The sequence below is a fragment of the Clupea harengus genome, unplaced genomic scaffold, assembly GCF_900700415.2.
Source record: "Clupea harengus unplaced genomic scaffold, Ch_v2.0.2, whole genome shotgun sequence".
Classification (NCBI taxonomy): domain Eukaryota; kingdom Metazoa; phylum Chordata; class Actinopteri; order Clupeiformes; family Clupeidae; genus Clupea; species Clupea harengus.
Window position 1 is genome coordinate 155001 of NW_024879578.1, and position 54929 is coordinate 209929.

At 41.6% G+C, this 54929-nt stretch overlaps 2 protein-coding genes across 2 annotated transcripts in view; both read left to right on the top strand.

Moving 5' to 3' along the window:
* Window positions 1-97, top strand: part of LOC122129002 (NLR family CARD domain-containing protein 3-like) — a 30367-nt gene extending 30270 nt beyond the window's left edge. Inside the window, exon 4 of the mRNA XM_042704052.1 lies at window positions 83-97. Coding sequence (XP_042559986.1) covers window positions 83-97 — 15 coding nt within the window. The remainder of the gene's footprint in view (window positions 1-82) is intronic.
* A 28169-nt stretch (window positions 98-28266) lies between these two features.
* On the top strand, window positions 28267-30317 carry LOC122128999 (protein NLRC3-like). Its single transcript, XM_042704050.1, has one exon. It carries the CDS (start codon window positions 28374-28376, stop codon window positions 30315-30317), a length of 1944 nt encoding a protein of 647 aa, XP_042559984.1. The 5' UTR covers window positions 28267-28373.
* The last annotated feature ends 24612 nt before the right edge of the window (window positions 30318-54929 follow it).

Sequence of the window (54929 nt, forward strand, 5' to 3'; positions counted from 1 at the left end):
ATACTCTTAACCCCCTGGTGGTGGGTGAATAAATTGCAAGCCACTGAATTTTTGTCTCCATGCTGCCTTTTTGTGCCTAAAGACCCTCAACACTTAACCCTTTGACAGTGTGTGTGTGTGTTTGTTAGGCATAGTTGTTGTATAATGCCTCTGTGTGTGTTAAGCATAGTTCTTTTGTAATGTGTCTGTGTGTGTGAGAGAAAGGGGCATAGTTATTGTGTTGTGTGTGTGTGTGTGTCTGTGAGAGAGAGAGAGAGAGAGAGTCATAGAGAGAGAGTTATTGTGTTGAGTGTGTGTTTGTGTGTGTTAGGCATAGTTATTGTGTAATGTGTGTGTGGTTCCTGTCCTCTGTGTATCTGTTGTTCTGCACATTCAGAGAAATAAAATGTCTAAAAAAAATCCTGAAATAAAATGTCTAAATAAATATATTTAGAGAATATAACATGGGAGTGGGTTAATGGTGATGGATGTGTCTTCATTTTTGAGTTGATTAATGTTTTGTTTTTCTCTAAAGCCAAAACAGAGAGTATTAATCTGTTCTTTCTCCATGTGTCAACCTCAGATGCATAACTGACTTGGCCATCACATGCATTACAGTAGTGTAATGAGTAAGGTTACATTTCCACACGATGCATCACTGTAGCATGCAGGTAGATGAGTGAGGGCAGATGTGAGTTTGTCTCCAGAGTGACTCTTCAGGCAGGTGTTGGAATGAAATGTGTTTATTTCACGTTCAGATGGAAAGCTGCTCCTGTGCTCTGTGGCTTCTCACAGATCATCTTCATCTGTTCAGAGTGATGTCAGACATGTTTTCTCTTCAGACATGACCTTGGAGAAAATACATCTCTCATACAAGCTGTCATCATTTCCGTTTTATTATGAAAGACTGATTGTATGTTTTTTTGTCGTTGTATGCAGCAAAGGATATGTTGGCAGTCATTTTGATAAGCTCTTTGCAAAATCAACATTCTCTCTACTCGCTCTCTATTAGATAAAGTGAGGAACAATGTAAATTAATTACACAGAAATAAAATAAACTACACAAATGTCTTCAGACACAAACTACATGAGGGCCTTAAAAATTACATTCATTTTCAAATAGAGAAAAAAAGAACAACATGATGATCATAGAGATGCTGCAGGTGACAGACTATCCAGCAGTATGACTGTGTTTGGGTACATTTACAAATAAAGTTTTACACAAACAACAAAGAAAACAGTGTTCATTTTACAATCTTAAACGCAGTCATTATTATGATCATCATTGTTATGCTTCACAAATTCTCTCCCACTCTCTCCAAATTTTACAAAGGAAAAGACAAGTTTTTTTTATCTTCTCAATGAATGTCAGCAAAATAAACTCTTTTGATCAGTCTGCTGAATGGCTCAAGTCCAGTGAGTACCGTGTAGTTCAGGCTGTTCTCCGTCCACAGACACACCTGTTCATGTCACACTTTCATCAACTGTTCCATCATTCAGCAAAGATTCAATGTACTGAGGCTCTTAGTGTTCTGCTGAACTGTTTGCGTGTAAATGTATACATGTGTGTTTGTGTGTAGTATCAGTTTGATAGGCCACATAATATTCTTAAGCCAGGCTTCTCTGTCTGGGTTTGATCATAAGGTACAGCTGTGAGAGAGAAAGAGAGAGAGATGAGCTCCATTATCAGCAGTGATACTGTAAAACAGTAATATCTTCACATTGATATCTACAAGAATAGATACGAATACTCTACAGCAGTGTTTCCCAAACTTTTTACAGTCTCCAGCTATGTACCACCCCACACCCCATGCTGTCGCCGGCAGGTGCATCCTCGATAGTAGGCCTTCTACTAGTAGTAGCGGTTGGTGTCTGTCTGGACCGGGGATTAACTACTTTAACCATTTATCAATTTCCGTGCAGCAACCGGAATGAGCTCCCGCTTCTCTACACAGGGCATCAGCGAGTGGAGTTCTGTTGTTGCAGCTAGGGAGTTGTGCCTATGTTTTGACTAACCTACCTGTAGCTATTTTTATATTTCGCTGAACACTACAATGTATACATGAGTGTATTTTTTCCCTTTGCGTACCTCTGGGGGTACGCGTACCCCAGTTTGGGAAACAATGCTCTACAGCAATCACACAGACAGACAGACTGACTGACCCCCAGCAGGTTTCGGGGGATGTAGCCCTCCTTGTCCCCACAGCGGGCCCACCACCACTGTGTCTCCTCCTGGTCCTCCCTGCGCAGGATGGTCATGCAGTCCCCCTCCCTGAAGGACAGCTCGTCCTCAGCCTCCACCTCATAGTCCCACAGGCCATACACCACCCCTCTGTTCATGATGCCCAGCTTCTGCTGAACACCTGTAAAACACACACACACCCACACACACACACACACACACACACACACACACACACACACACACACACACACACACACACACACCCACAATAATACACTCAGGCCACACACCATCCCTCTATTCATGATGCCCATCTTCTCCTGAACACCTGTAAAAAACACACACACACACACACACACACACACACACACACACACTGACCGTAGAGGAACTGTGAGCACTGGGCGTATCCCTCCTCCATCTCCTCACACTTGTCGGCAGCCGTCTGCATGTCGCTGTGGGTGACGGAAAACACGGCCGCCCCGGACTCAACCAGGAACTTACACACCTGCACATTATTACAGGAGGCAGCACAGTGCAGAGGGGTCCTGGTCGGGGAGAGAGAGAGAGAGAGAGAGAGAGAGAGAGAGAGAGGGAGAGGGAGAGGAAGGGGAAGACAGCAGGAAGAGAAATGGAGAGAAAAGCAGGATAGATTTTTATTTTCGTAAAGATAATGTCAATAATAATGAAGCCGGAAAAAAGATCAGTATTTCTCTGGCATCAGTGTTAGTGCAGAACTGGCCATATCCATCAGTACTTCTCCGTTTTGGAGCAGGAAGTCTTCAACAAATCAAAAGAGTTCATCACTTCTCATTGACATCGAAATGACAGGCGATATACGTTGGTTTACTGTAACGTGATGTTGAATAATAAGCCCTGACAATGATATGAAGCCCCCTCCAACTTGGAGCTACTCTGGCCTGTAATTCTACATACTTGACTGCATGCGTTTGGTGTGAATTAGTTTGTGGATTCTGTGTGTTTGCTGTTGGTATGAATTGGCATGATTTGTGTGTGGTTATGAATGAAGCAATGCCACACACACTCTGAATGTTGTTGATAACACATCACAAACAGGGCTGATTCTGGGCGTCAGATTCTCACCAGCTATCACTGTCGGCCGCGTTAACGTTGACTCCAAACTGAAGCAGGAACTTGACAATTTCATTGTGGCCTGCACACACAGAGTTGTGGAGGGCAATGATTCCCTCATCATTGGGCAGGCTGGGGTCATCCACCTAAACACACACACACACACACACACACACGCGCAGATACACACATTTTAATAATGTATTTGTCTTCTACACCAAAGTAAAGTATTAAGTTCAACTAACACACATGTAAATACACACAGACATTATAGTAACTGCAAGATTGGTCCTGGGTCTTCTAAAGACAAAGTACAAACAGGGTGAAGTGCAACACTGTACACTGTACTGATTGTGTATATGATCCTCTGAACCAAGGTCATAATGTAAAGGGTAAAGTTTATAGTCTCACCTCATAGATGATCCTCTGCACCAAGGTGCAAGCTGCCCTGAAGATAGAGAAGCATTACCTGTCTTTAGACCACGACACAGATGTGATGATGACCGACACAGACCCAGAACAAGAGGCAACTTCCAACCACAATCCCTGGCCACAATTTGCTTACCAATATCTAAAAAGGATAACAGTAACATGATGGGGTTTCTGTGCCTCTTGAAAACACTGGGCTCTCCGCTTCTTAAAACTCCTCTTTTAACCTCCACAAGCGTATCAGTGTAGGTATATGTACGTTTATGAATGTTTTGTAAATGTATGTATGTACTGTATATATACTATGGGTATGAATGGTTCTAAGCATGCATGTGTTTATGTGTACGTATGTATGATCGTATGTGTGTGTGTGTGTGTATGTGTGTGTGTACTCTATGATTGTATATGTGTGTGTGTGTGTGTGTGTGTGTGTGTGTGTATGTGTGTGTTTATGTACTCTGTGATTGTATATGTGTGTGTGTGTGTGTGTGTGCATGTGTGTGTGTGTGTGTGTGTATGTGTGTGTGTACTCTATGATTGTATATGTGTGTGTGTGTGTGTGTGAGTGTGTGTGTGTGTGTGTGTGTGTGTGTGTGTGTGTGTGTGTGTGTGAGTGTGTGTGTGTGTGTGTGTGTGTGTGTGTGTGTGTGTGTGTGTGTGTGAGTGTGTGTGTGTGTGTGTGTGTGTGTGTGTGTATGTGTGTGTGTGTGTGTGTGTGTGTGTGTGTGGTGTGTGTGTGTGTGTGTGTATGTGTGTGTGTGTGTGTGTGTGTGTGTGTGTGTATGTGTGTGTGTGTATGTGTGTGTGAGTGTGTGTGTGTGTGTGGGTGTATGGGTGCACACATATTGTGCTGAGATGGTGAGAAGGAAGCTTTGTCATCAGCATCCTCAGATGTGTGAGGCCTGTGTGAGGTAGTGGCTGTGCATATTCAGCTGTTTTGTAAACATCTTCTTTTTCAAGTTATATTATCAGTCTGTTTGTTTCCTTTCTTTCTCTTTGTTTTTGCACATGGATACTCTTAACCCCCTGGTGGTGGGTGAATAAATTGCAAGCCACTGAATGTTTGTCTCCATGCTGCCTTTTTGTGCCTAAAGACCCTCAACACTTAACCCTTTGACAGTGTGTGTGTGTGTTAGGCATAGTTGTTGTGTAATGTCTCTGTGTGTGTTAAGCATAGTTCTTTTGTAATGTGTCTGTGTGTGTGTGAGAGAAAAGGGCATAGTTATTGTGTTGTGTGTGTGTGTGTGTGTGTGTGTGTGTGTGTGTGTGTGTGTGTGTGTGTGTGTGTGTGTGTGTGTGTGTGTGTGTGTGTGTGTCTGTGAGGGAGAGAGAGAGAGAGAGTCATAGAGAGAGAGTTATCGTGTTGAGTGTGTGTGTGTGTTTGTGTGTGTTAGGCATAGTTATTGTGTAATGTGTGTGTGGTTCCTGTCCTCTGTGTATCTGTTGTTCTGCACATTCAGAGAAATAAAATGTCTAAAAAAAATCCTGAAATAAAATGTCTAAATAAATACATTTAGAGAATATAACATGGGAGTGGGTTAATGGTGATGGATGTGTCTTCATTTTTGAGTTGATTCATGTTTTGTTTTTCTCTAAAGCCAAAACAGAGAGTATTAATCTGTTCTTTCTCCATGTGTCAACCTCAAATGCATAACTGACTTGGCCATCACATGCATTGCAGTAGTATAATAAGTAAGGTTACATTTTCACACAATGCATCACTGTAGCATGCAGGTAGATGAGTGAGGGCAGATGTGAGTTTGTCTCCAGAGTGACTCTTCAGGCAGGTGTTGGAATGAAATGTGTTTATTTCACGTTTAGATGGAAAGCTGCTCCTGTGCTCTGTGGCTTCTCACAGATCATCTTCATCTCTTCAGAGTGATGTCAGACATGTTTTCTCTTCAGACATGACCTTGGAGAAAATACATCTCTCATACAAGCTGTCATCATTTCTGTTTTATTATGAAAGACTGATGATATGTTTTTTGTCCTTGTATGCAGCAAAAGAATGTGTTGGCAGTCATTTTGATAAGCTCTTTGCAAAATCAACATTCTCTCTACTCGCTCTCTATTAGATAAAGTGTGAGGAACAATGTTAATTTATTACACAGAAATATAAATAAAGTACACAAATGTCTTCAGACACAAACTACATGAGGGCCTTAAAAATGGCATTCATTTTCAAATAGAGAAAAAGAGAAAACATGATGATCATAGAGATGCTGCAGGTGACAGACTATCCAGCAGTATGACTGTGTTTGGGTACATTTACAAATAAAGTTTTACACAAACAACAAAGAAAACCGTGTTCATTTTACAATCTTAAACGCAGTCATTATCATGATCATCATTGTTATGTTTCACAAATTCTGTCCCACTCTCTCTAAATTGTACAAAGAAAAAACAAGGTTTTTAATCTTCTTAATGAATGTCAGCAAAAGAAACTCTTTTGATCAGTCTCCTGAATGGCTCATGTCCAGTGAGTAACGTGTAGTTCAGGCTGTTCTCCGTCCACAGACACACCTGTTCATGTCACACTTTCATCAACTGTTCCATCATTCAGCAAAGATTCTCTGTACTGAGACTCTTAGTGTTCTGCTGAACTGTGTGTGTGTGTAAATGTATACGTGTGTGTTTGTGTGTAGTATCAGTTTGATAGGCCACATAATATTCTTAAGCCAGGCTTCTCTGTCTGGGTTTGATCCTCAGGTACAGCTGTGAGACAGAAAGAGAGAGAGATGATCTCCATTATAAGCAGTGATACTGTAACACAGTAATATCTTCACATTGTTATCTACAAGAATAGATACGAATACTCTACAGCAGTGTTTCCCAAACTTTTTACAGTCTCCAGCTATGTACCACCCCACGCCCCATGCTGTCGCCGGCAGGTGCATCCTCGATAGTAGGCCTTCTACTAGTAGTAGCAGTTGGTGTCTCTCTGGACTGGGTATTAACTCTTTTTAACCATTTATCCATTTCCGTGCAGCAACCGGAATGAGCTCCCGCTTCTCTAGACAGGGCATCAGCGAGTGGAATTCTGACGAGGGAGCTAAGGAGTTGTTGCAGCTAGGGAGTTGTGCCTATGTTTTGACTAACCTACCTGTAGCTATTTCTATATTTCGCTTAACACTACAATGTATACATGAGTGTATTTTTGGCATTGCGACTCGGCTATTCAGACTATTTTGGGAAACACTGCTCTTCAGCAATCACACACACAGACAGACAGACAGACAGACAGACTGACCCTCAGCAGGTTTCGGGGGATGTAGCCCTCCTTGTCCCCACAGCGGGCCAACCACCACTGCGTCTCCTCCTGGTCCTCCCTGCGCAGGATGGTCATGCAGTCCCCCTCCCTGAAGGACAGCTCGTCCTCAGCCTCCACCTCATAGTCCCACAGGCCATACACCACCCCTCTGTTCATGATGCCCATCTTCTCCTGAACACCTGTAAAACACACACACACACACACACACACACACACACACACACACACACACACACACACACACACACACATTAATACACTCAGGCCATACACCACCCCTCTGTTCATGATGCCCATCTTCTCCTGAACACCTGTAAAACACACACACACACACACACACACACACACATACATACACACACACACACACACACACACTGTTCATGATGCCCATATTCTCCTGAACACCTGTAAAACACACACACACACACACACACACACACACACATTAATACACACAGGCCATACACCACCCCTCTGTTCATGATGCCCAGCTTCTCCTGAACACCTGTAACACACACACACACACACACACACACACACACACACACACACACACACACACACACACACACACACACACACACACACACACACACACTGACCATAGAGGAACTGTGAGCACTGGGCATATCCCTCCTCCATCTCCTCACACACACACACACACACACACACACACACACACACACACACACACTGACCTTAGAGGAACTGTGAGCACTGGGCGTATCCCTCCTCAATCTCCTCACACTTGTCAGCAGCCGTCTGCATGTCGCTGTTGGTGACGGAAAACACGGCCGCCCCGGACTCAACCAGGAACTTACACACCTGCACATTATTACAGGAGGCAGCACAGTGCAGAGGGGTCCTGGTCGGGGAGAGAGAGAGAGAGAGAGAGAGGAAGGGGAAGACAGCAGGAAGAGAAATGAAGAGAAAAGCAGGAGAGGGGTGAGGGGGAATGAGAGGGAAAGAGAGAGAGGTAAGTAAAGAAGGAGAGAGAGATAGAACGTAGGAGGGAAAGAACAAGAGATATGAGATGAAAGAATATTACAACATTATTGTCCCAGTACCAGGGGTGTAATGACCATTGGACGTGGAGGAAAACCATCCCCCCACATCTTTGAACATTTATTTTATTTAAATTTTTTTACAATTTTAATATTAAAATGGCATCATTGCAAGTGGTGACAACAAGTGCACACATCAAGCAAACCTCTCCAATAATATCTTCTTTTACCTAAAAAAGCTATATTTCTGTTACAGGATGATCGTCACAACTATCTAACAGTGAGCTATCACAAGTCGCCAGAAAAATATGAATTTTAATTTTCGTAAATATAATGTCAATGACAACGAAGCCATATCCATCAGTACTTCTCCGTTTTGGAGCAGGAAGTCTTCAACAAATCAAAAGTGTTCATCACTTTGCATTGACATCGAAATGACAGGCGATATACGTTGGTTTACTGTAACGTGATGTTGAATAATAAGCCCTGACAATGATATGAAGCCCCCTCCAACTTGGAGCTACTCTGGCCTGTAATTCTACATACTTGACTGTATGCGTTTGGTGTGAATTAGTTTGTGGATTCTGTGTGTTTGCTGTTGTTATGAATTGGCATGATTTGTGTGTGGTTATGAATGAAGCAATGCCACACACACTCTGAATGTTGTTGATAACACATCACAAACAGGGCTGATTCTGGGCGTCAGATTCTCACCAGCCATCACTGTTGGCCGTGTTAACGTTGACTCCAAACTGCACCAGGAACTTGACAATTTCAGTGTGGCCTGCACACACAGAGTTGTGGAGGGCAATGATTCCCTCATCATTGGGCAGGCTGGGGTCATCCACCTAAACACACACACACACACACACACACACACACACACACACACGCAGATAAACATATTTTAATAATGTATTTGTCTTCTACACCAAAGTAAAGTATTAAGTTCAACTAACACACATGTACATACACACAGACATTATAGTAACTGCAAGATTGGTCCTGGGTCTTCTAAAGACAAAGTACAAACAGGGTGAAGTGCAACACCAGGTCAACACTGTACAGTGTGAAGTCTAACTTTGTAGATGATCCTCTGCACCAGGTCGTACTCTCCCTCCAGTGAGGCATCCAGCATCCAGCAGCAGAGCCAGGGGGTTGAAGCGCACACGCATGCCGTGATTGATCCGCTCTGAGCCGCTTTTACGCAAGTTAGTTCGCTTACCCTGCAGGCATGGACATAAGACATTCAGGGACATTCAGCAAATGTTATTATGTTCATGTATGTGTGTTTTTATGTTGTAAGTATAAACATAAAATATATTTATTCATGATCATGTTGTGAGTTTCTGTATGTATGATTGTTATCAGGGGTGGGTAGTAACGCCTTGTAACACACATGAGTAAAAAAGTAGTTTTATAAAGAAACTGGTTTTCTCAAATTCATTTTTGAGACAGTAATCTGCTTTTTACTTCACTAAATTTGCCATAATACCTTCATTATAACTAGTCTAGTCTTCATTACAAGGTGCAAGCTGCCCTGAAGATAGAGAAGCACCACCTGTCTTTAGACCACGACACAGATGTGATGATGACCGACACAGACCCAGAACAAGAGGCAACTTCCAACCACAATCCCTGGCCACAATTTATTTACCAATATCTAAAAAGGAAAAACAGTAACATGATGAGGTTTCTGTGCCTCTTGAAAACACTGGGCTCTCCGCTTCTTAAAACTCCTCTTTTAACCTCCACAAGCGTATCAGTGTAGGTATATGTACGTTTATGAATGTTTTGTAAATGTATGTATGTTCTGTACATATACTATGGATATGAATAGTTCTAAGCATGCATGTGTTTATGTGTACGTATGTATGATCGTGTGTGTGTGTGTGTGTGTGTGTGTGTATGTGTGTGTGTACTCTGTGATTCTATATGTGTGTGTGTGTGTGTGCATGTGTGTGTGTGTGTGTGTGTGTGTGTTTATGTACTCTGTGATTGTATATGTGAAATGTACCGTATGAATGGTTCTAAGCATGCATGTGTTTATGTGTACGTATGTATGATCGTCTGTATGTGTGTGTGTGTATTCTGTGATTGTATATGTGTGTGTATTTAGACATGTGTGTGTATGTGTTGTTTTACCGGTGGAAGGGTAATTTCTCCAGTGATCTCGGGTGGCTCCATGCTGCTCTCATCTGCCTGTCCCTCCTGCTCAGCCTGAGCGGGATACAGGGGTGGTGGGTATGGGGGGTACTCGTCCATATACCCCTCTAACGGGGTGGGGTTGCAGGGATACGGGGGCGGTGGGTACTCCTCCATGTACCCCTCCATGCGGGGCCTTCTGTTGGGGTGCACATACAAATTGGAGCAGACTCCTTACACAGCAACCAATGCATGATTTGATCTGGCCTAGACTTAAGCCGGACCATAGTTCTCAATACCAGAACCTGACCAGGACCAGGATCAGGACCAGGACCAGAACTAGGATCAGGACCAGAACCAGAACCAGGACCTTTTACTGTTCTAGGTCTCACTCCTGCCCCTAAACCCTTGATTCTGATTGGGCAGCAGCGGTGCCACTCACCTCTGGGGTGCGATCTGGGCAGCGTGCCTCTGCCCATGTTGTTGTGGCCCTTCCTCCCTGGCGTGCTCTGCTGGGTGTACATGGAGTAGATGGAGCTGGCACCTACGATCTGTGGCGTGTTGTTGCCGTTGACGGCAGGCGGGTCACGGGACGGGCCTTGCCAGGGAAGGAGCCCGTGGTGAATCTGGAGAATGAGGAAGAGGAGGATGAGGTGGGCGGGGCCAGGGGAGGGGCTTTGGGTTTGCTGGGGACCAGCAGGTTTACCATTTTGAAGAAGGAAAGAGAGAAATGTATTTCAAAAGCCAAATCTAAAAAGCTTAGTCATCATCACTATAATATAGAAAAGAGGAAGTGAAGTGAGGAAGAGTGTTTAGTATGAGAGTCTTGACACTTACATCTGATATCATTAATATAATCCATATACAAAATACGGAAAGAGGGGTATTTCGTAGAATTAAAAAACCTACTGAGTGATATTTTAGTCCACTCATGTAGAGTACATCCCATAGCTTGGCTCATTGCCTGATGAGTGCATTACAAACATTTATCTTTATCATCATCATGACACACTGATGCCCATTACAATAAATTCTATGGACCGATTAACATTTTTTTCTCAAATACACAGGCATGCAAACACACGGACACAGACACACACACACTGACCGTCGAGGAACTGTGAGGACTGGGCGTATCCTTCCTCCATCTCCTCACACTTGTTGGCAGCCACTGTGGGTGACGACGAATTTGGCCGGCCTGGATTCCACCAGGAACTCAGGGGGGACAGGAAGTCTCAGAGAAGAGACAAAGAGAGACAGAGAGAGAGAGAGAGAGAGAGAGAGAGAGAGAGAGAGAGAGAGTAGAGAGAGAGAGAAAGGAAGTTAGAGAGAGAGATAAAGGAAGAGATGGAGGGAGAAAGGGAGGAGAGAGAGGGGTGGACAGGAAGTCTCAGTGGCACGGGCCAATCCCAGAGAGAACATCTCAGCTCCAGCACCAAGGCAGGAGCACAACTAATGTGTGTGACCTCTACAAATACACCACATGTACACCACTGGTTGTGTTCAGTTCATCAGCATCTGACTGGATAGATTGCATTGTTTCCCTCTGACAGGAGAAGCAAATGGAGCAATGACAAACACACACACAATTTCAATGAGTTTCCAATTAAATGAAGAAATATATTTTTTACATGTCTTGTATGATTAGTTTGAAGTAGGCCATATATAGATTGAATTTTCTTTTCATTGTTTTTTTTTCATTCTTTGACAACAATTATAATTATTAAAAATATTGGACAATTAACTGTAGTCAAAACGACATTGTGCGACATCTTCAAATTTAATTAAAAGAGTTGGATATTCCATTAGAACTTAACAAAACTCTTAGCAAATCTACGTACTTTGAATACCCCCCAGGAAGTAAACAGTTGGAGTTGAGGAATGTTGAGTGATGTGTTCTCATCGATTTTTAATTGTATTATTTTAGGTTGCTGATTTGTATTCTTATTGTGTCAATTAAACTCATTTTATGTGTTATGTAAGTTAGGGGAAATGCACTTATGGGACTCTTAATTTGACCCCTGCTAAATCTATAAGAACCCCTGTTTGTTTCCTGTGTAGCTCTAACGGTTATTGAGCCATGCCACAGATACTGATGCTCTGATGGTACTGTGAGATTATAGTATAGTAAGATTTTATATGAATGAGGGGAAACATACTCCGCATCAACATGGATAGAGGAGAAGATAATTTAACAAGGAAGCTGTGTTATAATACAAAAGCGCCAACCGTCTTGACTTAAGGTAAGCGAAATGAATGCATAAACTGTCAATGAATGTTTTTTCTTGTTAATTCAGCGTTTTCTGTCGATGTTTGAGATGTTTCTAATGCAAATTTTAATTTAACTTTGATCGGCAGAGATTTTTGCCTCGATAAGTGCAGTCGAGAATTTGGGCTGAACGCTACATTTGACCGTTAACCTACATTATTATATCGACAAATCCAGCTACTACCTGTTGAGTTACACACTTAGGAAAGTACACGGAACACAGGCATCCGCAGAATTCCGCAGGTAGCCTACAAGTCGAGACGCTGATCCAATAAACTATTTATGTCAAATTGAGCGAATTGCCCCAGCCGTCCGTTCTGTGTGTGCGCTCAAAACTCCAGTGTTCGCACCCTACACATTCCTAGCTCTGGGAAAGAAAGGGAGTGGTGTAATTTGTTGAGCTGTCATATGAACAACCTTTCGCCAGAATCAAGGACACTATCTTTAATCCAAATGAAACTGAAAAGACGTTATGGTGGAATGCTGAACGCCGCTACGTCTAGGGAGCCTACGTAGAAGTACGAAGGTAAAACATGTAGCTGTGTAACATATCCCGTTTTCCACGTTCCAAACAACAACCTAAACTGTCAACATGAATAGGCTATTCTTTAATAGGTTACACAATTTCAGCAAATTTTCAGAAACACACAAACATAAGGATATAAACATATGGAAAAAAACATGTAGCCTATTTGGACAAAAAAGGGGAAGAAAGACTTAAACTCACATGATGCCAGGTTTCACTTCAAGTCACATGCTTTCCCCAGTAGTCTACAGTAGGTGTCCAGGGTTCGCGGTTAAAGGAAACAGAAGAGAAAACTCAACAATAATAATTCTAAATAAGTTCATGTATGTGTTCATGTGAATCCAATGCCCAGTGTGTCGTATTCATTGATAGACAGTAACTTCATTAGAAGTGTGATTTCTGTGACTGGTGGTGTAATAGGGTTACTATCAGAGGAGGAGACTAATATGCAAGAGTGTGAGGAATACACAGTATGATTTAAAAGAAAATGAGATATTGACTGTTGAATATCATCTTCTATTATTTCGGCCATTAGGAAGAGTATGGTGTGTTCTTAGTCCATTAACATCAACACATATTCTGTCATAGTGACACTTTGCTCTGATGTTTATTTACCTTTCCTGCTGTAGCAACACTGGGTTATTGCAGACAAAATTTATCAGACGCAGAAGTCTAAATGAGAGAGATAGAGGTGTGTGTGTGTGTGTGTGTGTGTGTGTGTGTTTTAAAATGGACAAAAACAACTTTATTTGTTTGTTTTTTGTCTCCGCAGTGATAAGTAAGGGCTTTGTGTGTGTGTGTGTGTGTGTGTGTGTGTGTGTGTAAGTGTGTATATACAGAGTGCATTTCTGGCGAAATGTTGTTTATCTGAGTTCAACAGCCAATCAAATGACACCTCTCCCTTACGTATTGCTGAAAGAATGTGTCTTTCCTCCTTGATCAGGTTTGAATTCTTTTTAGCCTAATATCTCTGGCCTTAATATCTGAAACTAATCATCAGTAATGTAGGTATGCTTCAGACAATTATGACAGACAAGGAATAACATTCATATCTTTACACTAATGAACATATGCGAGTGAAACTGATGACAAAATGAGAAATGTCATCAGATTTCAGACAGTAACTTTGATTAAGTTATCACAGTAAATCCCATCGTTAATGTGTGTTTGTGACGTGGAATCTCAGTCCTTGACATTATTTGCTGCTAGTGATTACATACACCAGTGATTCTAAAACTTTTTCTGTCATTCCCCATTTTGAATAAGGGGGCCTTTTCAAGCCCCACCTGTCCCCCATTGCTCCAATAAAATGGTAGGCCAAGCTTAAAATTGTAAAATGTATTGAAATAAGGTCAAGTTCTTAATCTTAATCAATAACAAATAACATCAGTTCACAAATAGAGAAAATAAATGTCCAATGGTGTCAATCCTTGCCTCAAATGGTCAAGTTCTAAATCTTCAAGAACAATCAGTTCAAAACAAGAAAAAAATCAACTACACTTTCATGCTCCAGGAATCTTTTTCGTCATTGTCCCGCTGAAATTAATACGCCGACGTCAATCAAAATGCGCGCGCTATGGTTCCAGGTCACATTTTCATCCTGGTCCCCCATCTAATGTTAATACAGTGCTGTATAATGGTGCGTCTCCTTTAAGAGCAGCACGTAGGCTACAGAGAGAGAGAGAGAGAGAGAGAGAGAGAGAGGTGATGCACACGGATAGATCAGATGTAGAAAAGACCGGAGCAAAGTTATGTTGCTGTAACGTAGAACTCTGTGCAACCAGTGTGGAAGTGTGGAGAATAAATCCTCGGACCAAATCAAGTTGCCATTCATTTGCTCATCAACTGCAGACGGAAGGGAAAGGGAGTTAACCCCGGAGTTTAGAATATAGAACACTTCGGCCCTGGAGCAGTAAACAAAAAGTCTCCCCTGTAATCTACGACTAAGGTCAGGGACTGAGCAGGAAAGGATAACACAGGCTATTTAATACAATACTGATGGATTTGATTTGATTATAATGATAACTACAAGCCACGAGCGCATCTGTTAATAATACAACTATGAATTATAGACATGACAAATGATGCATTAAACCTTCAGCCACTAGATAACCGTCTCTCTCTGGGCCAGCAAATTGCTGTCAACAAATTGCCCCTCCCCTTGACTGTTTTTTTTTTCCGTTATTGGATATAACGGGAAAAAAATTACGTACACGTGCTGCTCACTACGGATAAAAGTAGGATATACAATCTTGAAATAGATCCCCTAGCAAATGGGTCAAGAGAGAGAAAGGCATCCAAAGGGTTCACAGGTGGCATAGATGGGAAGTTTGGTACTTGACACTGCACAAAATGCCTGACCTGGAGAAATCTGAAAAAAATCGTTTTTGGCAAGTCATACTGTCTTGACAACTGCTCAAAAGAGGCAAATGTCTTATCTATAAATAGGTCTTTAAAACAGTGTAGCCCTAGTTCATGCCATGCCATAAATGTCTTATCTTGCATCGATGGAGCAAATAAGTGGTTCAATGCTATGGGGCTTAGTAAGGACGCTCTCTGAAAGCCAAATGTCTTCCTGAACTGAAGCCACACCCTGAGAGAGTGGTTTACCACTGGGTTGTTTGTAGGCGTACGACTAATCTCAGGGAGAGCAGCACCCAAATATGCTGACAAAGAGGTCTGCCTACAAGCACTGTTTTCCATTGAAACCCAAGATGGACATTCAAGGTTGAGATGGTAACGCCACCAGTATAACATGCACCGTAGGTTGGCTGCCCAGTAGTAGTATTTAAAGTTGGGAAGAGCCATGCCACCCTGTTCTTTTGGTCTTTGGAGAAAGGCCTTACGCAGTCTAGGCTGTTTGCCATTCCAAATGAATGATGAGATAATGGAATCTAAAGATTTGAAAAAGGAAAGAGGAAGAAAGACAGGTATGCACTGGAACAGATACAAATACTTGGGAAGAATGGTCATTTTGATTGAGTTGACCCGGCCAATGAGAGTCATGTTCAGAGGGGACCATTTTGAGAGGTCTTGTTTAGTTTGTTCTAACAATTTGGCAAAATTAGCCTTGAAAAGGTGATTGTAAGAGCGTGTAACATTAACCCCTAGGTATGTAAAACTATTCCTAGCAATCTTAAAAGGTACATTTAAGCGTAGTTGTGATGCCTGATGATTAATAGGGACCCATTTGCTAGGGGATCTATTTCAAGATTGTACAAATTAATGTCGGGTCTGGACTCTCCACCTTTGGCTGCAGTCCGAGCAGCCTGGGAGCAGGACTTAGGTCAATGCCTTCCAGATAGTAGCTGGGAGTCAATTCTTAGACAGGTGCATGGATCTTCTATGTGTGCACGCCACTCCCTGATACAGTTTAAGGTTGTGCATCGTGTCCATTTGTCTAAGGTAAAACTTTCTAAAATATACCCAACTATTTCTCCCAAATGCGATAAATGTAAAAGTGCAGATGCCTCCCTAATTCATATGTACTGGTCCTGCCCCTCTCTAGAAGATTTCTGGCGTTCAGTATTTGAGAGTCTCTCTGGAATTATAAACCACAAGATTGACCCTGACCTGCTTGTGGCACTGTTTGGGGTTATCCCGGAGGAACTGCAACTACCTGTAGCAAAACGTAAGACCCTGGCCTTTGCTTCACTGTTGGCACGCCGTTCCATCTTGTTGAAATGGAAAGAAGCTGCCCCACCCAAACACACCCACTGGGTCAAAGATATACTGTCTTTTCTCTCATTAGAGAAAATTAGATATAGTCTGTGGTATCATGAGAGGCTTTACCACTGAGCTGGGTGTAGGGCAGTGCGTAATTAACAGGACAGAGCGGGCAAAAGTGCTTTCAAACGAGGATCAGGTTTATTCACCAAACACAAAGTCTTTCAGGAAGCAAACATAAAAGTTCTTCAAAGGCAAAAACATAGGCTTCATGAAGTTGCTCCTCACTTACATCCTACCCACTGTAGTTGCAGCTTAAAGTTCCTCCGTCCAGGTCCTTCCCGGCTTGGGGCTAGCCTTCCCCCTTCCGGATGCGGCTTAGCAAACGCTTCAGCAAGCGTTTCCACAACGGCTTCACCCGCACGTCAAGTGCTCTCTGTTCTCCCTCCTGGCTCTTCCTGCTCTCGTGGCTCGCTCTCTCACAACAGGCACCACCTGTCTTAAATGCCCCTTCCATCAGGTGCCTTAAGCACCTACACCTGGTTGGGTGCTGCTGCATTCTAGGAGATGTAGTGCCACTGGCAGCCATCTTGTGGTGTGGCAGCCAGACCTCCACACGAACACCACACCCCTCTGCTAGCTGGCCCACCGTGATGCCACACATCCCTCTCCCCGGACCTGACGCCCTCGGCAGGATAACCCAGGTCCAAAAGGCATCACAGTGGGACAGGACATCTGCTTTTCCACGGCGCCCTCCTGGCCTGTGAACGACAGAGACATTAACCGGATGGTGGCTTAGCAACCATCTACTCACCCTGCCGTTTGTTTCCGTCTCCCCTGGTTTCTCTTTCTGCTCCTGTTGTGCACTGGGGACCATGCCAGTGTCTTCCCCATCTTCTGCCGTCTCCTCAGTCGCCATCTCCTGACAATTCACCGGAAGTTGCCAATTCAAATGCGCCTTTGCTTCCAGCTTCTTCCGCTCCACATACATCACGTCAGGGAAGTAATCGCCCACCTCTGGCAGGGCGTAGAGTCCCTTCCTCTTGAGCACGGCGCGTTCGGGGACATCTTTGCCATCCGTCTCCGTCTTTTTAGGAGTCTTCTCCTTGTAGGCCTCGTTTGTGTGGCACACTACTACCACCTTGCGCTGGTAGCCGGCCCACATCTTTCTCCTCTGGGCAGAGTCAGACACGTTTGTTCGGGCAGAAGTCGACACGTTGGTCTGATCAAAGACATCCCCCTCTTCTCCGAGGTCGTTGTCGCCTTCGGCACCATCGTCTGGGTCATCTGCCTCTTTATCGTTGTGGTCTTCCCCAGGCTCTTCTTTAGCAGGGGCTGCCTTGGCAGCAGACTTGGCTGGAGCTGCCTTTTTACCTGGTGGGACCTCTGACTCAGAGTCATCTTCCCCTGCTTCGTTATCATCAGCAGGATCTTCGTCATCAGCAGGATCTTCGTTTTCCGCAGGATCTTCGTCATCAGCAGGATCTTCGTCATCAGCGGGATCTTCGTCATCAGCAGGATCTTCATCCTCCACCTCTTCCTCAGCAATTTCATCATCAACATCTTCATCATATTCATCATCTTCATCACCATCAGTATCACCTTCATCTTCCTAATCGACATCATCTTCATCATCGTCACCTTCATCATCACCTTCGTCATCATCACCATCAGTACCACCTTCATCTTCCTCATCATCATCATCATCACCTTCATCATCGTCATCTTCATCATCATCATCACCATCGTCAGCTTCATCATCGGCATCAGCTTCATCATCGTCGAAATCACCGACCTCTTCATCACTGACATCTTCACCATAGACATCATCATCGCCACCATCATCGTCCCACTCTTCATCACCGGCAGCTCGGACCACCACTGTTGCACTGCGCATCTGGCTTAGCTTTTCCTGGGCCCTCTCGAACATCTCCCCAGACCGGGCGTGCTTCTTCTCTGCCTCCTCTAGGTCATCTCTAGTTGGATTGTCCTTCTGCTGCATCTGCAGCAAGGCTGCACTGGTCTCCTGCTGGGCCCTCTGGCTCTCCCACAGCATCATCACCAGTTCCTCCATTTTGGGTTTGGTGCTCCTTTGCGTGAAGTCCTGAAAAAAGTTCCACCAAGTCGTCGATTCCTTCACTTCTGCTCATTCGCACCTACGCCCTATGCCCGCATTCTCCACCATATGTGGTATCATGAGAGGCTTTACCACTGAGCTGGGTGTAGGGCAGTGCGTAATTAACAGGACAGAGCGGGCAAAAGTGCTTTCAAACGAGGATCAGGTTTATTCACCAAACACAAAGTCTTTCAGGAAGCAAACATAAAAGTTCTTCAAAGGCAAAAACATAGGCTTCATAAAGTTGCTCCTCACTTACATCCTACCCACTGTAGTTGCAGCTTAAAGTTCCTCCGTCCAGGTCCTTCCCGGCTTGGGGCTAGCCTTCCCCCTTCCGGATGCGGCTTAGCAAACGCTTCAGCAAGCGTTTCCACAACGGCTTCACCCGCACCTCAAGTGCTCTCTGTTCTCCCTCCTGGCTCTTCCTGCTCTCGTGGCTCGCTCTTTCACAACAGGCACCACCTGTCTTAAATGCCCCTTCCATCAGGTGCCTTAAGCACCTACACCTGGTTGGGTGCTGCTGCATTCTGGGAGATGTAGTGCCACTGGCAGCCATCTTGTGGTGTGGCAGCCAGACCTCCACACGAACACCACACCCCTCTGCTAGCTGGCCCACCGTGATGCCACAAGTCTCAGAGGATCAGTGAATACATTCTATAAGATCTGGAGCCCTTTTCTTGACAGTGTCAGCACTTCAGACATAATAGAGGACTAGTCCTCGATAATTGATGATTTACCTTACTGAGCACTGTGGCTTTTCTGATTTTGAACACAACAGAGATAAAGTTTGGTCAGTTTTTTTTTTTTTTTTTTTTCTCCTGTATTGTTTCTTTGTGTGTTTGGGGTGGGGGGATGGGTGGTGGGAGGTGGGAGGTGGTGGGATTTAAATTGTATACTGTATACATGTCTTGTTTGCAATGATATGAGAAATCAATAAAAAGACCATTGATTAAAAAAAAAGTAGGATATATGCATTTCTCTTTAATTAAGATCACGTTTCAGCCCACATGCCTTCTTCAAGAATAGCTGAACATAGGTACTTATATATAGACCACATTTTAGTAACACATTTAATGGTGATTAGACAATCAAGCTACCCCATTCACGCATCAGAATTCTTACCAAATATTGAGCAACTGTTTACAGTCAAACAAATGACTTAATCTAAATCTCCAATAAATAGAGGTAGTCTACATTACAGAATCCTCAGCACTATATTTTAAGTGGTTGGTTCATTTAAAACTGAGGTTAAACTTTTTCTAAATTAGTAATCTATTAAAAATGTTTAAAAAATGCTTATTTCAAGAACTTGGTTACATGTCACTTCATTTGAAGTAAAACAAACGCCTATGCGCTCTGTTGCCCTGATATGCACTTCAGTTAGCATGCTAACCAGTTAGCCCCAGCCCATCCTCTTCGTAATACCACTTTGTACCTCAGGAGGCGCTAGTCAGTCAATGTAGCTAAAACAGCAAGACATCATAGATACTTTCACTGGCATAAGCACACCCTGTCAGGAATGTCTTGAAAAAAAATCCTATTTCAGAGGCTTAAATAACCACAGTCAAAGTGTTTGGTAATTCATGGAGTAATGGATTGTTACATTTTTTGAGCTACAGAGCCTCAGCCATCTGTATTGCTCATAATAGCTGACTATGACCAGTCGCCAATCATGCAGATGAGAACATCTGTTCAATTTGACATTTGCACATTACAGGACACACTGAGGGCACACATAGTTTGGAATCTTTTGAAAAATAGAAAATTATAATAACAGGTTTGGTTTAGATTCAGGTTAGGGTGTCTGCTGTTACTAAAAACGTAAAAATGTAGACTTCGTTGTAAGCTGGTCCAGGCTTTAGAGCACTGAGACAATTTTATTGTATGTTGAAGTGAATTGAATTTATCGATGATTAAGACACTTTTTCTAAACTCTTAACACATCCTCATCACACAATTAGTCAAATAGGTCGTTTTCTGCTCAAAACCACATTTTCTGAATTAAATACTACTGTTCATTTAAAAATGAAACAGACAAACAACAACTTTCTGTACATACACTTAGCAAACTCAATATCAATATCAAATATTTATTTCAAAACACTAGCATGTTTTCCAGTTGATGGCCTTACAAATCCTGCATTACTTTTTATGTTTCAGTTCTACAGTTACCTGCATACAGTAGACAATATGAAATGCATTGCTCTTTTTAGAATTCAGTTTCTTCATATTGTAAACCGCTCTGCATTTTTGGTTGAGTGTCGAATGTGTGCATTTTTGGGAACTGTTACGACCCGGCTCTTGGAAAGCAACATAAGGAGAACACAGACCCATATACCTGAAGTTAACCAGTATATATATTTATTAATTATACACTAGTCCACCCATCAGAATGCTTGATTTAGAGAGCTGATAGTAAGCATGTTTGGCTTGGTAGCTGGCCGTGGGTCTGAGATGCCTATAGCAGAGATCACGTGAGATGTGTGTGTGTGTGTGTGTGTGTGTGTGTGTGTGTTTGTGTGTGTGTGTGAGAGAGAGAGAGAGGGAGGGAAAGATGAATTCTACATTGGTGCATTGGCGCTCTGCATTTTTGGTTGAGTGTCGAATGTGTGCATTTTTGGGAACTGTTACGACCCGGCTCTTGGAAAGCAACATAAGGAGAACACAGACCCATATACCTGAAGTTAACCAGTATATATATTTATTAATTATAGGGGAAAAGGTAAGTGGAGAGCAAGGTGCTTGACCTGCCGCCAGGTAAGCAGTTGCAGTGTGAGAGAGAGAGAAAGAGGGGTGTGGCCAGTTCTTAAAGGGAGCCGACAGCTGCAGTAGGGCTGAACGATTAATTGCATTTGCGATTTAATCGCGATATGATAGAACGCGATTTTCTAACCGCAACGTTCGCGATTAAAAAACGTGGTCTAAAAAATAATAATTTTATTTAATTTTTTTATTTTTTTTAAGATGGTACATTTTGCACACAGTGTTTAAAAAGTGCATGCCTAGTGTTTATACTTAAAATTACTTTTTTTAAATTACTTAAATGCACAGTGGCAAAGCCACCGATTTGTTGTTCTTGTTTCTGTAATGAGCAGTTAAATAAAAATGTAAAATGTGGGAAAGAATATTTTACACTAAATGTATTTAATATTGTGTTGGTCCAAATGACCGGGTGGATCCATGCATTTTATTCATGAAAAATATGGAGCTCACAAAGCAGTTTACCTCTGTGTTGCTGTGCCCAAGCTGAGCTATGCCATATCAGGTCATCGTAGTCTGTCATGAAAGGCTTGTTCTATACCAGCGCCACTTCATGTGTCTAAAGTATGAGTTTTAGTATTTTACACAGAGGCTATAATGGTGTTTCTAATCTGCTGTACAGGCCTAGCAAGTCACAAATTCTGAAATGAATCAAGACGTAGAGGAGACTGCAGGTCACAGTAAGACACAGTAAGACCAGAGTCTGCACTACACAGCTGTGTGACCATGAAGAATGACCAGGACGTGGATGATCCTGGAAACATGAGCAGCCCATCAACACAGACCAATGCAGGGTGAGTACAGAAAGCATGAATTCACCTCAAGCACAAACTTGCTCAAAGACACACTCACCCATGTACACACACACACACACACACACACACACACACACACACACACACACACACACACACACACACACACACATGCTTGGACCAAGCGCATATTGAGATTAAATGCAATTACAACTGCCAGTGAAAAAGAATTTCCATCAAATAAACATTTTACAATTTCTGGCTGGGATTTGAGTGCGCTTTGGTCACTCATGCCTAACATTCTAATATAACCAATATAACAACTGCCCAACTATAGATTCTATAGTTTTAGTTCAGGTGAATTCACAACCCCAAGTAGTTTGTGAGCACCTCACCCACAACCACCGGCACGCTTTTTCAGCAGCCTCAGACAACTCCTTTAAAGCTCATTTGAGTGCTTAAAAAACAAAATTTAACAGAAGATTTGTGGTTGATTTAGCTACAAAGCCTCTAACATCTATCTCCACTGGTCTTGTGTGCGCTTGCCAACCTTGCTCCCTCGCTTCTGCTACCAGTTCTGCATACTTTAACTTCATCCTTCCAAATGATTCCTAAATCGCATCTTGAAAGAGAATCTTGCACTCAATGATGTAAACAATGCACTCAAACTCAGAATACAAGACCATGTTTCTGATCAGGAATATGTGACTATAAAGAAATGTCCAACACCAACCTCACTGTCTGTAGTTTGCAGTGGGGACTAGACAGTCTCTTAGAGTCTCTCCCACCTCTATCAATCCTTTCATGGGAATAATGCCTCTACTGACTCATTCTCTAGACCCATGCGAGAATGAATCATATTATTTTGGTCAATATTCAGGTCACGTTTACTCATTCACGCAGTGGTGTGATTGTGCACACGGAAATGAGCCTGCAATGCTGAACCCTCAGTGCTTTTATTTAATTGAATATGAAAGGGCTGTGATTTATAACACATGAACAATCGAGGGCATCATTGTGAAACGTAATACAGAAAAAAATATCATTTTATCCGGATTATGTTTTTTTCATAATTGTTGGAAGTCACAATCATACGTCAAATTCAATAAGTGCCCAGCCCTTGTCTCAGTACAATACACTATGGTACTTGAAATTGTCTTCCGACATCAGCCAGTCCAATCCAATGTCCTTGCCCCATTTGCCAGTACTGTTTGGACGTGTCTGTTGTCCACTTTTCTGCCCCTCTTACTCTTACTCTTATCTCACTAGTCCACCCATCAGAATGCTTGATTTAGAGAGCTGATAGTAAGCATGTTTGGCTTGGTAGCTGGCCGTGGGTCTGAGATGCCTATAGCAGAGATCACGTGAGGTGTGTGTGTGTGTGTGTGTGTGTGTGTGTGTGTGTGTGTGTGTGTGTGTGTTTGTGTGTGTGTGTGTGAGAGAGAGAGAGGGAGGGAAAGATGAATTCTACATTGGTGCAGATATTGTTATATAACATTAAGGGTGAACACATTCATTTATTCCAGATAAATGAGTCTATGTTGATTGGTTTCTTGTGTCTCCTTGTGTTTGTAGACGACACACACATAGACCTCCATCTCCAGTGCCCAGCTGTGTGTCCATGAAGAGTGACCAGTCCCTGTCTCTGCCTCTTAACTTCAGCAGTGAACCAGTTCCATCAGTTCTAAAGTGAGTAGATTTGAAATAAGTTATTCAAACATGTCAGTGTTGTCACATGCAACTCTATACACACACACACACACACACACACACACACACACACACACACACACACACACACACACACACACACACACTCTCTCTCTCTCTCACTCTCACTCACTCACAACTCACTCACAACTCTTGTGTGTGTGAGTGAGTGTGTGATTAATTCACTCTGCATTAACAAAGCAAATATTTAACCTAAAGTCCATAATGGTAAACATGTAGAGGTGTATCTGTTATAAAGAGAGAGAGAGAGAGAGAGAGAGTTTTTGTTTGTGTGTGTGTGTGTAAGTAAGTGATTCATTCATTCTACATTGGTGCCGATATTGTTATTTAACATTAAATGTGAACACATTCAATCATTCCACACATAAATGAGTCTATGTTGATTGGTTTCTTGTGTATCCTTGTGTTTGTAGACGACACACACACAGACCTCCATCTCCAGTGCCCAGCTGTGTGTCCATGAAGAGTGATCAGTCCATGCCTCTGCCTTTTAACTTCAGCAGTGAACCAGTTCCATCAGTTCTAAAGTGAGTAGTTTTCACATAAGTTATTCAAACATGTCAGTGTTGTCACATGCAACTCTATACACACACACACACACACACACACACACACACTCTCTCTCTCACTCACTCACACACACACACACACACACAAATAATCACACACACAAACACTGTTATGAAACAGTATTGGTAAGATAAGATAAAAAAGCTAAAGCTTCCCATCCTTAACAAAGAAAAGGTATAGCCTAAACTCCATAATGGAAAACATATAGAGGTGTATCTGTCATAGAGAGTGTGTGTGTGTGTGTGTCTGTGTGTGTGTGTGTGTGTGTGTGTGTGTGTGTGTGTGAGAGATAGGTTCATTCTACATTGCTTTAGATATTGTCATATAGCATTAAGTGTGAATACATTCAATCATTCCACAGATAAATTAGTCTATGGTAATTGGTTTCTTGTGTATCCTTGTGTTTGTAGACGACACACACACAGACCTCCATCTCCAGTGCCCAGCTGTGTGTCCATGAAGAGTGACCAGTCCATGCCTCTGCCTCTTAACTTCAGCAGTGAACCAGTTCCATCAGTTCTAAAGTGAGTAGTTTTCACATAAGTTATTCAAACATGTCAGTGTTGTCACATGCAACTCTATACACACACACACACACACACACAAACACACACACACACACACACACACACACACACACACACACACACACACGTACACATACACATACACATACACATACATACACACACACACACACACATACACACATACATACACACACACTCTCTCTCGCTCACACACACAAACACTGTTGAGTGAGTGTGTGTGTGTGTTGGTGTGATTCATTCATTCTGAATTAACAAAGTAAATATTTAACTTAAACTCCATAATGGAAAACATGTAGAGGTGTATCTGTTATAGAGAGAAAGAGTTTGTGTGTGTGTGTGTGTGTGTGTGTGTGTGTGTGTGTGTGTGTGTGTGTGTGTGTGTGTGTGTGTGTGTGTGTGTGAGATTCCCTAGACTTTTGGGGCGTAGTTAACTCTTGCACTGGAGCCATGAGTTAGCAACTGTGAGGTTAAAGAAGTGACAAATGGCAGCTAATTCAGTTATAACTCAGCATGTGGTCGCTGACATCTACACCGCCCATATTAAGCAGCAACACATGGCACTCTTTGGCACTCTCTTCATGAGGGTGAAAGTAGCTGGAATTCCATTTACCCTCATTATACCATGAAGTTTTACAGAAATTAACTACCTATGAAAGTATAAGGGAGTTCTTCTTGTAACTGACTCAGACAAGCGTAGAACTGCTTGTGCCCTAAAGCCAATACCTTGCCCCTCCTCACCACAGGAGATTCCTCTTTTCCTCTGCTGTCACATCAACATTGTTGATGATTTTGATAGAGTTTGGCAACTTGAAGTGTCTATCTATATTTACATTGAGTCAGCTGATTTCTACTCTTGTCTTGGTTTCCCAGCTCATCTTAATTTGTATGTACCTAAGGCAAGCCATGTAGATAGACATTTCAAAGACAGTCTTCAGTTCTTCAGGGGTCGGGTTACGTCACACTAATTTGTGAAAACTGACATATTATGGAACAATTCACTGTCTATGTATTTCTCAAAGTACTGAAATGTATCCCAGTCGGATCTCATTTTGGCATCCTTGTGAGGGTAATAATTAATTTCCTTCACTATGGGTAAATATTAACTCTGCTTCAATTATGTCTCTGCAGTGAGTTATTGTGTGACCTGACCCTGGATCAGTCCAGGTGTGGAGTGTGTGAGAGGGTACTGAGGGACCCAGTCATCACCACCTGTGGACACAGTTTCTGCAGGCAGTGCATCAGCAGCTACTGGGAGCAGCCTGGACTGCCAGGAGACCAAGCCTGTCCCCAGTGTGGAAAGACATGCAGAACTCAACCTCCTCTACAGCCTCTTCTGGATAAACACACAGACATGGTAGAAAGCAGCAGACACCTGCACACTGAACACACACCAGACAGAAGGAGCAAACCAGGTGAGGGTTTCCTGATGTTTATACTTTTATGAGATCTGATGAAGGAATAGCTTATAAGACAGGGGTCGGGAACCTTTTCAGCTGGCAGAGCCGTACAAAAATAGTGCATTGTGTTAAAGGAGCCAGAAAAAAAAGAAGAAATATATATATAGTTTTAGCCAAGTTATTATTCTTCTCATTGTTGTTGTTGTTGGGGCCTCCATTTTGAGTGTAAATCCCAAGAAGATTATGCACACATGCCCCATGTGCAGCTCTCTCCTCATACGCATATTCATCAGTCCATTGGGGCTGGAAAGATCTCTACTTCTTGTCTGTCTTACTGGAAAGATCTGTATCTTATTCAGTCTTCCTTTCAGCCATTTTAACTTCTCAAACAGTCAAAATAGAAAGCTAACAATGTTTTGAGTTGATCTTTGATTATTGTATTTGACTTGGATATGACCTAAACAACATCACATCACTTTATCACAACAGAAATGTAAAAGGTGGAATTAATGTAGAATCAGTGGTGTAGTGGGAGTGTAGCACCCCCACCTCCAGTATGAGCAAAGTGTGTGAAGATCACACTGACACAGGATAGTCATTGCTATAGGTTACCCATAGTCTTGCACTGATAACGAAGAACACATTTATGTGCTTTTATACACAGAAACTCCATCCCATTTGAACATCAAAGTGAATAGTGTTTGGTTAAAAGAGGTGTACATAGGCCCATACCAAGTGTTTGACCAAAGACATGAGTGTAAAAAGATTAGATGGTAAATATTTATTTGCAGTTGTCGTATGTGTTAAAGTTGTTTTTGAATGTCCCTTATTTTGAATAAAATTGACAAATACAACAGCATTTTAAAACTTTATTTATTTAATTTTAATAAACTTAAAACATAGAAATAATATATCATTGTCAAACAATTAATTGCATCGTTAAAATGGTTTAAATCAAAATAGATCTAAATCAAAGTTTTTAAAAAGCTTAACTAACATTTGTCAGACCGGTCAATTATGACTGATACCACAAGAATTACATTAAGTTCAATTTAATTTATACAACAAAACTAAAAAGTGTCTTTAGGCACTTTACAGAGCCCTAGGCCTGAACCCCCTTATAGCACAATGGTAGGGTAAGAAGGGGCAGAACTGGAGGGAGAAGAAGGGGAGGGCAGACAATCAGACACATGAGAGATAAATTCATACTCGTATCAGGATATAATATCAAGTATTGTAGAACAGCTTAGTGGGTATACAGTGTGCTCGTAGGTTACTATTACAAGGGTAAGTAGAGTAATGGAACAGAAAACTATGTTGATGGTGGCAATTATGTACATTGCTAGCACAGACTTTGGTGTAGATTAAGGGCATGACAGTGTGGTGGAGGTGGGTACATGAAGGCCGGGGGTTTCTAAAAGTAGATCAGGTGGAGAGACTACAGCAGCATTCCACAACAAGTCTAACCATGTTGCAAACACAACATGAGGGTTCAGATTGGCTGGACCAGGGATGGGGAACTTCTGACCTCTGGGCCATATAGCATTTACACAGGACTTCAAGTCAATTGGAGAATGAAATTATATACATTTAAACATTGACTCTGTTTGTCATTCAGTGGGATAATTCATAAATGCATTATTTTAATTTAGTTATAATATTAAGTACTATATATTAAATATTATGTACTAATACAACATCATTACTATAACTAATATTTTGAAGTAGACTAGGTGTAGTTATGTAGGTCCACAAATTACTTTCTAAATAATCGCATGGCTCTTGGTAGGAGAAATATTCCCCATCCCTGCTCTAGATTATCAGACAGGGTTTTAGAATGTAGCTCTACAGCAGATAAGATGAATTCCATTTTTATGTGTAAGGAGCAACATTAGTTAAAAGCAAATGGATATTTGTGTCTGGAATGTCAATGGTAATTTGGCGAAAGCAATCACAAATGAAAATCAATATTGTGATTAATAATACACATGATACTAATAGGTTACTTTGTTCATTTTTGTTCACAGCTGATGAAGTCCTGAGGAGAGTTATAGAGAAGCATAAAGCCAGTCTGAAGAGGAAGTTTGAGAACATATCTGAAGGCATCATCAAGCCAGGAGCTGAGACACCCCTCAATAAGATCTACACAGAGCTCTACATCACAGAGGGAGAGAGTGAAGGGGTGAATAAGGAACATGAGGTTTGGCAGGTAGAGTCAGCATCCAGAGCACAAACCACAGAAGACACACCAATCAACTGCAATGACATCTTCAAGCCCTTACCTGGACAGGAGAAGCACATCAGAACTGTGATGACCAAAGGTGTTGCTGGCATTGGAAAAACAGTTTCAGTGCAGAAGTTCATTCTTGATTGGATAGATGGGGTAGCCAATCAGAATGTAGACTTTATATTTCCCCTTCCTTTCCGTGAGCTGAATTTGGTCAGGAGTGATCAGTATAGTCTTCACAAGCTTCTGCTTGACTTCCATCCTGAACTGAAGGAGCTGAAGGATGGTGAAGAATACAAAGACTGTCAGGTTGTGTTCATCTTTGATGGTTTGGATGAGAGTCGATTACCTCTGAATTACCAACAGAACATGATATCTGATTTAAAACAAACATCATCAGTGGATGTTCTGATGACAAGCCTCATTCAGGGAACTCTGCTTCCCTCTGCACGCATCTGGATAACCTCTCGACCAGCAGCAGCCAGTCAAATTCCTGCTCAGTGCATCGATCAGGTGACAGAAGTACGAGGGTTCAATGACCCTCAGAAGGAAGAGTACTTCAGGAAGAGAATCAGTGAGGAGAGTCAGGCCAGCAGAATCATCTCACACATTAAGGCATCCAGGAGTCTCCACATCATGTGCCACATTCCAGTCTTCTGTTGGATTGCAGCCACTGTACTTCAGCAGATGCTGGACAACACTAAAGACATTCCAAAAACTCTGACTGAGATGTTCATACACTTCTTGCTCATCCAGACCAGAAGGAAGGATCAGAAGTATCAGAGTGGAACTGAGACAGATGGAGAGAAACTTTTAAAATCTCAGAAAGAGATTTCACTGAAGCTTGGAGAACTGGCTTTCAAGAATCTAGAGAATGGCAATCTGATGTTTTATGACAAAGATCTGATAAAGTGTGGCATTGATGTCAGTGAAGCCTCAGTGTACTCTGGCATGTGCACTGAAATCTTCAAGGAAGAATCTCTGTTTCATGAGAGGAAGGTCTACTGCTTTGTGCATCTGAGCATCCAGGAGTTTCTGGCAGCTGTGTTTGTGTTTCACTCTTATGTGACAAAGAACCTCAAGGCACTGAAATCCCTCCTAAGTGAAGAACATGAACCCAGTCCATCTGTTTTATCATCTCTTCAATCAGTGCTGGGCTTACAATCTAATGACCATCTACATGTGTTACTTAAGAGTGCAGTGGATGAGGCTCTGAGGAGCAGGAATGGACACCTGGATCTTTTCCTTCGCTTCCTTATGGGCATCTCTCTGGAGAGCAATCAGAGACTTTTGAAAGGTCTACTGAACCATGAATACAGCAGCTCAAAGAGCACCAAGGAAATATGTCAATACATTAAGAAGCTCAACAGGGAAGATCTCTCTCCTGAACGATGCATCAATCTTTTCCATTGCTTACTGGAAATGAACGATCATTCCATGCACAAAGAAATTAAGAAATATCTGGAGTCACCAAAGAACATCAAACAGAAATTGTCTCCTGCTCACTGTTCAGCACTGGCCCACATACTTCTGATGTCTGAGGAGGTGCTGGATGAGTTTGACCTGAAGAAATACAACACATCAGATGAGGGACGCAGGAGACTGATCCCTGCTGTGAGATGCTACAGAAGGGCACGGTGAGTTTCTAATGGAGATGGATAAACTTATTTGTTCATTGTTATTTGTGACAAAATGTGAACTTGTGTTGATTATGTCCCTTCCACTACAGAACTGTGCATTACTGATTCATAGTTTTGATGTCACTGCGATCTACTGCTGACGTACAGTATGAAACATGTAAAGATACCAGCAGATGCATAAATGTGTCAGTCATGTGATAGGAGATAAATATTCCATTTTCACTGCAGCGCTTTGGTTGATAACTTGGCATGAAATTACACTTTACATTATTATATTGCTTAAATTTTAATGTAAGTTTGAATTTTTGTATTTAAGTCTGCCCTTTGTTAACAGTAAAGTCAGTATTCACAAATAGAGTAGTAACTGGTCTGGACTTATATGTGGATTTCTTGGAATGATCTACTAATCTAGTTATGCCCAATTGAGCCACTGTCTCTCAGTGATGCCTACTGTAAAAAAGTATGTAGGTGTAATGGCCGAAATATGCTTCTACGACTGCGTAGTTGCACAGTTACGCAGTTGCTTTGATGGACTTGTGAACCTTTGACAGTTCTCCGACGGTTGGTGGCTGTTGCAAAGCAATTCACTGCCAGAACAGTCGGGGTACAACGTTTTTTCCTGAAGACCAGACAATCAAACAATCAAATTGCGACGCTGAAAAAAAAAGATGGCGGACCAAACTCCGTATATGGTCGTATTTGTACATAAAAGTTGTTTGTTTGACTTCAGAAGTTACAGAGAAATAGTGCAATGTAAAAAAGTTATTGTAACTGAAAAATACGTCTCAGGGGATTTCTAATCTATCTGCTATCTAATGTTAACATACTACTACCCACAAAGTAAACAGCGTTGTATTGACCGATTGACGGAGACGGAAAGTTACAAAATTGCACGTGCAGGTGCACGTCAGGCCAGGGAGAGGTGCTCGGAGAGGGTTTGCAATGACGGAGAGGGCTCTACGTGTCTGCGTAAAAGGCTGACTATGAATTACGCTTAAGTATCTGGTGAAGTATCTATATGGTGAATAGTGTTATGCCATGGTAACTATCTGTCTTGCATGTATATGTATGTGTGTGTGTGTGTGTCTGTCTTTGTGTATTTGGGATGTATCTGAATACGTTATTGAGGAAAGGAAAAATAATGCAATGGAAATAAATAGTATTTGCTGTATGTAGCCATCAGCCATAATGGAGTTTTGGAATGGAATGGAATTCTGACTTAGCGTCCACTAACACCCAACCAAGTTTTTCACGGTTAAACGGCAAACTTTTTTTGTTGTTTCTTATTATTCCATGTTCACCAGTTAGAAGGCGTTGGGGGGGGTTCAAAGATCGAGATGATAAAAACTGTATGAGAAATACATTTAATAATTTATAGTTATAAGTTATATGCCAATATGAAATCTGCACCACTAGTGTGTAGGAGTAGTGTGCACATGAATGCCAATACATGGACGTAGTTATTGCCCAAGACGACCAGCTTCCACGACTTCTAGCTTTCCCAGGATTCCGTCTCCTGGGAGACAACTTCAGAGCTTTCCTTGTCCACTGGGTTCCGACTCCAGGAAGTTCCTGGTCTAGCTCCATGCCCACGACCCCAGGTCTTCTGTGACTGTCTCTGTATTGTTTTCCGCACCCCTGCGTGCAGGTTTTTCCTGGTTCTTGTGCTTATGTTCAAAGTTTATTCCATAGATCTCCATTGTTAGCCCTTGTAGTATCCGTGAGTTAAATCCTAATTCACTTATTGTCGCGTTTGCGTTTACTGGAGTTCAACGCCATTTATCTTAGTTTTGATTTTTGTTAGCCTTTTGAGTTCATAACGTTTGTCCATCTTTGTGTAATTACAAAGCTTGACTCTATGTGGTTTTGGTTTCTGTATCTTTTTATTTCGTTTCTGTATAATCCTTGTCTTAGTCTTTTCGTTGAATGTGTATTCCTGAGTTCTGTTCAGTTATATAAGTTCTTAGAATTGTCTTGTGATCCTGTAGTTCCAAAGTTAGACTATGTGTAGTTTTCGTTATGTCTGTTCCTGCCTAGTCTTGTTCTTGTTAGTCATTCATACTGCTGATCGTGTTCCCCATTTGTTTGTGAGTCCGCCTTGTGTGTGACTTTTCCCATATTCCCTGGCTGGATCCTCAAATAAACTCTGCTTTTTCCGGAAAACACCCATCTAAGCCTTGATGTTCTGTGACAGTTTTTGTATTAGTATGCCATTACTGTCATGTAAAATGTAGCAATGCATTTATAAATCTAAAGGGAAAACTCAGCCCTACTTCAACTGGAATATTTTACTTCTTTCACCCCTCTCACTGAGAGTGAGGTCTCCAAACCCCTAACATATAACCGTCCTACTACATGCCCGTTGGATCCTATCCCATCCAATATCCTTCAAGCCCTATCGCCTACCTTCTTACCAGCAATCACACATGTGATTAATGCTTAATTTACTTCTGGAACATTTCCCTCTTTATTCAAAGTGGCTCGGGTAACACTACTGCTCAAAAAGGTATCTCTCGATCCCAATCATGTGGAAAACTATCGGCCGGTCTCACTTCTCACACTCCAATCGAAAACCTTTCAAACAGGTCACAGAGTTCCTGTCAAGGAACAATCTCATGAATCCAAACAAGTTTGGTTTAAAAGCGGTCACTCAACTGAAACAGCCCTGTTTTCTGTGACAGAGGCCCTAAAAACATTTAGAGCATCAGCTCAATCCTCGGTTCTCATCCTGCTTGACTTATCGGCCGCTTTTGACATAGTCAACCACCGCATCCATCTGTCTATACTGTCAAGTATGGGAATTTCTGGCAGGGCACACTCCTGGTTTGAATCTTACCTCACTGGACGCTCATTCAACGTGTCATGGCAAGCTGTCTGTACCTCACCACAGGGGTGCCCCAAGGCTTGGTGTTGCCATTTACACCACCTCGTTGGGCCGAATCATCTATTTGCATGATTTTTCATATCACTACTATGCATATGATACCCAACTGTATCCGTCTTTCCCTCCTGACGACACTACTGTCTCGGCATGGATCACGGATTGTCTCTCTGATATATCTACATGGATCGCCATCTTCGACTTAATCTAGCCAAAATGAAACTGTTGGTCTTTCCAGCCAAACAGGCTATACACCGCAACATCGATATACAAATTGACTCCTTATCATATGCTCCATCCAAAGCAACAAGAAATCGAGGTGTCAACTAACATTCACCGACCACATTGTCGCTGTCTCTCGGTTATGCCGCCTCGCTCTATTCAACATTTGCAAAATCAGGCTGTACCTAACCCAGTATGCCACCCAGCTGCTGGTACAAACCTTGGTGATTTCCCTCCTAACGGGCCTGCTGGCATGCGTGGTGAAACCACTACAGATGATCCAGAACGTGGTGGCACGTCTGGTGTTCAACCAACCGAAAAGGGCACACGTCACCCCGCTACTCATTGAGCTCCACTGGCTGCCTGTAGCTGCTCGCATTAAGTTCAAGTCACGTGTGCTTGCTTACAGAGTGATTGCTGGTTCTGCTCCCACCTACTTAAATGCTCTTGTAAGGGCAAAAGTTAACCCACAAGATGTTGCGCTCGTCTAATGGGATCGTTTAGCACTGCCGTCTGTGCAAGTACGGCAATCTAGACTATTCTCATTCGTAGTTCCACGTTGGTGGAATGAGCTGCCTAGCACTACCAGAGCTTTTTTCAGTTTTTTATGTAAAATAGTATTTATTGTTACACTAGGTCTCTATTGCTCGTAGCTTGATTGTTCTGTCCCTTGTACGTCACTTTGGATAAAAGTGTCTGCTAGATGACTAAATGTAATGTAAATGGAATATTTAACCTTTCATTATAATGATTTATCAGGACACCTTCAGAAAGGTATTGCTTTTTTGTAATTCCAGATTACTATTATGTCATGTGTCACTATGTTTTGCAGACTTGCTGAATGCAAACTCACAGATAAGTCCTTTGGAATTGTGGCTACTGTTCTACAGTCACCAAACTCCCTGACAGAGCTGGACCTGTGTAACAGTGACCTGGGAGATTCTGGATTTCAGCTTCTCTCTAACGGACTGTCTAGTCCCCACTGCAAACTGCAGACATTAAGGTTGGTGTTATACATGTCCTTATTGTCATTCATTTTCTGATTATTTCTGTAGCCCTTAACTAACACATTTTCTTGTAAATGTACCAGTGAACATCTTACCCTGCCTACATCACTGTACTTGGGTGTGAAATAAAATGTTCTATAGAGTGGTCAAATCACAAAAATGACTAATCCATCTGACTGATTAAATGTCTGACGCCAGATCTTTTTGGTCAAATTCAGTGAATTGTTCCTCAATGCTTTAGCAGCCGGTTCTTTGTGTGAACAGGCTCAAAATATACTCCAGTGTTTGTGCACAGTCCTGGCTCTGTAAATGTGAAACAAACATAGTGGATCTGACTGAACCAGGCACTTTCCCAGCCAATCAACACATTGCCTCAGGAGCATGGAAGGGAGGAGTGTAAAATGATGGGAAGTTGATCTAAATTATCAACAAGATTTCACAAGAATTGTGGACCCTTATTTTACTTTTCACTGCAGAAAGGGAATGAAAAGGTTCCTTTAGGCATTCAGCCATTAAGAATGTTGTAATTAATCAGAAGTAAATGTAAAAATAGCACTAACTCTTGATAGGTGTTTCTGTTGATTTTATCTCACCTGATCTACAAAGAGGCCTGTAGCCTGACTCTTGGTAAGGCCTACTGTGAAAAAGTATGTAGGTGTAAGTATCTGGTAGTATGGCTACATACAGAACATAGACACACTATGTGGTGAATAGTGTTATGCCATGGTAACTATCAGTGAAGGAAACATATTTTTTTTGCATTTATATGTGTGTGTTTGTTTGTATGTGTGTGTGTGTGTGAGAGTATTAGGGATAAATCTATATATATGTTAATGAGGAAAGGCAAAAATAATGCGATGGAAACAACTGCTATTTTCTGTATGTAGCCATCAGCCATAATGGAGTTCTGGAATAGAACGGAATTCTGACTTAGGGTCCAATGGCAAACTTTTTTAGTTGTTATTATTATTCCATGTTCACCAGTTAGAAGGCGGGGGAGGGGGGTACAAAGAGAGAGATGAAAAGAGCAGTATGATGATGATGTTTTGAGAGCACAACAATTACATTGTAAATGAATATTAGCATAGAAGATGCAAAGCTTGCTCGATTCTACATAACTTCAGGTATAAACCCTGTTCTTCTATCTGAATGATAGATAATGTTATTGGTTCAACAGATGCAGATAATGGCGTCTCTCTACACCACTAGTGTGTAGGTGTATTGTGCACATGAATGAACTGTGTAGTGGCATGACAGGGGTTGAAGCTCTTCATGTAACAATATATGTCATGAATGTCATGTTAAATTTAGAAGTTCATTTTTAAAACTTAAGGATTGTTGGGAAAACATACTAAAGTAGTGTACACATCAATGAACTGAGACCTGTAGAGGAATGTGATTTGTGTGTTACTCCTTTTTACAGGCTGCTGTAGACATTTATATGAGGGAACTGTGAGGACTCTGGCAATATAGGGGTAGATCATGTTTGTGTTTTATTTTGTCTTTTGTCACTATGTTTTGCAGACTTGCTGAATGTACTCTCACAGATAAGTCCTGTGGAATTGTGGCTATTGTTCTTCATTCACCAAACTCTCTGACAGAGCTGGATCTGTGTAACAATGACCTGGGAGATTCTGGAATTCAGCTTCTCTCTAACGGACTGTCTAGTCCCCACTGCAAACTGCAGACATTAAGGTTGGTGTTATACATGTCCTTATTGTCATTCATTTTCTGATTATTTCTGTAGCCCTTAACTAACACATTTTCTTGTAAATGTACCAGTGAACATCTTACCCTGCCTACATCACTGTACTTGGGTGTGAAATAAAATGTTCTATAGAGTGATCAAATCACAAAAATGACTAATCCATCTGACTGATTAAATGTCTGACGCCAGATCTTTTTGGTCAAATTCAGTGAATTGTTCCTCAATGCTTTAGCAGCCGGTTCTTTGTGTGAACAGGCTCAAAATATACTCCAGTGTTTGTGCACAGTCCTGGCTCTGTAAATGTGAAACAAACATAGTGGATCTGACTGAACCAGGCACTTTCCCAGCCAATCAACACATTGCCTCAGGAGCATGGAAGGGAGGAGTGTAAAATGATTGGAAGTTGATCTAAATTATCAACAAGATTTCACAAGAATTGTGGACCCTTATTTTACTTTTCACTGCAGAAAGGGAATGAAAAGGTTCCTTTAGGCATTCAGCCATTAAGAATGTTGTAATTAATCAGAAGTAAATGTAAAAATAGCACTAACTCTTGAGGTGTTTCTGTTGATTTTATCTCACCTGATCTACAAAGAGGCCTGTAGCCTGACTCTTTGTAAGGCCTACTGTGAAAAAGTATGTAGGTGTAAGTATCTGGTAGTATGGCTACATACAGAACATAGACACACTATGTGGTGAATAGTGTTATGCCATGGTAACTATCAGTGAAGGAAACATATTTTTTTTTGCATTTATATGTGTGTGTTTGTTTGTGTGTGTGTGTGTGTGTGTGTGTGTGAGAGAGTATTAGGGATATATCTATATATATGTTAATGAGGAAAGGCAAAAATAATGCGATGGAAACAACTGCTATTTTCTGTATGTAGCCATCAGCCATAATGGAGTTCTGGAATAGAACGGAATTCTGACTTAGGGTCCAATGGCAAAATTTTTTAGTTGTTTCTTATTATTCCATGTTCACCAGTTAGAAGGCGGGGGGGGTGCAATTCAAAGAGAGAGATTAAAAGAACAGTATGAGAAATATATTTCATAATTAGTAATATGCTAATATTAAATCAAGTTGATGTTTTGAGAGCACAACAATTACATTGTAAATGAATATTAGCATAGAAGATGCAAAGCTTGCTCGATTCTACATAACTTCAGGTATAAACCCTGTTCTTCTATCTGAATGATAGATAATGTTATTGGTTCAACAGATGCAGATAAAGGCATCTCTACACCACTAGTGTTGGTGTATTGTGCACATGAATGAACTGTGTAGTGGCATGACAGGGGTTGAAGCTCTTCATGTAACAGTATATGTCATGTATGTCATGTTAAATTTAGAATTGTATTTTTAAAAGTTAAGGATTGGTGGGAAAAAAATACTAAAGTAGTGTACACATGAGACCTGTAGAGGAATGTGAGTTTTGTTCTACTCCTTTTTACAGGCTGCTGTGGACATTTATATGAGGGAACTGTGAGGACTGTGGCAATATAGGGGTAGATCATGTTTGTGTTTTAGTATGCCATTACAGGACACCTTCAGAAAGGCCTCGCTTTTGTATAATTCCAGAGTAATATTTGGCCTTTTGTCACTATGTTTTGCAGACTTGCTGAATGCACACTTACAGATAAGTCCTGTGGAATTGTGGCTACAGTTCTTCAGTCACCAAACTCCCTGACAGAGCTGGATCTGTGTAACAATGACCTGGGAGATTCTGGAGTTCAACTTCTCTCTAATGGATTGTCTAGTCCCCACTGCAAACTGCAGACATTAAGGTTGGTGTTATACATGTCCTTATTGTCATGAATTTTTTGATTATTCCTGTAGCCCTTAACTATGATTTATATAAGTAGTACGCTGGAAACTGTGAGGACAACTCAGCACCACTTTTATTTTCCTCTATCCTTTCATTTCCATTGATTTCTCAGGACACTTTGTGAACAGCATCACCTTTCATTTTAAAGTAATATTTAGTCTTTTAGTATGCTGTTATACAGACTTTCTGAATGCACACTATTAGATAAATCCTGTTTCCTCCTACCCCTTCAACTCCTAAAATGGAGGATGATAGATCTATGGGAACTGATGCATTTTCAGTTTAGTCAGGACCACTCTCATCTAGTAACAATTTACAAGTAATTAGAGTATTGAGAGGATACATCAGTAATCTGCTCATCATAGCGATAAATATCAGTTTATCACACAGCGGCTTTAACCACCCAAACAACCATCCACCAAAGGTGGTAAGTGGAATAATAGTGAAAAGGTAACAGTACCGTGCTCTCAACATTGCCCATTTGACACTACTAATTAGCAAAACTAGACAGCAAAGGACTTAGGTCGAATAAAAGTTACAAATGGATCTAGATGGACAATTGAACAGTGAATTCAGATCAAGTGTAGCTTCCATATGTACTGCAGATGGAACAAGAGAACCAATGGGCGAGGCAGAGATAAGGTGACACGATTAAAGGTACAGCAAAAGGCAGCTCACCATTAGGTAGAAGGTGCTTCTCCCAGAGTGAGCAGAGGTATTGGTCCGTATATATACACCTCAGAAAGGTTCCCTTTAGTTGGAAAGATAGTGTAGGAAGAGGCGCTGCCCCAACATAGACCAGCAGGGAGAGAAGTGGGTAGAGGGGCTGCCCCTACATAGACCAGCGTGGAGAGAAGTGGGTAGAGGCAATGCCCCAACATAGACCAGTGTGGAGAGAAGTGGGTAGAGGGGCTGCCCCAACATAGACCAGTGTGGAGAGAAGTGGGTAGAGGGGCTGCCCCAACATAGACCAGTGTGGAGAGAAGTGGGTAGAGGCACTGCCCCAACATAGACCAGTGTGGAGAGAAGTGGGTAGAGGGGCTGCCCCTACATAGACCAGCGTGGAGAGAAGTGGGTAGAGGCAATGCCCCAACATAGACCAGTGTGGAGAGAAGTGGGTAGAGGGGCTGCCCCAACATAGACCAGTGTGGAGAGAAGTGGGTAGAGGCACTGCCCCAACATAGACCAGTGTGGAGAGAAGTGGGTAGAGGGGCTGCCCCTACATAGACAAGCGTGGAGAGAAGTGGGTAGAGGGGCTGCCCCTACATAGACCAGCGTGGAGAGTTGTGTGTGGTAAAGGTCATGAGTTTTTTCAACATTAAATGTATCAGTTGTTTGTGTATGAAAGGCGGTGGTATAAGCAGAACACAGCTGTGGGACTAAAACAGATCCATTTAGCAACTTATCTACACTTGCACAACTAAGATTGGTTCATTTCAGCCTATTCAGATACCTCTACAGTTGATGGGATAACATGCAAGAGTGTAGCTCTCATATGTACTGCAGATGGAAAACAGAAAAACATTGGCGAGGCAGAGATAATGTGACACGATTAACAGCAAAAGGCTAGACAGTTTACTGGTTACATAGAGCACTTTAGGTGATCCCTTATCATAAAAGGTGAATATACCAGGGATGGGCAGTATTACTAGATGTAATTATAATATCTATTTAAAATGCAGAATAGTATTTTGTCATTTGTATTTGATTGGCCTTATAAAATGGTTATGTAATTTGTATCAAACGAGTATAGTGTTGAATATTTTCGCATACTATATTCTAAAAATACTATCAGTATATTTTGAGAATGAAGGATGGAGGATGGGGGAGGAGGCGGGAGGAACCAGTACAGATCCACAGAGGTGCACTATTAAAAGGTATTCTGTGACTGGAACATAGAAATGTATTGCAATAGTGACATCTTCTGGTCACTTATTGGGGCTGAAAAACCATTGAAGCTGACATTGTGCGTCTGAAGTAACTTTTAAAATGGCATGAATGCAAATGTGGCCAGGCAAACAGCAAGAATACCGTATCCAAATGGAATGGAATGGAATAATTCTGCCCTGATATTTTCTCAAAAACGGTTTCATCGTGATATGAAACAATGTTGCTGTCAACAATAATGATGGCTTCTATACAAGTTTTAATGGATTTGCATTTAACCATGAGAACATACACTCAGTTGCCAGTTGATCATGTACACTTAGTGAAAACGAATGCAGTCTAGTGCAACAGCCCTTCAATAAATCCCCCTTCATGATTATTCTAATGTTAACTTTATGAGAGGTGCCGATTCAACTATGCCATCATTTTGAAGGATGTAGTTTGTGGTTTTGTTAAACTGTATTGAATTTTGGCTAGCCTCACTGATTGAAATAGGCTGGTCAAATTAATAGAAACAAGTGTAAGTAGGCCTGCAACAGTGTTAATTTCGTTGACGAAAACTATGACGAAAAATATTCGTTAACGACCTTTTTCTCGTGACTAAAACGAGACTAAGACGTGACGAAAACGGATCTTTCTAAATAAAAACTATGACTAAATCTATTTTAACTTTCGTTGACGAGACGAGACGAGATGAAAATGTTGGTGGTTGACTAAGTAACAATTGTTTTTTTTTTCTAAACTTGTATGCACATGATTGGTTGAATGTTGCCTGGTCCTGTATCTATCCCTCCTCCACAGTGACGCCCTAACAAACGTTATGATGGCTGAAGTTCAGGCACTCGGTACTGGAAGAAAAATAAGAATAGATATCTGGACAGTCTTTAATTATAACTTGACAGAAAATAAAACACAATGCACCGCAATAACCGGAGAGAAACCTTGTGGCTTCAAAATAGGTGGGAAGAACACAACAAGAGGCACCTGAAAGCGCACAAGACAACCCTGCCATTTGCCTAGGTAAATTAGCTAGTAACTGTCAATGATAATTAGCTAATGTTAACTAGTTATTCGAATATATTAGCCAACGTTAAGTTAACTTCAAAGGGGCAGTCGAGTGTATAGGTTGTGTCAGCTTGGATAACTAGCTAGTCATTTTCGATTGAAACTTCCCGTTTGGCTTGGCAAATGAGTTCCAAAACTTTTAGCTAGCTAACGTTAGCTAACTATGAGGTAGCATAGCTAAGTTATACTAGCTATCGATAGCTAGCTAAGTTATACTAGCTATCGATAACTGGCTAGTAAACGCATTGCAGAATGGACTATAGGACAGGCCACGCATGGCATTAATCAAGAAAAAATAAATTAATATGTGATTGGTTTACATATCCTTGTCTATTTATGCAATTGTTATTATCATTGGCACTACTTTCAACTCTCAAACTATTCGTCTAGCTAAATATGTTGGTTATCAGATTGCACAGCAATTCATATGGAGGATATGTGGTTGATTTAACTAAGGCCAGGTAGACATAGTAGTTGTATTGTGTTATCACATCATTTGAATCTTCAAAATCTAGACTTGTTATTCTCTTATATTTTAATGATAATACTTTTAATTAAGTATTGCCTTAAAATTATTATTTACATTGAATTCATTGGAATTCAGCTGTAGGCATAGGAGATCTGTATCTTAGAGACTAATTGCATCCAGAGTTTAAGTACTGCAAGCTTGACTATTATGCAGTTGTAAACACAAGGGGTCCCCGGGCCTGAGAAGGGAAGGAAAGGAGTTTAATGTGGCTATAAGATAGACTTTTAAATGTGACTAAAACTAGACTAAAATGTAATGAGACTTCGTCGACTAAAACTAGACTAAAATGTTCTGAGCTTTCGTCGACGAAAACTAGACTAAAACTAAGGAGGATAAAAATGACTAAAAGTGACTAAAACTAATATGCATTTTCGTCTAAAGACTAAGACTAAATCTAAAATAGCTGCCAAAATTAACACTGGCCTGCAATGCAATATAATTCAACAGCACCTCAAACTGCAGCCTCCAAAATGAATACACTGGATCAACAGCTTTCCATATTACTTTAAACAAATCATGAAGACAAGATTTATAGCAGGACTGGTGCATTCGTTTTAGCGTTACTGGCACCTGTATTCTTTTGCCTGGAAGAGGGACAAAGGCCTTTTAAGGGGAATCACCTAAATGTAGGTTATGTTTTTATCATCCAGAGGTGTTATTATAGTGTTTATACATAGTTATAATAGTGCAAAAGAAAGACATAATTGCACCCCACAGCATTTTTCATTTAAACCTGCCTTTTAAAAACAGCATGTAAAGGAGATTCTTATTTTTTTTTACACAAACTCTGATTTGAAAAAGGCTTAGGCTACTTCATGTGTAAGTCTTTTGGAAATTGCAACCTAGACTAACCTAGATAGAAAGACTAGGGTACCATTCTACAGCTGTTCAAATCCTCTACAGCAGAGAATTCTCCAATAACAAATCCTGCTCACAAGGTGTGAGATTTAGATTTTCTCATGGCATGATATGAAAATACGGCATATTTAATGATAATTCAAGCATATTAGACTCATTTCTTGGTCTGTCTTAAATTGTAGATTGACATGGGGTAAGGCGATCCTGTAGGCAACACAATAGTCTATGTTTCATGAAAGCAGACATATTAAATGATAATTCAAGCATATTACCGCAATATATTATTTTTTATTGTAGATTGACGTGGGATAAGGCATTCCAAAAGACCATGCGTAGCTGGCCATTCTCTTAAAAGGCCATGCATAGCCATTCTCTGATGATGATGATTCTCTCATGATGCTCTCGTTTTTGTGTTATAAAATCCAACGCACCTCTTGTACCTCTCCCTAAAAAGCCCAAAGTCACTAGCCAGACTGTGGCATGTTTAGTTCAGCTTAAGCCAAGATGACAGAAAGAGAGAGCCTTTGAATTAGCACCACTGCTAAAATTACTGCTGTTTATTATTAAATACGTTATTAAGTTCAGCTTCTCTCTTAGGGACTGTCTAGTCACCACTGCAAACTGCAGACAGTGAGGTTGGTGTTGTCAGCATGGAAACACCATCAAACTTTGTTGCTCAGAGAATGGCCTACTTAACAGTAAGAAGGTGCTGCCATTTACACCAGTCAGTCATATGGTAGAATACAGGGGAGTGGTGACACTACCTCTTGGGGAAGGAGTTCAAATGCATACTGGAGAACCTGAATCCTCAAAAAAAGCCATTTGAATGTTAATGAAAACGGTGTCCATGTTTGAGACAGAGTGCAGAGAACTTACACAGGAACATGAGTTACGGATTAAGATGATAGAAAATAATGTTGAGTTTATATGTGACACAGCAGGAAAACAGCAATATTCAGTTCTAACATGTTAATGTCAGTTGAATAATTACTTTGGTTTTGTGACTGAAGCATTCAATAATGGGCCACAATTCACTTAAAACACAAAATATGAAGGCCAAATGTTTCATGACTCATTCTAATCTCATTTTGAATATAAATTAGTTTGTATATTTTAAAAGCTATGCATAGAAATGTCCATGTATTTCATTGTTTTAAATAATTTCCTATCATCTTAAGGCCGCCCTTACAGCTCCCTGAGTTGCCCTTTTGGGCCCTGGTCCCCCTGTTGAGAACCACTATTTTAAAGGGCACCAGAGCATTTCCTTTGAAAACATCAGTCCTAGTTAAAAGTGTTTCTGTAGCTCATTCATCAGGTCTTCAAACAGCTCGCTCCTCTGCGTCCCCAAAACCAAGCTCCGCACCATGGGCGACAGGGCCTTTTGCTCGGCAGCGCCACGCTTATGGAACAGCCTCCCTGACCACCTAAGGGCAACGCAGACGCTGGACTCCTTTAAAGCTGGACTAAAAACATTTTAATTCAGGAAGGCATTTCTGGCCTTGTGTTAAATCTTATGTTGAAATGTTAAAAGGTTTTCTATTATGCTTATGTTCATTTTTATTTTATTGTATTATTATAGTTAGTTTCTAGTATGTTGGCACTCTGAGATTCTTTTGAATGAAAAGTGCATTACAAATAAAATGAATTATTATTATTATATTTAAATTTGTATTATTTTTGATACAAATATTTTTTTCAGTAATGACTGCCTGTACAATGAAGTAATTTAGGTACTGAAGAGATATTATGCTGATAAGGAGATTTTTCAGTTAAACTTGGAGAACAAAGTAGTGTGTACTATTTTATCTCCATCTCTGTCTCCATTTTAGAACTGTCCCTGACTAGTTTTTGGATCATATCAAATTGTATTACTCTCTCTCTCTTAGGCTCTCTGATTGTCTCATCTCAGAAAAGGGTTGTATTTGTCTGGCTTCAGCTCTTTCTTCAAACCCCTCCCACCTAAAAGAGCTGGATCTGAGCTACAATTATCCCGGAAAATCAGGACTGAAGCTGTTATCTGTTAGACTGGAGGATCCTGTCTGTAAACTGGAGAAGTTTAAGTAAGCGTAGAAAGAAATCCCAATATTGTACTTTTCTGCATTATTCGTGTGAGATCAAATACGTTTCTTCATACCTAGTGTAGTGTTGTATGTTCGAAGATGTATTTAAATAGCTACTTTATCAACTTAGATGTAGGTCACTTCTTTGATACAGTGTCCAATATTGAAAATATGAATTTAAACAGATAAATTATCTGAGGATTAGAGGTCAGGCAGGGAAGTGAACTCCAAAGGAATCCAAAGTCCAAATAAATGATATGGTAGCAAAGGGATTAGTCAATGAATAGGCAGTTGGTAAAGGTAAAAACTAGTCCCAATTAGGCAAGAAATAGGCAAAATAGGAATATAGAACTATATTTACTCTACATCTTCCTGATTCCTTTGTTCCTTTGTCCTTGTTTCTCTGGTGTCAAAGGTCAAGGTCCATCTTAACCTGCCTGCCTTCCTTCACATAATTAAACTAAGAGCACCAGTGCAAAATACAGCAGCATTCAATGCAATCAAATATTCACCATTGCTCCTATAGCCATTTATATTAGATTTATCAGAAATATCATTCTTCTTACAACAATACATGTGTATCTTTCCTTAAATTATCATTTAATCATGTAGTTATCTACTAACTATTAACTATTCAAATGAAAAATATGGCAGATCTTTTCTGTTTTAGAAGAGTATATGTGTGACCGTGTGTTTCTGTTACAGAACTGACCATGCTTCTGAAAACAGAGCACGACCACGTTTGCTGAGATGTAAGTCTTAATGGTTAATTCAGTAGCTGTATGAATTGGGATCATTCACAGACATCTGTTCTGTGTGTTCAGTCTGTAGTCTGTCTTCACTGAGTGTTATGCCTGCTGTAGCTGTTACCACTGCACACTTCACAATGATGCACACCAATGGATGTGTGTGTGTGTGTGTTTGTGTGTGCCTGTGTGTGTCTGTGTGTGTGTCAGGGTCACAGCAATTAATGAGCCCAAGGCTTTCATTTCCAATACCAAATCATTTGGGAAGTGTTCAGCTCTTAAGAAATCTAGAAAGTAAGATTAAGATGTTTACAAAGTATTTTTAACACTCCTCAGAGGACAGTAAGGGGTGGGGATGCATCCAAATGTGTTATTTGGGAAAGCACAGATAATGCGATGTAAGTAGGTTACTTCTACCCAAAATTGTTCATTGGTGTAAAAAAAAAAGTCAGCTCTATGACTTCACATCAGTGCATCAACTATGAGCTACTATGTTTCCTGAGAGCAATTAATATCATCATTGTCACGGTCTTCAAGCGACTCAGAGACCTGAATGGATTGAGTTTATTGGAAACAGCCACTACAGGGGGAAACGGGAAATAACAGGGAGAACACAAAAGCAAAACTGGTAAATAATGCTCAGAAGATAAAGTCCATAGGCACAATGACCAACAAAACACAAAGCTCAGGAGGTTTTAGATTTAATGGGGAAAAAATAAGGTAAACAAGGAGCGGGAACGCTGGAACACGGGACCTAGGGAGAGGACGCAGAGAATTAGAATGACCTGTAAGTCGGGAAGAAAGACAGGAATGATCCGGGAGTTGAAGAGTCCGGAGCTTAAATCTTCTGGAGTTTAGTCCTTTTAAAACAAGGTCAGACAGGGAAGTGAGGGGATTGAGGAGTTTATATAGTGGAGAGAGTGACAGGTTCAGGTAATCAGCCAATCAGGGGACTGGGAAGGTGAATCAGGAGGGGGCGTGGCAGGAGCAGGGCTCAGCGCTGGCGTGATAATCATATACCACACGATACAAATACCCATTCTGTTTGCAACATATGACATTGTTTTCACTAACTAATCGTTTCATTTACTACACATTATTGAAAAGAGTTTGGTATATTCTATTGTCGCCGTATAATAATACATTTACCTATATTTTGTATTCTTTACTTATAGCAAATACACTAATAAGTACAGACAAGCATTATTTATAATCATCTGTAGTTCATTTGTGTACTGAGTACTATGTACTGAGAGTCTTTTTAATATTCAGTTGAAAAGATAAGTACTATACGATGACATTGATTAATGGTGAACTGCCACTTTAAAAAACAAATCTGCTGGTTAAGTCCATCGTTTTTGCATCAAACCTAAATTGAGCTGTTCATGTGTTTATGTCAGGCCAACACGTGGTAAATAAAACAACATTTCATACTAAACTAGTTGATGTATGACAGACCATAGGAGATGTTAACTGAAGGCCCCGATCACAGAAAACAGTGAACTTTTAAACAGTATTTGTCACACTAACAGTTACACAGTATCTAGTTTCAGCAAATCACATTCCCTTTCATCATTCGTTACCAACACATGTCTCATATTTGAACTCCTCTCTTCTCTGAATAAAGAATGATTTAAACTCTAATGATGATGATGATGATTGATTAAGACATTTTTCAGATCATTCCTCTCATTTCTCCAACTCCCCTTGGTCACTTCTCACAAATCATCTGCTGACGGCTCTATATATACATGGACTGGGGGAAATGCAAGGCTGATTCAAATGTCATGAGAAACCACCACTATCAGAACAGGGAGAGAAAGACCATCAACCACCACCATCAGAACAGGGAGAGAAAGATGTTGTTATAAAGTTTATACTTTTCCCATATAGTGAATATGTCATCACTGTGACCTAAATATTTACACTGATTCAGACCCCTCTGAGACACACAACACCAGACATGAATAAAGTTTAGCAATTTTATTGTAGAGGGCTGGTAGCCACACACACTGTAACGGTTTTAACTAGGTCTAAACTACTAGTCAGAGTCATTACAAAGGACTCAAATTAAATTTACACCATTACCCTTCCAGTACAGTGCTTAAATTGAACCCCTTTTAGACTGGGATGAAGGAATAATTCTTAATTTTCTTAAACAGCAAAATTCAGCAAGAGTCAGACTCAATATTCAATGGATATGGATATATTCAACAAAAAAAATTATACAATGCAGTATTTCAACAAATATAATACAATGCAGTATTCAAAGAATGGCAATACAAGTTGGTGTGGGATAAAGTTCCATTGAGATGAAGCCAGGGGGTATGAGAGAGTATGGGTGTGTGTGTGTGTGTGGACGAGTGCAGCCAGGTGAGTGTGATGAGACCAACGGTAACAGTTCAGGTGTGTGCAGCATGGGGACATTTGTTTTACTGTTATACAACACAAATATTTCCGTAAAAGTGTAACAAAATACAGCCCACTGGCTCATACAAACATTTCCTTCAAAAGTTTAAACAAAACAAACCATACCCGTTAACGTGGTCAACAGGGCAAACATTCGGCATAGCCTACGGCATAAAACAAAACATGCGTTCGGAAAACCAAACAAATTCCAAGGGTGAAGAATGAAGTTCGACCAGTCAGGAGTCATTAACAGTAGCCTAAGTAACAGTAATTAGTCTTGCCGCTCGGCGAAACTAGAAGGATTTGCACCGGGGCCGTGTGGTTTCCAAGTTCCTAGAGTAAGAGTTGCTATTGTGAGATTCACTTTTCTTGTGTTTGTCGCCTGGCGAAACTACAAAATATTTGCACCGGGGCAACGGAGTGGCTCACGGCTGAGGCCACAGCAATACTAAATGAAATCAATAGCCTACTGTCTTTTCTCTCGCCTTCCTTCCACACGCAGCTGGTTAGCAGGATGATCTGGTATGAAACTGGCGTTTTCTCTGCACTGCTCTCTGGTCCTTCCACTTCACTCTTCTTCTCCCAAACTCAAAAATAGGTATCTTCTTTTAAAAAGACCCGCGGCTGGTTAATTGGCTGCACGCTATTGTAAAAGGGGGGCGTGTCCGATTGATTTGCGAACTCTTGGTGCGTCTCCTTTACAGGAGTCTCACAACACACTGGGTGTCTTTGGAATGTGAGGTTGTGTGTGTGTGTGTGTGTGTGTGTGTGTGTGTGTGTGTATTGGCGTACTGTATTTGGAATGTAGTCAGTGTGTGTGTATTATTGTGATGGGTTAGGAATGTGTAGCTGTGTGTGTGTGTGTGTGTGTGTGTTGGGGTGCTGTGTTTGGAGTGTGTAGTGGGGTGAGTGTGTGTGTGTATTGGTGTGCTGTGTTTGGAGTGTGTAGTGGTGTGTGTGTGTGTGTATTGGTGTGCTGTGTTTGGAGTGTGTAGTGGTGTGTGTGTGTATTGGTGTGCTGTGTTTGGAGTGTGTAGTGGTGTGTGTGTGTGTGTGTTGGGGTGCTGTGTTTGGAGTGTGTAGTGGGGTGAGTGTGTGTGTGTATTGGTGTGCTGTGTTTGGAGTGTGTAGTGGTGTGTGTGTGTGTGTATTGGTGTGCTGTGTTTGGAGTGTGTAGTGGTGTGTGTGTGTGTGTATTGGTGTGCTGTGTTTGGAGTGTGTAGTGGTGTGTGTGTGTGTGTATTGGTGTGCTGTGTTTGGATTGTGTAGTGGTGTGTGTGTGTGTGTATTGGTGTGCTGTGTTTGGAGTGTGTAGTGGTGTGTGTGTGTGTGTGTGTATTGGTGTGCTGTGTTTGGAGTGTGTAGTGGTGTGTGTGTGTGTGTGTGTATTGGTGTGCTGTGTTTGGAGTGTGTAGTGGTGTGTGTGTGTGTGTGTGTGTGTGTTGGTGTGCTGTGTTTGGAGTCTGTGTGTGTGTGTGTATTGGTGTGCTGTGTTTGGAGTGTGTAGTGGTGTGAGTGTGTGTGTATTTGTGTGCTGTGTTTGGAGTGTGTAGTGGTGTGTGTGTGTGTATTGGTGTGCTGTGTTTGGAGTGTGTAGTGGTGTGTGTGTGTGTGTGTGTATTGGTGTGCTGTGTTTGGAGTGTGTAGTAGATTGTGTGTATTTGCATCCTGTGTTTGGAATGTTGTGTGTGTGTGTGTATTGGAGTGTTGTTGTGTGTGTGTATCTGTGTATTGGTGTGCTGTGTTTGGAATGTAGTGTGTGTGTGTGTGTGTATTAGTGTATTTTGTTTAGAATCAGTAGTAGTGTTGTTGTGTGTGTGTGTGTGTGTATTGGTGTATTGTGTTTGGAGTGGGTAGTGGTGTGTGGTGTGTTTTTGTGTGTGTGTGTGTGTGTGTGTTGTTGTTGTGTGTGTGTATGTGTGTGTGTTGGTGTGCTGTGTTTGGAATGTAGTCAGTGTGTGTGTATTAGTGTATTGGGTTTGGAGTGGGTAGTGGTGTGTTTGTGTGTGTGTGTGTGTGTGTGTGTGTGTGTGTGTGTGTTGGTGTGTTATGCTTGGAATATGTAGTTGTATTTTTTTTCTATGTTTGTATGTGTGTGTGTGTATTTGTGTGCTTTGTTTGTATACACGTAGTGGTGTGTGTGTGTGTGTGTGTGTGTGCTGTGTGCTGTGTTTGTAATGTCTAGTTGTGTCTGTTTCTGCACGTGTTTGTAATGTAGTGTGTGGGTGTGTATTGGTGTGCTACATTTGGAATGTACTCTCTCTCTCTCTCTCTGTGTGTGTGTGTGTGTGTGTGTGTGTGTGTGTGTGTGTGTGCTGTGTTTGGAATATGTAGTTGTATTTTGTTTGTGTTTGTATATGTGTGTGTATTTTGTGTATTGGTGTGCTGTGTTTGGAATGTGTGTGTGTGTGTGTGTGTGTGTGTGTGTGTTTGTGTGTGTGTGTGTGTGTTTATTGGTGTGCTCTGTTTAGAGTGTGAAGTAGTGTGTGTGTGTGTGTGTGTTTGTATGTACTGTTGAGTTGTGTTTTAAATATGTAGGTATGTGTTGTGATTGGAATATGAAGTTGTGTGTGTGTATTGGTGTGCTGTGTCTGGAATGTGAAATAGAGAGAGAGTGTGTGTGTGTGTGTGTGTGTGTGTGTGTGTGTGTGTGTGTGTGTGTGTGTGTGTGTGTGTGTGTGTGTGTGTGAGTGTGTGTGTGTGTGTTAGTCAGCAGCAGCTGTCACTCCCATATTCTGATGATGATGTTCTCTCCTCTCTCCTCTCCTCTTGTCTGCAGATGCCTGTGAGCTCACACTGGACCCAAACACAGCATACAGACTTCTCTCTCTCTCTGAGGGGAACAGAAAGGTGACACGTGTGGATAAGGAGCAGCGGTATCCTGACCACACAGAGAGATTTGACTGGTGTCAGGTGTTGTGTAGAGAGGGTCTGACTGGACGCTGCTACTGGGAGGCTGAGTGGAGTGGGAGTTGGGCTTATATAGCAGTGGCATATAAAAGCATCCAGAGGAAAGGGGGGAGTAATGAGAGCGGACTGGGATATAATGACAAGTCCTGGAGTCTGGACTGCTCTGGTAACAGTTACTCTGCCAGGCACAATTATAAACACACTGACATACCTGCCCCCTCCTCCCGCTCCAGAAGAGTAGGAGTGTACCTGGACTGGCCAGCCGGCACTCTGTCCTTCTACAGCGTCTCCTCTGACACACTCACCCACCTGCACACGTTCCACTCCACATTCACTGAGCCCCTCTATACTGGGTTTGGGGTTGATTATAACTCCTCAGTGTCCCTGTGCCAGATCACATGACCTCCCCATGCTGCAGGAACACAGGAGTCACCCACTCCTATTCATACACATGTGTGATGCTGTGATGCTATGGAAATAGTTATATGTGTATTCTGTTTACACATCACTGCTTTGATGATACTATGCAAATGGTGATATTGCTTTTTTGTATATTTTGTCAATTTTTCAGAATTTAATATGTGGGTTACAAGAATAGCAGCAACAACATGATGTATTCTGCTCTCCTTAAGGTTTAGTTATTTGCTGCATCTGTCCCAAGCTATTGTAGTGGCTGTGCATATTCAGCTGTTAGATCAAGTTATATTATCAGTCTGTTGTAATATGTGTGTGGTTCCTGTCATCTGTGTATCTGTTGTTCTGCACATGCAGACTGGTGAAAATGAAGAGAAGTAAGACAGAACCTCACAGCAGTGAAGAGTGATGTTATGGACACACTGAAGAGTAAATCACATGATGTTCTGCACACTGGACAATAAAAACATGCTCTTTTTTCCTGAAATAAAATCTCTAATTAAATACAATACATTTTTTTTGGAGAATATAACTTGGGAATGGCTTTATGGTGATGGATGTGTCTTCATTTGAGTTGATTGACTTTTTTTCTCTCCAAAGCCATAACAAAACAAAGTGTATGAATTTGTTTATTTTTTCACAAACATATACATTATTTGACATGCATTGACTGGTCATATTTCCACATGAGTGCATTGCAGTAACATAATAACTAAGATTACAATGCAACACTGTAGCGTGTGTGTGCATCATTTCTTCATGGCCAACAGCACCAACACCTCCCCTCTCTCTGCACCTGCAACATGTACATTAGCACTGTAGTGTGAGTTGTGTTGGATAACAGCATCCGCTAAATGAACTCAGCTCACATACTCATCAACATGTACATTGGCACTGTAGTGTGAGTTGTGTTGGATAACAGCATCCGCTAAATGAACTCAGCTCACATACTCATCAACATGTACATTGGCACTGTAGTGTGAGTTGTGTTGGATAACAGCATCCGCTAAATGAACTCAGCTCACATACTCATCAACATGTACATTAGCACTGTAGTGTGAGTTGTGTTGGATAACAGCATCCGCTAAATGAACTCAGCTCACATACTCATCAACATGTACATGGGCACTGTAGTGTGAGTTGTGTTGGATAACAGCATCTGCTACAGGAGTAGATGAACAGGGTATCACCAGCAGCAACTCTTCCTCTCTCTGTAGCACATATATTTCACTTCTTGCACTCTTCACTTCTTCTTTGCACTATTGTTATGTTACAATTCACAGCTCCTGTATATAGCCATTCCGCCTTGTATATACTTTCTTAGACTTCTTAGACCGTTGCACTGTTTGTTTTGTACTGTGTTGTAATGTGTATTCTGTGTAAGCACACTGAGAGTCACTTTACCAAGTCAAATTCCTTGTTTGTGCAAACTTACTTGGCCAATAAAACCTGATTCTGATTCTCTGTCTGAGTGGGAGGGGTTAATAAGGGGGCATCTGTGTCCCTCCACTCCCCCTCCCTCTGCAGCCACTGCTGTTGATCCTCCTGGGATGGGGGCATGTAGTGGCTATTGATAGGGGCATCAACACCTCTGTGTATCTACTGTACACCTGCCATGGCTTTGTCTTTGCAGGGATGGGGCAGTGGACAGGGGCATCTACACCCCCCTGCCATGTCTTCTGAGGGGGCAGATCCTGATGACTCTTATTCTCTGAGAGAGCGGAACCACCTTTTCTTCATGGCTAACAGCACCAACACCTCCACTCTCTCTGTCTGAGAGGGGAGAATTAGTTCATATTAGTGTCTGTGTGCCTCTGTCTGAGAGGGAAGAGTTAGTTCATATTAGTGTCTGTGTGCCTCTGTCTGAGAGGGAAGAGTTAGTTCATATCAGTGTCTGTGTGCCTCTGTCTGAGAGGGAAGAGTTAGTTCATATTGAGTGTCTGTGTGCCTCTGTCTGAGAGGGAAGAGTTAGTTCATATTAGTGTCTGTGTGCCTCTGTCTGAGAGGGAAGAGTTAGTTCATGTTAGTGTCTGTGTGCCTCTGTCTGAGAGGGAAGAGTTAGTTCATATGAGTGTCTGTGTGCCTCTGTCTGTGAGGGAAGAGTTAGTTCATATGAGTGTCTGTGTGCCTCTGTCTGAGAGGGAAGAGTTAGTTCATATGAGTGTCTGTGTGCCTCTGTCTGAGAGGGAAGAGTTAGTTCATATGAGTGTCTGTGTGCCTCTGTCTGAGAGGGAAGAGTTAGTTCATATTAGTGTCTGTGTGCCTCTGTCCGAGAGGGAAGAGTTAGTTCATATGAGTGTCTGTGTGCCTCTGTCTGAGAGGGAAGAGTGAGTTCATATTAGTGTCTGTGTGCCTCTGTCTGAGAGGGAAGAGTGAGTTCATATTAGTGTCTGTGTGCCTCTGTCTGAGAGGGAAGAGTTAGTTCATATTAGTGTCTGTGTGCCTCTGTCCGAGAGGGAAGAGTTAGTTCATATGAGTGTCTGTGTGCCTCTGTCTGAGAGGGAAGAGTGAGTTCATATTAGTGTCTGTGTGCCTCTGTCTGAGAGGGAAGAGTTAGTTCATATTAGTGTCTGTGTGCCTCTGTCTGCAGCTGCTGCTGTTGATCCTCACAGGATGTGGGGCAGGGGTAGCATCTACTGCCAGTGGTCAGTCTTGATCCCTGCAGGGAGGGATGTGTAGTGGGTGTAACCTGCATCTCCCTGCCATGTCTGGATCCGTGTGGGGGCAGAGGATGGGGAACAGTGGGGTGAGGGTGGTAGCGTCTACATCCCCCTGCCATGTGATCTGAGGGGGGCAGATAGGGGGCACTCTAGAGTCACTCAGACAGAGAGAGGATGGGTTTGTGTGTGTGCTGCTGACACCCCTAAAGTAAGGAGGCTGCAAACACTCCAGCAAGATCAGCAATTTTATAAAAATAATAACATTAAAAAGTTATGGTTCCCAGGCCAATCTCACCCTGAATAAAGATAAATAAGACATTCGTTCAGGAGAGGCAGCCCATACCAACAGGTGAAGAGAGTTTCTGTATGAGGCTTTATCTGTAAGAGGATGGCTAGTCTTCCAAAGAGAGGTCTAATTGGCTGTAAAAAGGCTGTTAAAATGCGCATTGATTTTTCCCCCACTAACATTAATGAATAAAGAAAAACAAATACAGAAACATGAACATACATGCATGAAACAAATTGGGAGAAAGAAGTGGAGGCGGGGTGAGGCGGTGAGGTGGTGTTTACTTCCTGATACAAGACTTGACCACAAACTTACAGTTGTGTCTGTATCATCAAGTCAATTTCATGTTACACACATATTACAGACCTTTACTCACAATAAAAGAGAGAAACCGTTTCAAAATACTATCCTGTGTTCATTTTTTGACAGTGGCATTTCACTGACTAAACTCAATGGAGGACATTCAGTTGAATAGTTTGTCGTATCTTTGTGACGGCGTGTCGCTGATCTGATCTACCATGAACTTACTGTATGTTCTCATGGAAGCACATGTGTGTGTGTGTGTGTGTGTATGCTGATCTGATTTACCATGAACTTACTATATGTTCTCATGGAAGCACATGTGTGTGTGTGTGTGTGTGTGTGTATGCTGATCTGATTTACCATGAACTTACTGTATGTTCTCATGGAAGCACATGTGTGTGTGTGTGTGTGTGTGTGTGTGTGTGTGTATGCTGATCTGATTTACCATGAACTTACTGTATGTTCTCATGGAAGCACATGTGTGTGTGTGTGTGTGTGTGTGTATGCTGATCTGATTTACCATGAACTTACTGTATGTTCTCATGGAAGCACATGTGTGTGTGTGTGTGTGTGTGTGTATGCTGATCTGATTTACCATGAACTTACTATATGTTCTCATGGAAGCAAAACATGTGTGGGCTTCCTCTATTCATCCACTTGGCAATGTATTCTCTTTCGCAATCCAGTCAGACTTTAAACAGAATAACAATGTACTGTTAAGACTTTTAATAGGTCAATGTGCACTCAGTTATGAAACCACATGAGGTCTCCGTCTTCCTCTGAAGCATCCCCTCAGTTATCTCCAGCATCATTCTATCAGTCCAACTCTTGCAGGCACCAAG

Coding starts and splice junctions, on each gene's coding strand:
- LOC122128999 (XM_042704050.1), top strand. CDS start 28,374: ATGTCAATGGTAATTTGGCGAAAGCAATCACAAATGAAAATCAATATT.